At 35.4% G+C, this 72,089-nt stretch overlaps 4 protein-coding genes and 1 pseudogene across 8 annotated transcripts; 1 reads left to right on the top strand and 4 right to left on the bottom strand.

The window, feature by feature from the left end:
- Window positions 1-14,191: 14,191 nt before the first annotated feature.
- On the bottom strand, window positions 14,192-21,405 carry LOC124822223 (serine/threonine-protein kinase STY13-like). 5 transcript variants are annotated; one of them, XM_047294208.2, is made up of 8 exons: window positions 21,138-21,405; window positions 20,930-21,023; window positions 20,504-20,729; window positions 19,540-19,672; window positions 19,145-19,340; window positions 18,269-18,393; window positions 17,574-17,732; window positions 14,192-14,680 (listed from the first exon to the last, which is right to left on the bottom strand). In XM_047294208.2, the coding sequence occupies exons 3-8, from the start codon at window positions 20,713-20,715 to the stop codon at window positions 14,393-14,395; spliced, it is 1,113 nt and encodes a 370-aa protein (XP_047150164.2). In that variant the 5' UTR covers window positions 20,716-20,729; window positions 20,930-21,023; window positions 21,138-21,405; the 3' UTR covers window positions 14,192-14,392. The 5 variants fall into 5 exon arrangements, with proteins under 5 accessions (XP_047150164.2, XP_087958175.1, XP_047150163.2 ...); XM_088102049.1 differs by having other exon boundaries at window positions 20,930-21,405; XM_047294207.2 differs by lacking the exon at window positions 20,930-21,023.
- A 3,801-nt stretch (window positions 21,406-25,206) lies between these two features.
- Window positions 25,207-25,807, top strand: LOC148190942 (uncharacterized). The gene is made up of 2 exons (XM_088101519.1): window positions 25,207-25,426; window positions 25,511-25,807. Exons 1-2 carry the CDS (start codon window positions 25,235-25,237, stop codon window positions 25,715-25,717), a joined length of 399 nt encoding a protein of 132 aa, XP_087957645.1. The 5' UTR covers window positions 25,207-25,234; the 3' UTR covers window positions 25,718-25,807.
- Window positions 25,808-26,146: 339 nt separating this feature from the next.
- Window positions 26,147-29,774, bottom strand: LOC148190941 (uncharacterized). Its single transcript, XM_088102050.1, has 4 exons — window positions 27,457-29,774; window positions 27,154-27,377; window positions 26,827-27,084; window positions 26,147-26,756 (listed from the first exon to the last, which is right to left on the bottom strand). Exons 1-4 carry the CDS (start codon window positions 29,254-29,256, stop codon window positions 26,183-26,185), a joined length of 2,856 nt encoding a protein of 951 aa, XP_087958176.1. The 5' UTR covers window positions 29,257-29,774; the 3' UTR covers window positions 26,147-26,182.
- A 22,042-nt stretch (window positions 29,775-51,816) lies between these two features.
- On the bottom strand, window positions 51,817-51,917 carry LOC124830676 (small nucleolar RNA R71; annotated as a pseudogene).
- Window positions 51,918-57,651: 5,734 nt separating this feature from the next.
- Window positions 57,652-62,917, bottom strand: LOC124830675 (protein DETOXIFICATION 53-like). Its single transcript, XM_088102638.1, has 2 exons — window positions 62,708-62,917; window positions 57,652-59,055 (listed from the first exon to the last, which is right to left on the bottom strand). Exons 1-2 carry the CDS (start codon window positions 62,915-62,917, stop codon window positions 57,652-57,654), a joined length of 1,614 nt encoding a protein of 537 aa, XP_087958764.1.
- Window positions 62,918-72,089: the final 9,172 nt, after the last annotated feature.

Here is a 72,089-nt window from a genome sequence, read left to right as displayed (position 1 = left end):
AAATTTAAGCAAAAGTTCCAACAAAGGGACAAAGAGATTAATGAGCTCAAGGATATGATTGGTCAACTTTTGATCAATCAAGGCAAGGATAAAAAGAAAGAAGGGTCTTCACATAGAAGAAGAGAATACCTTGGAGATACATCCTCTCCACCTAGTGAACCTGAGCATTATAGTAGTCATCACAATGATGACCACTATCAAATACCTCCTAGGAGAAATCATAGAGTGAGAGAGCATCACCCAAGGGAAATCAAGATTGACATTCCTTCCTTCCATGGAAAAGATGATGTGGAAGAATATCTAGAATGAGAGATGAAAGTTGAGCAATTGTGAGTGTCACCAAATAGATTATGAGAGGAGAGTAACCATGGCCTCTTTAAGTTTTCAAGGCTATATTGTATTGGTGGACATCATTGGTAAAAGACCTTAGATTAAGACAACTACCTCCCATTAGGTATTGGAATAAGTTGAGGTTTGCTTTAAGAAGAAGGCATGTGCCAGCTTACTATGATAGGGAGTTAATGGACAAACTCCATAAACTCCAACAGAAAAACATGAGTGTTGAGGAATATAGGCAAAAAATGGAGTTACTCATGTTGAGAGCTGGTATAAGAGAAGAGCCAAGGATAACATTTGATAGGTTTCAAAGTGGACTCAACTATGACATAAGAGATAAGGTAGAACTTTTACCTTATAATGATCTCAATAAGTTAGTCCAACTTTGTGTTAGAGTAGAGCAACAATTGAAGAGGAAAACTTTCTCTAAAAGAGACTACTCTGATTCTTCCTACCTTAGGAAAGAGTCCAAGAGGGAGGGTGAACCCTCAAATCAAAAGAAGAGGGACCTAGGGAAAAGGAAAAAGAGGAATATCCCTCTAAAGAATCTTCTAAAAATGATAGGGTGAAAGAGACCAAGTGTTTTAGATGTGGTTACGAAGGGCATTATGCTTTTGAGTGTCCTAACAAAAGGTCTACTTATATCCTAGAACATCAAAGTGAAGATGAAGATTCTTCTAGTGATTCAAATACTTCCATATCTGAGGAAGAAGCCTTACCATGTGAAGGAGAGTTGTTATTGGTGAGAAGACTTCTTGGAAGTCAACATATATAACTAGAACAATCACAAAGGGAGAATCTATTCCGCACAAGATGCAAAGTTTTTGAAAACACTTGTTCATTAATTATGGATAGTGGGTCCTCTTGTAATTGTTGTAGTTCTAGAATGGTGGAAAAGTTGACCTTAACTACTATTCCTCATCCCAAGCCTTACAAGCTTCAGTGGATAAAAGAGGATGAAGAAATAGTAGTCAAAACACAAGTAAACATACCTATCTCCATTGGAAACTATGAAGAAACAATTTTATGTGATGTTGTGCCAATGGATGTTGGACATGTTCTATTAGGTAGGACATGGCAATATGATCACAACTCCACTCATGATGGCTACACCAATAAAGTAACTTTTCTCCACAAAGGAAGTAAAATAATTTTAATTCCGCTTACACCTCAACAAGTGAAAGAGGATGAAATAAAAATAAAAATAAAAATGAAAATGAAAATTGAAAAATAAAGAAAAGAAGAAGAAAGGTTGGATAAACAACTTTCTAAAGGAGAAAAGAGAAAGGAGAAGAAGGTATGCATGCTTTTAAATTCTTCATCCAAAGGTAAATATCTTGAAATTCCTTCTCAAAAACATCACTTTGTTTCATCATATAATGAAGGGGAATCAACACAAAGTGAAAGAAAAAATAAAATAAAGGCCAAGGATACTTCTAAGAAAATCTTTTTCAAAGATAAAAGGCCTTCACTCTGTATTCTTTTCTTTGGATACATCTTTTTAATATTCATCTTTGCTATTTGTTGTAGATATATCTTTGATCAAGGAGGGAAGTACTAAACCAAAGTTGTGCTTCTTTACCTTTCCGATTTGAGGACAAATCGTTCTTCAAGAGGGAGGGTATGATGGAAACCTAATTAGGCAAGCCATCTAAAGGAGTACTAACTCATGCTAAGGCTAGGAAAGAGAAGTTGAAAAAGAACTTTTAAAGGCTCTTTCTTGATGTCTTAGAAGGATTCCTCTTGTAATACTATGTGGTTTTTTTGTTTTGTAGGATACAATAAAGGCAAGAACCATGGCCAACCAATCAGATTTGGGAAAAGCATTCTTCAAGGAATCAGCACTAGGGTCGCTCTAGCGCCTTCAAACAAGGGGGTGCCCAGCGCAGATGCACCAAATGGACTTCCCAACTCACATGAGCACAGGTGCCTTCAGGAGAGGGGCGCTCCAGTGCCAGTGGAGCTGCATGAAGCACGTTTTGGCATCATTGTCCATGTGGCCCAGCATGCTTCCCGTTACCTAGCTTGCTTGGCCTCCAAGCTCGTTTCTTATTTTGAATTTTGGAGGGAAATTAGATCAGAATTGAGGCCCCTCTTCACCTATAAATAAGAGGGTCTCCCCTTTGTAATTTTCACTTTTAAGCTTAGTGAAATGTTGCTGAATTTATTTCCCAACCCTATTGCTCTTGAGTCACTCTTTCTCTTCACTTTCTCTACCCTTTCCTCTAGCTTCCTTCCATAGTAGGAAGGCCTTTTGAGCTGAGAGGTCTCTATACACATTCCTTCCATTAAAAACACACCAAAACACCATTCATTTTCATTCATTTCGCTGCACCATCAATGCTAGTTGTTTGGAGTTGCTACTTGCGAGTTCAAAGCCTAGGCATGCTTCCATCAGACGCACTCCACCATCCCGCATGAGGCTGACATGGATGGGACTAAGGGGGTTTGATGTAATGGGTGTCTCGGGAGGAGTGAAAATTAGGGACTTTAGGAATAGGTGATGAAAGGTGAGAGTTTGCATGTGATGGTGTATCCTAGAGAAAAGAAGAAGAAGAAGAAGAAAAAGAAGCTTAATTGGGGTTTAGTTCTCCCACTAGTACCTTTAATTATTCGATGTATGCAAAATGGAAGATTCGGGTGAGGCTCTACAGAATATAGCATATAGCTGCAGAGAGAGGAACAAGAGACTGAGATTATGACATTTTCACACCTTCTCTTTTTCTCTACCATCATCACTTTCCTCTTTAAGGTTTTTTTAAATTTTCCAATTTTAGCCTTAAATACCAACTTTCCATCATTTCAAATTCAGATGTTGAAATCCCGTCATCGGTTGATCCCACAACACTATTGGAAGTCGAAAATTGTCGTTTGATTCTCACCTAGAGGTTTGGGATCGGTGGGGTAAAGCTCTGTGTGAGGCGGTGATTTCTATGGGGAAGTTCTATTGTCCTTTTCCAGATTGCTCTATGTTGTTGATTCGCGAGGAGAAGATGATGCGTTGAAGCTAGTGGCCAGTGAAAGGAAATGTGTCATGATTCATGACGACTGCGAGGTTTGGAAGCGTGAAAATAGTTTCGGTTTAGGGTTTTACGGCAGCATCATTCATTGCCACGTGATTTTAATGCCACCAAGTCATTGTCACATGTTTAACCATTGTACAATCAACATGCTACCACAACAAATTTAACGTCGTCTAGTTTAATTAACGGCAAGGTAAAATTGACTCAATTTTAAAAAAACAGAGACCTAATTGGGATAAAAAAATACGAGAACCTATTTGAGACGATTCTGCACAAATAAGGACCTCCGAAATGATTAAACTTAATTTTAATTAAGTTATAGTTTGAATTTGTATTGAATGGTACTTTTTCATGTGATTAAAGATTGAAGTAAACATGTTTCTCAATAATTGATTTTTGAAGGTTTTGTTTTAGAAATTATTTTCTAGGATATAAAACTCATTTTTTAGTCAATTTTTTACTATATTTAGAGTTTTAATGATTGAAATCTATGGAGTGCTCTAGAATAAGAAACACTCAAACCCTAAACCTAGCGTATGCGAAAGTAGTAAGAGTTTACAAGAGAAAGCGACACCAGCAAGAGTAACCTTTGCGAGAATGAAATTGGTTACTAGTAAGAGGGAGAACACGAGAGCGACATCCAAGTGGAGTGAGAGGAAGAAGATGAGAGCCACGAGAGGGAGAGTCGTGTGAGGGAGGAATATTGTGCAAGCAAAACAGTAAAGTGTAGCATGAGGAAGACGATAAAAATTAAATATTTTACGCTGATTATAGTGAAGAAATGACTATATATCTATTTTTAAAATTTAAAATAATATATTTACACATTTTTATGTCGATTATATATATAACTAATATAGAAATTTTTTATTTTATTAAAAAATTTTCACCACACTCACTTTTTATGTTCATTAGAGTGATAATCAACAAAAATAAATCTATTTTATTAAAAAAAAGGCTATTTTCTACTTTTTATTCCGATTCTAATAATTCCAACATAAAAAATCTTATGATATTTATAGTTTTACAATGCATCACTTATTATATCCAATGAATTATAATTAACATAATAACTAATCATAAGAAGTTATTTTTATATTAATGTGATTAAGAATATCTTACGTTTACACTTTTCCTATAGATCTTGGAATGTATAAAATTTCATTAACTTATTATTGATGTTTGCTTTGTTAGTTCTGTTACTACTCAAGAGTAGTTGAGTAGTAACAGTTAAGTTAGTTTGTTTAGTATCCTTTTTACCTTTTCCTAACCTATTTAAAGGTTAGGGTTTTCCCTTTCAGTTGTAATCAAAAATACAATTACAGAAACAAAACAAGTTTTTCTCTTACCTTTGATGAAGCTTTCCTTTCGATCTGCTCTCTTTCTTCCTTCTTGACGCCTTGCTGCAGTGCTTCCATGGAGACCTCGAGGTCTTTCTTTTTCTCTCTCATCAGCCATGCTTCTCTCATATAATGTTTGTCTCAAAGCTTCTTTCACGAGATATTACTCTCTCTTGGGCTTTTATGCGTTTGGGCCTTTATTATAACCAAGGGCCTTATTATAATATGGTATCAGAAGAGCAACCTGATTCTTGACCAGTTCTTGGCATGATGGACAACCCAGATCCCACCATTAATCCCTCTAGCCCATTTTATCTTCATCCTGGAGAAAATCCAAGTATTACTCTCATTTCCCATATTCTTAATGAAACCAACTACTCATCCTGGAGCAGAAATTTGAAAAGAGCTATTCTCTCCAAAAACAAGATTAAATTCATTGATGGCAGTATCAAAAAGCCACCAAGAATTGACCCTTTATTTGAGGCTTGGGAGAGATGTGATACAATGGTTTTGTCCTGGATCATCAAGACCCTTTCACCCCAGATTGCAGAAAGTGTTATCTATGTTGACAATGCCAAAGATTTGTGGGAAGCACTTAAAGAAAGATTCTCTAAAGGAGACAACTTCAAGATTTCAAATTTATTACAAGATATCCATTCTATTAAGGAGGGAGAAAGAAATGTCAGCAAATACTTCATTGATTTAAAGATTCTTTTGGAAGAATTAGAATCACTTGTTGCACATGTCAAAACCCCTATACTTGTGATTTGTCTAGAGTCTCTCTAAAATACAGAGAGGTTGAACATGTTATTTGCTTCCTAAAAGGATTAAATGACACCTACCAAACTATTAGGACTCAAATTCTTTTGATGGAGCCCCTTCCCAACATCAATAGGGTCTTTTCTCTCCTTATGCAGCAAGAAAGGCAAGAAAGACAATATCCTGGAGGTATCAGTCAGAATGACTTTTTCAAAATTTTGGCTAGCACCTCTAACAAACCTAATTGGAAATCTCAAGGTCATGGCACTGCCTCCCATGGCCAAGGAAGAGGAAGAGGGAGAAATCCAAATTATGGGAAACAATGTTCCCATTGTCACAAGATGAATCATACAGTTTATGAGTGTTACTCTAAACATGGCTACCCACCATGGTATAAGAAAAATGACCACCAAACCAGTCAGGACAGAGGAGGCCAGAATGAATGGGGTTATGCTAATGCTTGCAAAGATGATTCTACCTCTACCCAGACACAAAATGCTCAATTGGAAAATAGTAGTAATTCTAAGCAAATTTTCACTCCTGAAGAGATGCATAAATTGTTAAAAATGATAAAGGGCATTGATAACCCTTCACACAATATTAGTCAAGTGCAGAGAAACACCTGGAGACAGCCAAGGTAATTTCTCTTGGATCATTGACACTAGGGTCACTGATCATGTGACCCATGAAAGAACACACTTTATTACATTTCATAAAATTAAACCCATATCTTTAAGACTTCCTAATAATTATGTGGTTATAGCCCAACATGCTGAAACCATTTAATTTTCAAAAAATTTCATCATTTTCAATGTTCTCTACATTCCAGAATTTTCTTTTAATCTTATATCTGTTCAAAGTCTAAAAAGGGACTTAAATTGCACTCTAACCTTTTCTTCTAAGACTTGTCAGATTTAGGACAATTCTACCTTGAAGATGATTGGGCATGCTAATGTTTACAAAGGCCTTTACTATTTGCAATCTTTTCCTAGTTTTAGTCAGAATTATGTTCCTAAGTTTGTTCTTTCATGTAAACATGTTAATGATGATCTATGGCATTATAGATTGGGCCATCCTGGTCACAAAATCATAGAACAAATATGTAAAAGTTTTCCTTATGTTCAAATGTCATCTAAAATTGTTTGTGATATTTGCCATTATGCAAAACAACATAGACTTCCTTTTTCCCAAAGCACCACTGTATCTGCTGGCTGTTTTGAATTAATACACTGTGATATATGGGGACCTATCTCTATTCCTTCTATTCATGGGCATAAATACTTTCTTGCTATAGTTGATGACTACAATAGGCATACTTAGGCTTTTTTTATGCACAATAAAGGTCAAACTAGAGATCTTTTACAGAATTTTATTTTAAAAGTTAAGAATCAGTTTAGAAAAAGTGTTAAAACTGTTAGATCTACTTAAGATTGAAAAGAAATAATTCTTGAGGGCTTAATTGATCCCTCTCACAATCTTCTATTTATAAGAATAAATTGATACACAAATACATGATAAATAGGGTAACCCTAGACACAATATAATCATGATAAATAGGGTAATCCTAGACACAATATAATCATGATAAATAGGGTAACCCTTGACACACTATAATGATGATAAAATAGGATAAATATCCTAACACTCCCCCTCAAGCTGGAGCATACAAATTGTATGTACCAAGCTTGGAACAAATAAACTCAATCCGAGGACCCCTTAATGACTTAGTCAATACATCTGCGAGTTGATCGTTTGACCCAATAAACTCAGTACATATTTCTTTGGTCAACAACTTTTCACGAACAAAATGACAATCAATTTCTATATGTTTAGTCCTCTCGTGAAACACTGGATTTGATGCAATGTGGAGAGCAGCTTGATTGTCGCAATACATCTTCATAGTGTGGATGTCACAAAATTTAAGCTCTTGAAGGAATTGTTTCACCCATATAAGTTCACATGTTAATGATGCCATTGCCCTATACTCGGCTTCCGCGGTTGATCGAGCTACTACATTCTGTTTCTTACTTTTCCATGAAATAATGTTTCCTCCCAGAAAAACACAATATCCTGTTGTAGACCGTCTATCAATAGGTGAACCTGCCCAATCTGCATCACAATACCCAGATACATGAATGCTTCCTTTATCTTCATATAACAATCCTTGCCCGGGAGCCTTCTTTACATACCTTAGAATGCGAATGAGAGCATTCCAATGGTCAACACATGGAGCCTGCATGAACTGACTAACCACTCCAACTGCAAAGGATAGATCTGGCCTTGTAATAGTGAGATAAATCAGTTTGCCAACCAGCCTCCTATACCTCTCTGGATCGGAGAATAATTCACCTTCTTCTGTCCTTAATTTCTGGTTTGGGTCCATGGGACTGTCTACCGGTCTACAATCAATCATGCCTGTTTCTTGTAATATATCAAGAGCATACTTCCTTTGGGAGATTACAACTCCATCTTTTGATTGCGCTACTTCAATGCCTAAGAAGTATTTGAGACTTCCAAGATCCTTGGTTTGAAAATGTCTACACAAGTACTCTTTTAGTTGAGATATTCCAACAGCATCATTTCCTGTAATGACAATATCATCAACATATACTATTAAGTAAACACATTTCCCGAGAGAAGAATGACAATAAAAAACTGAATGGTCTGCTTCACTGCGTTTTAGCCCAAATTTTTGAACAATGGAGCTAAACTTTCCAAACCAAGCACGTGGGGATTGCTTGAGGCCATATAGAGATCGATGCAATTTGCATACCATACCAGACTCCCCCTGAGCAACAAACCCAGGAGGTTGCTCCATATAAACTTCTTCCTCAAGATCACCATGTAGGAAGGCATTCTTGATATCCAATTGATGAAGTGGCCAGTGACGAATGGCTGCCATGGCAAAGAAGAGACGAATAGTAGTCATCTTGGCAACAGGAGAGAAAGTGTCACAATAATCAAGACCATAAACCTGAGTGTAACCTTTTGCAACAAGCCGCGCTTTGAGCCGATCAATTTCACCATCAGGGCCAACTTTAACTGCATACACCCATCGACAACCAACCGCCTTTTTTCCTGGGGGAAGGGGCACCAGCTCCCAAGTATTACTGTGGTCAAGAGCCTGCATTTCTGCAATCATAGCTTGTCGCCATCCAGGATGATCAAGTGCTTCTTTCACATTCTTGGGTATAACAACAGAGGACACTGAGGATAAAAGAGAAAAATAGGAGGGCGACAATCGATGATAGCTTAGAAAATTATAAATGGGATGAGGGTTCCGAGTGGAACGAGTACCTTTTCTGAGGGCAATAGGCCATGCTGAATCATTTGCACCAGGAGGCGTGGGAGGAGGTGACGAGGGAGAAGAATCTGAAGTAGGAGATTCACCATTGTCTTGGGGAGGTGGACTATCCATTGAGGCCCTGTGTGGGATGATCTCAGTATATGGAGAAACAGGTGTAGAAGGATTGTGATCAAGACTTGGAATGACAGAGACAGTGGAGCTATTCGACTCAGCCATTGGAATAGGAAGGACTTGCTGGAGGATAGAAACATCCTGAACAGATGGAGAGAAGTAAGGAGTCTGTTCAAAGAATGTGACATTGGCAGACATGTAATACTTCTTAGTTTCAGGAGAGTAACACCGATATCCTTTTTGAAGTCGAGAATAGCCTAAGAAGACACATTTGAGAGCGCGAGCGGAGAGTTTGTCTAGACCTGGAGACATGTCATGAACAAAACATACACAGCCAAACACTCGGGGAGATGTATGAAAGAGAGGATCATTAGGAAACAAAATGGAGAAAGGGACTTTATTATCAAGAGAGGAGGAGGGCATCCTATTAATAAGATAACATGCAGTTAAGATGGCATCCCCCCAGTGATGGACAGGAATATGGGCACCAAGCAAAAGGGTACGAGCAGTTTCAACCAAGTGTCTATTTTTTCGTTCTGCTATACCATTTTGTTGTGGTGTATGAGGACAAGTAGACTGATAATGGACCTGAATTTAAATGTGTTGCTATGTATGATTCATATGGTATTGAACACCAAAAGAGTTATGTAGAGACTCCCTAACAAAATTCTATTGGTCAACGTAAACATCAACACATATTAGATAAAACTCGCAGTCTTCTTTTTCAATCCAGTATTCCTACTGCCTATTGGTCCTATGCTATATCTCATGCCATTTATTTGATAAATAGATTACCCACATCTGTTCTAAATGGTAATACCCCTTATGATTTGATATATAACACTTCTCTCACCTATTTGAACTTAAAAGCCTTTGGTTGCCTATGTTTTGCTTCCACTTTAGAGCAGAAGAGACATAAACTTGATTATAGAGCTAGAAAAGGTGTTTCTTCTTAGGTTATAAAAATGGTGTTAAAGGATATATCATACTTGATGTTAATACTAGAGAAATATTTTTAAGCAAGAATGTCATTTGCTATGAGAATATTTTCCCTTACAAGGATCAACAGAATAATGAGACCAATTATGCTGAAAAGGAAATTGAAAGTGTTTTGCCGAATGATTTTTGGTATAGTCAAAATTGTGATGGAACTCAAAAATTTTCTGAGATTGGTAATACTGAGCAGGGATCTGATCATAGTGAAGACACCACCATTGACACTAGTGCTGATCACACTGATGACAGAGAAGACCATAGTTCCAGAAGACCCATTAGAGTCAAAAGGGTCCCCGGATATCTGAATGATTAATCATTCCTCATCCAATTCTTTACATGTTAAGAATAATTACAAAACTCCCTATCCTATTTTCAATGTTTTGTGTTATAACTCTTTATCAAAGAAGCACTTAAGATACACATTGGCCATATCTGCCAATAATGAGCCTAAGTCATATAATGAAGCCAAAGAAAACCATGAATGGGTCACAACTATGCAAAAAGAACTCAAAGCTTTGCAGGACAACGGTACTTGGTACTTAACTCAACTCCCTCCTGGAAAAACTCCATTGGCTACAGGTGGGTTTACAAGATTAAGTATAAAGCTAATGGTAACATAGAAAGGTACAAAGCTCGCTTGATTGCTAAGGGTTATACCCAAAAAGAAGGTATAGATTTTCTAGACACTTTTTCACCTGTTGCTAAACTAACCACTGTTAGAATGATTCTGGCCATTGCTGCCTCAAAAAATTGGCATCTACATTAGCTTGATGTAGATAATGCCTTTCTACATGGGGACCTAAATGAAGAAGTATATATGGAACCACCACCAGGGCTGAACATTCATGCAAAAGGTAAGGTTTGTAGGTTAACCAAGTCTCTGTATGGGCTAAAACAGGCTAGTAGACAATGGTTTGATAAGCTATCATCTTTTCTACTCTCTGTTGATTACACTCAATCTAAATCTGACCATTATCTTTTTATTAAGAAAACATCCACAAATTTCACAGCTCTCCTTGTGTATGTAGATGACATAATCTTAGCAGGAGATTCTATCAAAGAAATAGACCATATAAAAGCTCTTCTTCATCGTGCTTTCCGGATAAAAACCCTGGGAGAGCTGAAGTATTTTTTAGGCTTTGAAGTAGCCAAATCTAAGAAAGGGATACACCTATGTCAGAGGAAATATGCTCTGGACATTCTTGAAGAGACATGGATGTTGGGATCCAAGCCCTGCACTACCCCTTTTCTAAGTGACACCAGTTCCTTGTATAGAAAAGAGAATTACTTGACCAATCCCAACTCCTATCGCAGACTAATAGGGAAGTTACTTTATCTCACTAACACTAGACCTGAACTATGCTTTTCTGTTAATCTTCTTAGTCAATTTGTTCATTCTCCTACTGATTATCATTATCGGGCTTTGCAGCACATGCTTAGATACATTAAGTCCAATCCCTCGCAAGGCTTCTTCTTTGCTGCTGATTCACATATCCAGATTAAAGCTTTTAGTGACTCAGATTGGGCAACTTGTCCTAATACTAAAGATCCACCACTGGATTTTGCATCTTCATAGGGTCCTCTCTTATATCGTGGAAAACTAAGAAACAAAATACTATCTCCAGGTCCTCTACCGAAGCAGAATATCGAGCCTTGGCTACCACAGTATGTGAAATTCAATGGATTTCTTACATCCTACAAGATCTCAATGTTGAGACCACTACCGTTGTTGTGCTTTATGGTGACAATAAGTCTGCCAGAAACATTGGTCACAATCAAAGCTTTCATGAAGAACTAAACATATTGAGCTCGATTGTCACGTTGTCCGCGAGAAGATTCAAGCCAACCTTCTTCATCTCCTACCTATTCTCTCAAATGAACAACTTGCTGACATTTTCACTAAGCTTCCGCACCACGTGCATTTCCAGTTTATTATTCCTAAGCTTGGATTGATGAACATACACAATCCAGCTTAAGGGGAGGCTATTGAAGTTTGCTTTGTTAGTTCTGTTACTACTCAGGAGTAGTAACAATTAAGTTAGTTTGTTTAGTACCATTTTCCCTTTTTCCTAACCTATTTAAAGGTTTTCCCTTTCAGTTGTAATCAGAAATACAATTACAGAAACAATACAAGTTTTTCTCTTACCTTTGATGAAGCTTTCATTTCGATCTGCTCTCTTTCTTCCTTCTTGACGCCTTACTGCAGTGCTGCCATGGAGACCTCGAGGTCTTTCTTTTTCTCTCACATCAACCCCGCTTCTCTCATCTAATGTTTGTCTCAAAGCTTCTTGCACGTCTTGAACCTTTATGCGTTTGGGCCTTTATTATAACCAATGGTCTTATTATAATACTTATGTTCATTTTTATGGATAAAAAAAAATGTGCTTTTGAGAATAATTTTTAATGAAAATATTATATTTAAGGGTTAAATATGTTTTTAGTCCCTAAACTATTGACCGTTTCTGGTTTTCGTCCCTCTTCCAAAGTAAGGTACAATTTAGTCCTCAATCTTTAAAAAACGTTCGTTTTAGTCGAAAAAACGAACGTTTTGAGGACTAAAACGAGGACTAAAAACAAAATTTTGAGGACTAAAACGAACGTTTTTCTAAAGAATGAGGACCAAATTGTACCTTACTTTGGAAGAGGGACGAAAACCAGAAACGGCCAATAGTTTAGGGACTAAAAACATATTTAACCCTATATTTAATAATAAGGTTCTTTTAACATATGTAGATTTAATTCAAATTATGAAAGGATGAGGTTTCAGAGGCGGTGATTTTGTTTGAGAAATGGAATTTTCATAAGTGAGTCAGTGCTACACTTTTAAGTGATTAAAAGTCTATTATGCGTATTGGTATACTAAAAATTCTTCACATTAAATTCTAAAAAGTATTAAATTTGCGAATTATAAATGTTACTAAGTTTTGGTTTTTTCATATCTTGCTCAAGTAAGGCAATTTCTCCTAAACAAGCTTTTAGTTAAAAATAAGTATTTAATTATAGAGCTCTTTTTTCAAAGAATTGAGTAATAGTTAAGTAACAACTCATTGAGTAAGAAGAAGACCAAGAAAATATTTATTTTATGGAAAAATATTTCTCAGTTAAGAGTATATCTTTGAAATGATATTTCCGCATGTTTTGAAACACATTTTGACTTGCTCAACTATTATTTAAAATGTTGAGATTGTAATAGTGACAAAAAATTATTAATTCTTTTTTATAGTTATTAGTAGTTAATGACCTAAAATGATTTGATGAGGTATATTATAAAATTGTGTGATAGGCGTAATTTGACCTTTAACTATAATATAAGTATTGAATTACAAATCCATAATATATATATATATATATATATATATATATATATATATATATATATATATATATATATATATATATATATATATTATTGATAACCTAAATGTATTAGGTGGTAAAAGTTAATAAAGATTATTGGCTACCAGGCTTATTAATAAGGTTTTATTTCAACTTTTTGAATTCATGTTTATCTAATTATTTTGTTTTATCTAAGTGTTCAGGCAATTTATCTAACTGTTCAACCAAACTTGAATGCATTCAATACAAGCATTTGAATCTTCGTCCTTACAAGCATTTAAAACTTTTAAGTTTTTTAATATCCTTTTTCTTTCAATATATATTTTTAGTATTTATTTTCAAATTGAATATCAAAAACTTTTTAAACATTATTAGAAGTTAAAAGTAATCCTATATCATAAAATAAACATGTTTTTTGTAAATCCAAAATGTAATCTATTTTTTAAAAGTATCTATTCCAAATTTTAAATATAATATAATTTATGTATTAAAAAAAATTCAAAATTGTAAACTTCAATTACAAAAAAGAACATTCATTCTATATATCATCCTAAAATAGTAACTACATTTTAAATCATCCACTCATTATGATTGGCAACAGACGTATGAGATCAAAAACTCCACAAAATACTAACTAAAAAATTTCAGGGTCTCACTTTTAACATCACCACACATCAAAAGAGAAAAAAAAATTCTAGTTATGGGGGAAAATGCAAAAACAAACTAGTGTTCTTTAAACTTGTGGTATACTTAACAAACCAGTAACATTCAGATCAAAGAAGCAATGTGCATCATCATCATCATATGCACAATAATCACATAACTTTCAAAATTGACATTCAGTCAATTAACAGAAACAAATTATTAAACACTCCTTGGATACAACTACTACACAATGTGTTGCTTCACTGTGATTAAAAACATGTCTTAGAAAGGAGGCAAAAATCTAATCCAACTTGTACTTATACAAAAGATCAACTGCATAAAATAAACAAGCCTTTATTTTTCCTTACTCTTTCAAAAGTTAATCATCGTATTCTACACTTCTGTTGGACATGTTACATCCCTGTAGTTGTCACCTTAGATATAATTACTTGTAAATGCATTAAACTGTATAAGTACTATGAGAAGAACTCTTTTATCTACAACAAAAGGAAGGTTCTTCAAATTTACAACTCACACTATCAGCTTTTGGTCCTCTTCGAAGAAAAAAGGTGGCGAATAAATGAAAACTTTACTTTATTTCGCGTAGAAAAGTCAGTTATTGTGCCATTACTTGTCACGGCCTCAGGTTCGTCGTCCGGTTCAGGTGGTGCTGAAAATGGTGGTGGTTGGAGAGTGAGGATGAACTTATTAAGCATGCGGATAATCTGACTGAAGCTTGGTCTCATGTTAGGATCTTCAACCCAGCATGATTGAATGATGAAGGCAAGATCAGGAGATATGTCTTCAGGAAGGTTAGGCCTCTCTTGCTGCAATGTCAAATGGAAACCATGTTATGCTTAGCAAGAAATTCAATGCCATGTAAGGTGAGTTACAAAAGAAAAAGGTATTATTTATATAAATATGGACAATTAAAGAACAAATTTTGAGGATTTTGTGCAAAAAAATATGGACATTTTTTTCCATCTTGATGAATATCTTGTCGGTATTTACATTTGGGTAATTCTTGTCATAAATATTACTCCAATATTTCAACTAAACCCAATATAGTGAAAACTATATATGATATTAATCTCCCTTATGTTGAATATATATACACATGATACTCTATTTATAATAGAAGAAATATGGTCTAAACCCAAAATACAAATAATGAATAATAAGAAACTAATTAAAAAAAAGATAAAGATAAGATAAGCTAATATATCTAACAACTATAACAATTGGACTATTTAAATGAAAACTCTTCTTAGGTCCCAAGACAATTGGGAGGTGGTGGAAAATGGTCACAAAGAACCAACACACACCACAAATTTTTCAAATGCCCATATGAATGCATGGTGCTCAAAGGACAAGGCAGCCTTGTAAGTATTGTATCAAGCTAATGACTCTAACTTTGAGAAGATTTAAGTGTCAAATCTTCAAAAGAAGCATGGAACATATTGGAGAAAGCATATAAGGGGGATGACGAGTAAAAAAGGTCCAACTTCAAACACTAAGGGGCGAGCTAGAAAGCATGAAGATGAAAAAGACAGAAGGAGTTTTAGAGTACATTACACAAGTAGAAACTGTGGTGAACTAGCTCAACAAAAATGGAGTGGAGTCCCAAGATAAGTGGGAGGTGGTGGAAAATGGTCACAAAGAACCAACACACACCACAAATTTTTCAAATGCCCATATGAATGCATTGAAATCAACGCGCTCGAAGGACAAGGCAACCTTGTACGTATTGTATCAAGCTATTGATGAGTTTGACTTTGAGAAGATTGCAAGTGCCAAATCTTCAAAAGAAGCATGGGATAGATTGAAGAAAGCATATAAGGGGGATGACCGAGTAAAGGAGGTCCAACTTCAAACACTAAGGGGCTAGTTGGAAAGCATGAAGATGAAAGAGACAAAAGGAGTTTTCGAGTACATTACTCAAGTAGAAACTGTGGTGAACTAGCTCAACAAAAATGGAGAGGAGTCCAAGGACCTGTCAATGCTCTCGGTTGAAGAGCTTGTTGGGTCTCTTAGGGCGCACGAGCAACGGAAGAAGAAGAAGAAGGCGCAACCACTTGATCAAGTACTCCAAACAAAAGCAATAATCAAAGAAGGGAAAATGGTCTATATTAAAAACACTCAAGGCAAAGGAAGATGTCAAGGTGGTAGAGGAAACGGACATGGTGGTGGAGGCTGTGGAGGACAAAAAGAATTGAAAGAAAAAACCACCAACACAATTGGTGCGGATGAGGGCAAGGTCGAGATTGGTGGAGAGGAGGTCGGTTGACCAACTCAAATGTTGAATGCTTTATGTGGAAAATATGGTAACTATGCAAAGGATTGTAACTTGAATAGGTGTTACAACTATGGTAAGGTCAGGCATTTTGGTAAAAATTATCGATCTTAGGATAGAAGGGAAGAGATGACCTACCTTCTCACAGATGTCAAAGAGGAAGATGTTTTACTGATGATGACACAGCTTCGGTGCCGAGCACATGAAATTGAACAACTTTGCAAGACATCTGAGCAAATTGGATAGCTCAATGGGGCATTTGGAAAGCTCACATAGCTTGGTGGGGGTACTGGATAGTTCAGATAATTCAAGATGATCAACATAGTCAGGAATCAAGGACAAGATTGTAGTGTTGCAACGCAAGGGCGATGAATTGGTGAACAAGATGCCACAAGGAAGGAGGAGATCAAGAAGCTGATGGCAAAGCTTGACAGTTTGCGAAGTGACGATGCAGTGAATAGCAAGAAGATTGAGAAGATGCAACAAGAGGTGGTGCAATCGCGTGAGGCGGAGAAGGCAACCGAGGTTATCGGACAAGGGTTATAGACCTGGAGACGGACGTGGCAAGGCTATAACACGATATGATATTAGAGATCAATCGTTTCATTGTGCAACACACATAGAGAGTGTGGATGGAGCTCAAGGAGCAACAAGTGAGAATGTTGGTGAATGCGATACAAGAGGTAGTAGCGAAGAAACTTAAGTAAAAAGACCAAGAGATTCAATTCCCAGGGAAGTTCAATTAGGTGCTTCAAGAAAGAGTGAAGAGTCTCAATGAGGAGAATAAAATATGGAGAGGAAAATTGGAGAAGGTTACTATTGAGAACTGAGTTGGAGGAGTCAAGTTGGGTGAGCAACAACAGCGACATGTAGAAGAAGTGTGCAGAAATAGAAACCAATATGATGGCCTTGTGGGAAGAAGGATGTGCAAAGAGTTTGGGGACAATCATTGTAAGGAAGAAGAAACAGATAAGAAAAGGGTTGAAAGTTGCAATGGCTAGCGGTGGCAACAAGGTCTACAGGAGTTATTGTTGTGGTGGCTATAACTATCTATGTTTGCTGTGGGATTTCATAGGGTCAAAGAGTGAACAATCAACAATTGGAAAAGGAGTTAGTGCACGTGTAAGTCAAGATGAAGGAAAAAAAACATTTAAGTTTAAGGAGGAGTTTGTTGGGTTTGAAATAAACTTAAATATATAAGCCATTGGAGTCTTATGGATAGTTAATGTGTGGTCGTTTTTAACAATTTTTGTTTGTTGAGTATAACGGTCAGGAATATGTTAGTCTATCAATTGTATTGTTATGAAAAACAACAAAGGTGAATCAGTTTTTTCACAAAGTAAATTTGTTGTCTACATACAAGCATTTGTAATTTGCATAACATGATAACCAGTTATGGATGACCAATCTTAAGCGAAATTTAATACCTTAAATGCGGCAGCATAAGCAGCCTGTAAATTGGACATTCCTTCAAAAGGCATGCGATTTGTTAGTAGCTCCCACAAAACAATTCCAAAGCTGTAGACATCAACCTTATTGTTGTAATGCTTTTTCTCCCCTTGACGCAATGTCACTGTACTGTACAACTGGAAAAACACAAGCAATCATAAAAAATATCTTCACAAAAAAAATACATGAAGGTCAGTGTTACAACTATAATGTCAGCGGAATGGAACCTTACTCAACTAAAAAAACGAAACAACTATAATCACCCTACAGGTTACTGCCAACATCCACCATGATTCAATGTAACGATTACACAGAATCCATGAAGAAATACACGAACTGTATCAGATCATGACTGATAAACAGCTTTGTTTATCTTGCTTGAAAACCCCAACAAATCTAAACTCAAATACTCCTTGTGCATTGCCAGTGTGTAGTGCACTGCGTATTGGTTTAGGACTGTACAACCTGATGAGTGTTCATATCAAGTCAGTCTGCCACTCATCTGTCTTATATCACATTAGTATATAATAAAGTATCATGTTTACACTGACAGTGATGACAGAATAAGATGATGAACACCAAATAAGTACAAGCTTTTCTGAACACTTCAGTGAATTTTTTTTCCATTAATTGCAGCAGAATGATAACATCTTGTTCATAAGGCACAACGCACCTCGGGTGCCATCCAACGGTAAGTTCCAGTTTCTGCAGTCATCATTTCAGTCACAGATTCTTCTCTTGCCAGGCCAAAATCAGCAAGTTTAACCGACTTCTGGTTTGCCGTGAGCAGCAGATTGTCTACATGGTAGCAATTTGAAAACAATAGTTCAAGTGAGTCAGACTATGAATACTAGAAATTATATAAATCTATTTCAAACTTAATCATTAATGTCAAAAACTACAATGATTAGCTACCATAAAAGCAAAAGTTCCAATCCAGAAATACAAGGTACTCTACCAAATGAACAGTTTCCTCTTTATGATTTCCAGAGAGATACTCATAGGGTGACCTTAAAGAGGCTCAAAAGAAATAAGATTAAGTGGTTAAAGGATTTTATAGGCTAAAGTCAAAATATTATTTAGTTTATATTGTAATTCCTTCATGTTAGATCACACTTGTAGAGTTATCTTATACTTGTTGGTATTTTTAAGGCGATATAACTGTATTCTTTATATCTATCAATCATGAATGAAGAATATGAATGCTCATGTTATAGCTTCTCTTTAGCTTTAATGGTAGCTTTTAGGTATTTTACAGTAGCTTAGATTTAGCTTCCAATAAGATAGCAAAGAAGCTTCAACAAAAATTATAATCACGAAGGAAATTTGGCTACTGAAAATAGCAGTACAGAACAGATTCTGCAACTAGATAAATGTATGGTGCACACCGAGAGCACCATAAGAAATAACAAATCTAAGGTACCAGAGCTCCCAAATGATATTCTAATTTTTAAATAAGAAAGAAATTTTCTTTAGTTCCTTCAATGATATATATGACTAACACTCTACAGTACCAAGAGTAACATGTTTTAAATTAAAGGGTACCTACCAGGCTTCAGATCTCTATGTATGATTCCATTGGCATGTAACCAATCCATGGCCAGAGCAATATCAAGGGCAAACTTTATAGCCACATAAAGCTCTAATTGTTTAGGGCGTATAGTGATCAGATATCTTCGCAGTGACAAACCAGGTAACATCTCTGTAACAATAACCATCAGAGGATCCTTACAAGCTCCAATAAACTGGAAGAAACCAAGAAATGCATTATCTTCAGAAACAGGCATCTATTAGTCCTACAGCAGCATAAAGATCAAAAGACCATAATATACACTTTACACTATACATAGATAAGTCTTCAATGAAACAAACTATACAACGCAGATACAGTTATAACATTTGAAGATATGCTGATATATCCCACATACAAAACACACTACTCACCTTCACAAGATTCTCATGGTGGACACGAGACATCATATTAACTTCGCGAGCAAAACGATTCTCCCGTGAAACTCTTTCTTCTAAAGTACTCCCACGATGCAGAACTTTGATAGCAACAATCCGTTCTCTGTACCTGGAAAATTATTAACCTACACCTACATAAACCAGCACTCCAGCTGCCAGAAAACCACTTGAAGTATACACATAATTGTACATTTGAATCCACCATACCATAGCAACATTGTCTTTTTCTAACGCATCCACAATTATTAACATTGGAATAAAAGTCAAATTAAGAGTTGGAAGCTATCCATTAAAATCTCCATCTTTATATGGAACTTCACACGTGTTGGGAAACCCGTTACAAAACTAGAAATCACGTCAGTTATGCTACAGAATGTGGAAGCTGTAACTACTTGCTTCTCATTAGATGTGAAAAACCATATCTGAAGTTCTTTTTTATCTTAAACCATAGTAAACATTTACTTTTAAGTGATATCCACCATCCGAACACAATTCCAGTAGACATTACAATACAGTTATGATTGAGTGTTAGCTTAACTGATTGCAGGTTAATACACAATTGCACATAGGGAGTTATAAGGTTGATTTGGTGGGTTTGGAAGAGAGGGTGGGAGAGATGGTGAGCTCAACTCCCCCACTAACAAAATACGAAAAACTAGCATTTGCCGATAAAAAGAAAAACACAATTGCACATAATTCCAGTAGATATCACCATACAGTCATGATTGAGAGTTAGCTTAGCTGATTGAAGGTTAATACACAATAGTCACACTACTACTAGGTCTTACATGTAAGAAAAATTATCACCTTTAACTGGTCTTCTGACCAATTCTTCACACGAATTAACAAACTAAAAATAATCAATAAATGGGAAAAAAAGTTACTACAAAAAATTGAAAAATTTAGGCAGGCAACACATTCAAGGCTTTGCCACACTGACCTTCCTTCATAAACTCTTCCATGAGCTCCCTCGCCAATTTCTGACCCAATAAACAATAGCTTGGGGTCAATCAGAAGACTTTCATCAATTGTTAGCGGTTCATCTTCTATTGAACCAATGTTTTGCCTCGCTGATTTTGATTTCAATGCAACAGAACTATTTTCATATTCCTTCTCTTCTCTTTCCCCTTTGTTCCTTTCTCTGCAACTCATGCTGCAACCTTAAACTATAACCAAGCCCTCATTTCAATACATACCAAGAATAAGAAATAAAGACTCTCTAAATCCAACAACAAACCCACCTCCCCTGAATAATCGTTCCAACATAAACACACCTCCAAAGTAAATGGAAAATATAAATAAACAAAATTCCTCTAACAGCTCACAATCCCCTCCATCCAAAATCAATCATCTACTGCCACCCCACCTCAAAAAAATAGTAAAAACCGAATCTTTCTCATAGGTTGTGTTCACCCATGTAGCACGTTCGCCCTCTTTCAAACCTTTGCTTCAATGAGAAGCTCGCCACCGTTTGCAGTTCATTCAAAGAAACCCATCAAATAAAAATAAAAAAAATCACACAAAAAAGTATATTGAATGAAAAAAAGAAAAAAAAAAAAGAGAAAGTAACTTACAACAGACGAAAAACAAATTTTTCAGCCAAAATTAACCACACCCAACAAAATCCCTCCAAGTTTATGTTCTAAAACTGTCTCAAAACACCCCAAGTTAGCTGCAAGTGAAGAGTAAGTAGGAATATTCGAGTTAACTTTCTCTCTCTAAAAAGGGGTGGTTTTGGTCGTGAGTCTTCTCTCTCTACCCCCAAGTTGGAAGTGGGAAGAAGACATGTTGGTTTGGACGAGGGAGGGTTGAAAGTGTATCCAAAAATGTAGTGTTCGGTGACAGGTGATGTTTGGGAAGACGAAAAAACCAAACCTGAAATGAAAAATGTGATAAAAAATGAGGCATTGTCGTATGAAAGAAAACCACGTGGATTTAGGAGAACGATGTTGCCGATGTGGACGTTATTGGTGGAATCAGTGTGGACAGATATCACCGTTACGCCGGCTCGGCTTACGCGGCTCCCCGCTTCTTATCCATAACATTTTGCCACGTGCACCTTTTACATTTCACTCTTCTAGAAACTGGGACTACACTTTTTAATATTTTCTTTAATAATTATTATTCGTCTCACGTGCTTTTCAAACTCCCTATAGTTATAGCTTAAAATAATTCAAATTGGTTGTTCTCAAATTTTAGATATAATATTAGCTTATGTTTTAAATTTATTTTCAAATTAATTATTTCACTCAATAAAACTAAAATATTTGTTAAAAATATTTTTACTTTATTAAAACTGTTTTAAAAAATATTGTTTTATTTAGTACATGTATTGTGAAATAGGGGTAACCCTGTTCTTTACCATTGTTATATTTTCTTGTAACTGTAGATTTGAACTTTTTATATACAGAAATACTAGTAAAAGATTAAATAAATAAAAAATAGATAGGACGGTGGTTTGGCCGTAGTTATTTTTCTATTTTATACATGTAAAATATTAAAATTTTTAAAAAAAGTAAATTCAGAAAAATTATATTATTCTGTGACATTATTTAAAAGTAGCAACTATTTAATTATATAATTTATAATTATTTAAATATTAAATATTTATAAACTAAGTTTTAATTATTAATTTTAATAAAATAATATAACCTAGTAACTTTTGATCAAATATATTAATTAATCAATTACAATTTGAAAGATATTTATATTCTCATCAAATATACATTTAAAAATATTTAGTCTAGGGTAATTTGTATTTCGTTGGAAATGCACAACATGTTCTTTACGTCTATAACACAATCATTTCATAATATTCTGAAATTATTTTGGAGTTATATATTGGACTTCCATGACATGAAAATGTAATTCAATTCACTGCTTAGATTCCAATGTTACTTTACTTCTTTGCTTGAAAATCTTGGTAAAATTTTCAAGTTTTGAAAATATAGACTAATAAGTAAAATTATGTGGAGTTATAAGATAATTTAACATAATAAATATTATTTCTAAACTACCAGAATTGGAGTATTAGATAACCAAATTATATTAATGACATACAAAATAATAATCAAATAGTTTATTTGCATAATAAAATAGGTGTAAACGGATTAATGAAACCTACCTATTTAAATTACTATAATCATGCAGTTGCTTTAAGAAAAAACACAAAACTAATCTTTACACATAAAAAAGTTTTTTTCTCTTATTTGTAGCTAAAAAGAATTTTTGATAACTTTTTGGCAAGTATACCAAATCGTTCCAAGTAATACAATAAGTAAAAGTATCGTCCCCCAAGGGACTTGTGCAACACAAAGGTGTGCAAGGAATTTATATTTAAAAGAAACTTTGTTGGAATTTGGTTTCATGAATCATATGAATATAAAACTATGTTCAATATTTCATTACTTCATTCAAACATTCACATCAAGGCATACTAGTCCTAATCCCTTAGCAACTAGTTCTAAATTAATATATTAAAATGATAATCCCTTAGTCAATTTAACATACAATTTGCATTAACTCCGATGTTAAGAATGATCAAGTTATTGAGTCTATCCCTAGATCCCAATCACTTAAGTGCTCTATCTACGTTCATACAATGATAATAAATTCAAGAAAGAACATATGAACGAACAACGATATATTGAACAGGAAAATTAAATCACAGTGAGTTCATTACATCCAATCTCAACGAAAGAGAAATTTAACTACTCCTAGGCATCTAAAACGTACACATTTGAAGCAATCCCTTGCAACAATGGTGTCTTGATGCCTTGGAGTAGTCTCCGGAGGTTCCTGAGATGTTTTTGTTTCTTTCTTTTGTCCGGAACTTCTGTCCGCCGGCTGTTTCTGTCTTTCTGTCACGTCTTTTAAAGCCACTTAATTTCATTAATTCGCTCAGCGCACATGTACTGGTGCACTATGCGAATTTTCTTAACTGCTGCACTTTAACTGACGTTATTCGCTTAGCGCACAGGTACTGGTGCGCTATGCGAATTTCCTTCTTCTGGCCGTGCGAATTTTGGCTTTCGCTTTGCGAAAATTGGCTGACAGAGTCTAAATAATACACCATTTCCTATACAATATTTTACATAACAATCTACTACCTATTACAACTTTTCAATGAGGAACGACATGAATAATTACAAGATTGACCTCATTTATAAGTATAAAAACAACTCTTTTTGACACTTATCAACTTCCCCAAACTTGAACTATTTCATGCCCTCATGAAATCACATAAGAAAATGAACATCACAAGAGACATTTGACATTTTGATAAAATGACTCTGCACATCAGAATAATCACATGAATTCCCAAAGATTTCAAACAAGTATGACATGGTGCATGACTCACAAAATCATCTATGCATGGAATATGAACAACCAGATCAGCATTTATCATTACTCACACTCAAGTGTTTGTCCTCACATGACAGTAGAATTGACATAGAACTTCATCAGCTTTTGCATTTCATTTGATTCACACACTTCACACACTATTTGTTAAGTCCAAAGGTCTTTTCGGGTTAAGGCTTGGCTTGGCTAGAAAAAGAATCATGATTTTTCTTGGATTCAAAGACACCTATTAAAAAGATAACAACTTCAATTCCCTAAAATAAATCCAGTACTCAAATCCCAAAATATATCATTAATCACATACCATTTTCTTTCACAGCTCAACCTTCTTTTTCATTTTGAGTTTTTTTTTTATCATATTTTTTTATTGATCTTTTCTTCCCACAAATTTGAATTCAACCTTAACCTCTTTTAAAGCATAATACATGTTCTCTTCTAGGTGTAAGGTAGGATATCATCTAATAGGCTCAAGGTGGAAGGAAAAAATTTCAAGGCTCAAAAGGGTTCACAAATGTATCATGATGTGTTAAGGTTGGTTGTTTGACCAAGTAGCTGTATAATATCAAACAATGCCTCTCTCATCCTTAACCACACATGTGTGTATGTATATAGAATCACAATCATGCAAAAGTAAACTCCATATCTAGACAACTCATCATATTTCTTACTCTCAACACATGCTCTCAACACTCAACACATCTGGTCATACGTACTCACACACAGATAAAAATATATGAAGCACATTGCAACCACAGTCATATGTGTTATCATTTTCAAGAATCACATCAACTTAATCAAGACAATGCATAACCATTAAATCAAAAAGTCACATGTCTTTACAAGTAACGCATAGTTCAAAACATATTACAAAACATAAATAACATAACTAAGCATTGAAGATAACTCCATCTGCACCTGCATAATCATCTTACCAACACAGAAACTTCAACAATTTCTTACAAAAACTAAAACATGAAGATAAAATTAAAAGTAAGGTTTAATACCTCTTTTGGTCCCTAGAAAGGGGGCCAAAGTTCAATGTGGTCCCACCTTTTTTTAGAAGTTCAATGTGATCCCACCTTTTGTAAAAAGTGTGCAATCAAGTCCTTTTTGCAAACGGCGTGAAGTTTTTAACGGAGCAGCTGACAGGGTGGACTGAGTATCATTACGTGGCTTTGTGTGGGTAAGACGTGGCAAAGAGAGGGTGATACGTGGCTGTGAGGGGGTAAATTTGGTAATATTAGTGAGGTTAGGAAATCAAAAGTTAGGGTTTCAGGAGTTTTAGAGAAATTGCTAATTTGGGATACGAATGGCTTCTTCTGAAGGGTGTTCATCGTGTTCGAGAAGTTGGGGCAAAGGATCTTCTGGGTGGTCCCATGGTTGTGGTGTGAGAGGAGGTGGGATAATCCCTACTTGTTACTGTGGTGATGTTGCTGTAACCAAAGTGGCGAGAACTACGAAGAATGCTGGGAGAAATTTCTGGGGTTGTCCACGTTACAAGGTTTGAATTATACCCGTTTGAGTTAAAGTTTTTTTGAATTGATGATGCATTTGTTGATAGAATCCATAACTTGGTGAATAACAGGGTGGATCTGCAATTGGCAGCTCGTGTAACTTTTTCAAGTGGTGTGTTGAAGAGAAAGTTGATGAAAAAGATTGCACAATGGTGAGGAGGATAAGTCAGCTGGAAAAATCAGTGCAGGACTTGCAGAAAATGATGAAGATCTTAGTTGTAGCTTTGTGTGTGTGTATTGTGGTGTGCCTTGTTCAGGTTCTGTCTAGGTTCATTTAGTTAGATTGTAAGGTGTAAGATGAATTATGCAATTCAATGTATTACGTATTGACTATTTTAATGAGTAAATTTTAGTGATTAATGTTGAAATCAGTCCCCCTGATGTTTTAACAATGTTGAAATCAGTCCCCCTGATGTTTTAACAATGTTGAAATCAGTCCCCTGATGTTTTAAAAATGTTGAAATGAGTCCCCCATTTGCTTTAAAACTGTTCACCAAGGTCACCAAATAATGCATATGATGCTGAATATTGGCACATAAAACAAATACATAAAACAAATACATAAAACAAGTACATAAAACAAATACATAAAAGCAGTTTCATTCATTACGACACATAAAAGAAATACAGAAAATCAGTTCAGTAAGTACGTTAAGTATGTATTACACCACCATGTAAGAAATAGTACATATTACAGCACCACAAAATTTAAATATCTAATAACAATTCTTCTGACTTTGCATCTAAGTACGTTTTCTTCTGACTTTGCATTTTGTTGGCCGGGGTGATTGGGGACTTGGAGGTGGCTGTGATGGTTCAGGGGTTGGTGAACTTGGAGGTGGCTGTGATGGTTGTGTTGTTTCTACTGGCTGGGGATTTAAAGGGCAGTTACTCTTGTTGTGCCCCATGTTACGACAAAGACTACATTTTTTCTTATGGCCACCAACACGCATTTGAGTCTGATCTTTAGTTAGCTCCCATGCTTCCAACCTCCTTTTTTTCTTTGGCCTCCCAGGCATCTTCCTGATCAGTGGTGGTAGTACATCATTGAAATTTGTCTTTTCCCATAGTAGGTGGCCATTGAGTGGAAAAATGATGGACGCATAGACCTCTTCATAGGTGGATCTTGTGAACACATTGGGGACAAAAGTCTGTGGATCAACGTTGGAGAAGTTCATTGCTGCAATTGCATGACAGCATGGAATGGCACTAATCATCCACTTTCTGCAGCTACACTCCTTTGTGTCCAGGTCCAGTGTGAACTTGTTCCCAACTGAAGAAGTATGCCTAACCTCAAAAATCTTTCGTGCAGACCAGCTGAAACAAATGAAGCACATCAACAATGTAGATAAATAACTTGTATATAAAATAAATGGAGTTATATTACCTTGGCACCCAATATCTTGACAGATTACATTCCTTCTCAAGTCTCTTCTTTATCTTTGGGCATATTGTGAACTCCATAGATGCCACCTTGGTTCTATTGGTGGCCCACCTTTTCATGAGATAAACTCTGATATCCTCCATCATGGTTATAATAGGTTTTCCTCTTGAATGAATAAGAACACTGTTGAAAGCTTCACTGATGTTGTTATCTAGTGTATCAGTCATTGCTTGACCTGTGAAGCGAGATCTTGACCAAAACCTGTTGCACACTCAAATGGGTTACAATGCATCAGGGACAGTAAATTGTATGTAATGGCTAATGGGTTACCTCGGGGGAATGGCTATGAAGTATTTATATGCTTCAATATTGACTTCTTTAATTTTCAGCATCTCTCTCTCCCAAGCCTGTGGATATGTGCTTGTGGCAGCTGTCCACATCAGGTTTTTTAAAATTTGACCACCAAACCTTTTTCTAAAGTTTGCATACAGGTGCCTCATACAGAATCTTTGTTCTGCCCCAGGAAGAAGCTCTTGGATAGCTGGGACCAACCCCTGCACAAATAATTTTAGTCATAAAACAAGATCCTTTAACAAAGCATTAACTAAAATTGAATATAAGGTGTATATTTACCTTCTGCTGGTCTGACATCCACGTGCACCCCCCACATACTTCACTACCACCGAGGTCTTCAATTAATAATTGCAAGAACCATGTCCAGCTGTCTTTGTTCTCCACTTCTACTACTGCATAGGCAAGTGGTAGCATTTGATCGTTTGGGTCCCTACCAACAGCAGTGAGAAGCTCTCCCTTGTAATAACCTTTCAAAAAACATCCGTCTAAACATATTATGGGCCTACAACTTTTGAAGCTGTCTTTACAAGCTTTCAGACAAACATACATTCTTTGGAAGATTGTATCACCATTATGCGAGTCAACTTTAATCTGCACTGTTGAACCTGGGTTACACCTCAACAACTCATGTCCATAGTCGTATATCCTTTTATACTGTTCTTTGAAATCTCCTTCAAGCTGTCTTGTGGCAATTAACTTTGCCCTTCGTGCCTTGGATATTGACACATTTGTATTCCATTTTCTTAATGCTTTAGTACGAATATCATTCACCTTTAAGTTAGGATTGTCAACTAAAGACCTATCTATTTCTTCACTCAACCACTGAGCATTCATTAGTTTGATGTTAAGTTGCCTACTACAACCGTGAGTATCAATTATCTTCCTTAATTGCCAAATTTTGCGTGATGGCAAGTACCCACAGTAAGCTACCCATGGGCACTTCCCTTGGCCACCCATGCAGCGCACCCTCACCCTACGCTTATCATTCTTCACAAATTTTAGATCCCTCCCAGCATGAACAGCATACCTTCTAATAGCATCCTTAAACTCTTCCTTCCCACTGAAAATGGTGCCCACTTCCCACTTGTAATCTGCCATGGACTTCTGTTTTGTATATTTTGAGAAACCACCCATACATAATCTATCCTCGTTGTAATCCTCCTCACTTGAACTGTTTTCAGGAGTTACAAGCATATCAGACTCCCAATCATCATCTGACAAACCCCTGCATTGTTGTTGGGTTTCTTCATCATTGTCTGCATCCACATACTCATCACCACTGAGATCATCCATTCCAGGTTCATCATCACTGTCCCCTCCATCCTCAATGTTTTCTTCCAATTCTTGTTCACTATGAACCTCCCCTCCATCCTCAATGTCTGCTTCCAATTCTTGTGCAGTATGAACCTCCCCTCCATCCTCAATGTCAACTTCCACTTCTTGTTCAGTAGGAACCTCCCCTCCATCCTCAATGTCAACTTCCACCTCTTGTTCAGTACGAACCTCCCCTCCCTCCTCAATGTCCACTTCCAATTCTTCTTCACTTTCAACCTCCCTTCCATCCTCCCTTCCATCCTCAATGTGCACTTCCACTAATCCCTCATTCTCAACCTCAACATCTTCTGCATCCTCCTTGTCTTCCTCCCAGACATTTTCATTCTCACCATCCTCATTGTCACCCTCAACATGTGCTTCTCCTCCAACGTCACTACCCTCACCACTGTCTGCTGGACCTTCACATACGTACAAAATCTCATTGTCATCATTTTCTACAATAGCTGGTTCGTCCACCCCATGCACAACATACAGGTTCACTTTCCCCAAATAATTAGCCACCTTCATCATGTTCATGGCTCCTTTATCATCATCAAGCTTATGTAAAACATGTTGGATATTGTAATATAATTCTTTTACTTCCATGTAACCCAGATCTTTAAGTGAACCTAATACTCCAAAATAACACCATTTATCGGGATCTACGTCCCAATAAACTATCTCCCCACCCATATACTTAAAGGGGACTTCTTTGATCAAGGTCCCACCGTGATGGACCACAACCTGAAACATGTCATCACCCATCCCTACCCCAACCCTGCAAATGCAAACGGGGACCACTAATTTAAGTTAAACTAATATCTATGGGACCACTATGAACCATCAAAACAAGACAACTTTTCACCCCTACTTAATCCCCCTATAAAGCGACAACAGTGATAACATATACAACAAATACATATCATAAACCCTAACCTGATTTGCGGTTTCCAATTTGAGCTTCAGATTTGTGGTCTCCAATTCGCGCTTGAGATCCTGAATGTGCACTTCGTCCACGATGATCAATCCCAAATTAGCAATTTCTCTAAAACTCCTGAACCCTAATTTCTGATTTCCTAACCTCACTAATATTACCAAATTGACCCTCTCACAGCCACGTATCACCCTCTCTTTGCCACGTCTTACCCACACAAAGCCACGTAATGATACTCAGTCCACCCTGTCAGCTGCTCCGTTAAAAACTTCACGCCGTTTGCAAAAAGGACTTGATTGCACACTTTTTACAAAAGGTGGGATCACATTGAACTTCTAAAAAAAGGTGGGACCACATTGAACTTTGGCCCCCTTTCTAGGGACCAAAAGAGGTATTAAACCTAAAAGTAACATATAGAGAAGTGAAATAGAAAAATAAAAAAAAAACAAACAAAGAAATAAGGAAAAGAAGAAACAAAATTGCATAACATGAGCACACCAACCAAACAACAATTCCAATATGCAAAATGATTGAAATGGATTTCCTAAATAACCTCACTCAGATCCCTCTTGTTGCAAGATCCCTTAGTACTCCCCTTTCAGCTGTTGAAATCCCATCCCTAGGATCTTCTAACAACTAGAAACATATGTAGGCAAACTGCATAAAAGAAATTCAAACAAAAGAGACATACAATTGGCAAAGAATTCCACTTTCCTGTTTTCTGAAGTTAGAACACTCAGATCCCTCTTGTTGTGCCTACCTAAGTATGACAAACCCTCACCCAATCCCTTGGTGTAAGAAGTCCATCAAACTTGCCTTAAGTTCCAAAACAGTGAATCCAAACACACAACCCCATCCCTGGTGATTTGCACATCTGGTTTGATTTAGTTAGTTCCGCTACTGAAATCTCATTCCTATGAACTTTCAATAACAACATCAAGCTCTAAAGCGTACCTCGAGACAGACATTAAGTTCAAACTAAATCAATGCAAAGTCTTAAAAAACTAAAGCCAACTGCATATACAACCACATTAAAAAGGAAAATTCACAACAAAGTCTAAAAGAGTCATAAATGCCCAAATTGCCTTGTGTTGGAACACAAGTCCCCGGCAACGGCGTCAAAAACTTGATAACTTTTTGGCAAGTATACCAAATCGTTCCAAGTAATACAGTGAATAAGTAAAAGTATCGTCTCCCAAGGGACTTGTTCAACACATGACAATTCTTCCTTTTATAACTCAATTAGATGTCAAAATGCACAAAACAACACAAGAAACTATTTTTGGTATTTTATCAAACAGTTGGTGTGCAAGGAATTTATATTTAAAAGAAACTTCGTTGGAATTGGGTTTCATGAATCATATGAATATAAAACTCTGTTCAATATTTCATTACTTCATTCAAACATTCACATCAAGGCATACTAGTCCTAATCCCTTAGCAACTTGTTCTAAATTAATATATTAAAATGATAATCCCTTAGTCAAGTTAACATACAATTTGCATTAAGTCTGATGTTAAGAATGATCAAGTTATTGAGTCTATCCCTAGATCCCAATCACTTAAGTGCTCTATCTACGTTCATGTTCAAAGTTACTTTCCAGTAATCAAAGACATTCAAATAACATTATATTTTCATACAATGATAATAAATTCAAGAAAGAGCATATGAACGAACAACGATATATTGAACAGGAAAATTAAATCACAGTGAGTTCATTACATCCAATCCCAACGAAAGAGAAATTTAACTACTCCTAGTCATCTAAAACGTACACATTTGAAGCAATCCCTTGCAACAATGGTGTCTTGATGCCTTGGAGTAGTCTCCAGAGGTTCCTGAGATGTTTTTGTTTCTTTGTTTTGTCCGGAACTTCTGTCAGCCGGCTGTTTCTGTCTTTCTGTCACGTCTTTTAAAGCCACGTAATTTCATTAATTCGCTCAGCGCACATGTACTGGTGCGCTATGCGAATTTTCTTAACTGCTGCACTTTAACTGATGTTATTCGCTTAGCGCAATACTGGTGCGCTGTGCGAATTTCCTTCTTCTGGCCGTGCGAATTTTGACTTTCGCTTTGCGAAAATTGGCTGACAGAGTCTAAATAATACACCATTTCCTGTACAATATTTTACATAACAATCTACTACCTATTACAACTTTTCAATGAGGAACAACATGAATAATTACAAGATTGACCTCATTTATAAGTATAAAAACAACTCTTTTTCACACTTATCAATTTTTCAGTTATAAGTGAAATTATCACATCATATATATAGTTTTTCACTTTTTGTGCATTAGTTCTCCCAATTTGTACAACACTAGATAAAGAAAAAGAACAATGATCAATTGCTAATTGCATAAAGAATGTAACCAGGGTTAAAACTTCTGGTTTAATATAATCTAAAATGTTATATTATAACTCAAGTTAAAGTTTTGATATTAACAAATATAAAATATTGAATTAGTTACATGTTATTATAGAACATTATGATTAATAACATTGAGACAAGGAAAAAGGCTTCCTAAGAAGATGATTTTATGTTATAGACGCCTATAAATATAAGCATGGAAGTTAACAATAATATTCAGGAGATATTTAAAAAATCTTTATAAAAAACTTTTCATTATCTAAAATTCAAAAATACCAATTTTCACATTAATTGGGAAGGGAAGTGTCGTGAATAACGATGGGATTCACTCAACAAATTGCAAACTCAAAAACTCTTCCTCAACTTCGCTAAAGCCACAGAAAAAGGAGTGTTCGCGAATGATAGTGGGATTCGTGATGCTTAAATTCTCTTCTAAAACTTTCTTCTCAGTTCCTTCCTTTAATTGTGCATTTGTCTTTTTGCCTTCACTACAACTTATAAATGTTAGGAGCCAATACACCTAGAATAGAGATGATACATCTTCAATTTGATATTATTCCCGTATTCTTTCAACAATTCACTCCCTTGCAATTTACGTTTCTCCCTTTTGTCTACATATAATTTCAATTTGGCCAAATCTTCACTTCAACGTCATCTCGTTTAACAAAATCTCTCTTGTGATGTACGTGTTTGGTATATATGTACCATGATGTTATTGTCACGTGGTTCATCAATTTATTGAGTTTATAGTGACTTAATTAAGAAAAAGAAGAAGATACTTTTATTTACATGTTTTCAATCTGTTAATTGTTTAATGAAGATCTCATTTTTTTCAATAACACTTGTAAGAGATTTGGTTTATAAAAAATTGACTTTGTTCTAGATAAGTTTGTTAATGAAACAATGATAAGGGTGGATAAATTTGAAACATGAAGTAAGTGATGTTGGTAAGGATGTTAGGATTGAACTTAGCCCATCTTTCTCTATTGTATTACTGTTGACATTTTATATCTTATGTTCATTACTTTAGTGTTCTTAAAAGTACTCTTTATGGTAATCCTAAACCCATTCTTGGAATTAAGGATCTAAGGTTATCAAACTCAATGTGATTCCAAACTCCTGATTGAATGACTCCTTACATTAATTAATAAAACTATATATCTAGCTAAAGTCTAAGATTTATTCCTAACATCTAACAAACATTAGGAGATTTATTTGGATCTAATCTTAAACTAGTTCCACTCGATTTAAGTTGATGAAGTAAGATGAGTGAGAGTTAGAGAAGTTACATTCAATCCCAACAAGGGAGATTTTAGTTGCTCATAATAATGATTCCTAACTTTTAATATTGCATCGATCGAAAAGGGATTAAAAAATAGAGAGAGAGATTATTATGAGAGAAAGGTAACCACCTCTGCATAAGGAAAAAAATAATAAAATAGGTTATGACAATCCTCCTAGCTAGGTTAGGCAAAAATTAGAAGGAAAGCCATGGTGATGGTAGGAACGAAAATATGGTGAAAAAGAGACTAAGGCTCTTGATCATGGGTTGTTTTATGGTGATGGATGTGGTGTTTAATGGTGATTTAAGAGATGTTAGGCCAACTCTACAGGAAGGTGGCTAGAGGAGATCACATGGGATGCTCTAGCCTTTTGGTTACCTGAGATGAGAAGTATGACACAAAAATGACAACATGACTTTACTCAAATTCAAAGGTGAATACATGAAGGAGACACACCTCTATTTATAAGCTAAGGTGTCTCAAAATTGGCAGAAACTTTAACCTAAAAGAGTCACCTTGGTTGGTGTTAAGACTCCGACAAGTATACCGAATTGTATCAAGTAATAAACATGGTAAGACCAAGTATCATTTCCTTAGAGACTCACGGCTCCTTGATTAAATAAGACTTGAAAACAAACTCTTTTGGGTTTAGAATGCATATACTGAAAAGTAAATATGCATGCAATTTGATCAATTGGACAAACGTGCAAAGATGAACGGATTTGATATTATCGAATGAATATGTTGTTGGGGTTAGATTTTACCTAGTTTACTCTCATGTATATACGAATTCTACTTCTTCATTAATGTCAATGTCACTATCTAAAATACTTAAAACCCGATTCCTCGGCGAAGAAAGCCTATCCTTAATTATTAGTTCATACGATTCCTAGCATTCCTAATAATTAATTATGAAGATCAAAAGCTTAAAACAACCAGAACTCTTACCCCTATTCCTGAGCAATATTGCTTCTGGGAATAATTCTCCAGAACATGAATTGTAAGATACCTTCCGGTACTCATGCAAATCATAAATCATGCTAATGAATGATTTAAACAAAGCAAGCAATACGCGAAGAAGAATTATCCTAACAATTAATGAAAGAAGCATATATAATCAAGAATCAATTCAATACATGAGAGTTTTCAAAGGTTACATCATTCCCCAACAACAAATAGAGTTTAGTTCACTAGTGAAATGGTGAAACTAGATGAATAATGGAGAAAGAACGAAACATAAAACCCTAGAAATTGAAGATAGGAGCTTCCGCATCCAAATCCTCCTCCGAGGGATCAAAGAGTGTGTTTATGTGCCTATTTCGTCCAAAGATGTGAATCCTAGGATGTCCAAGTCCTTAAATAGAATATAAAAATAACAGAAAACGGGTCCAAGCCCACGAGACTGGCGCTTAGCGCCCCACTTAGGGCGCCCAAGCGGTGCGCGGGTCAGAACTGACGCTCAAGGTCATCTCAGAAGGCAAGCAAGTGTGGTGTGACTCGAGGAAGTGGCGCTCAATGCCCCTGAAAAGGGCGCCCAAGCGCGAGCCAGGGGTATCCTGCGTTGAGGGGTCCAAAAAAAGGGCAGCCAAGCGTGAGACAGTGTACTCTGGTGCTGAAGGCCCCTAAAGTGGCGCTCAGCGCTGTTGCGATCCTCATTTCTGATGTTTTTCCATCTCTTCCTGATTTCAAACTCCTTACTACTTCAACTCTTCTTCCAAATCATCTCATTTCATGTTAAAAACAAGGAAATCTAGGACAAAACCATTAAATTCACCTTCAACTCTCTTATTCATCAAATTATGATTCCAAGCTAGTTTCTAAGTCAAAAAGGGCGTTTTTAGTATCAAAATTAAGTATCAAATAACAATAAATTCAACCGTTATCACAACCCCAAACTTAGAACTTTGTTTGTCTTCAAGCAAACAAAATGTAACTTAGCTTTCAACCAATCCATACAATGGTTCCAACACATTTCAAAACTTTTTCTTTTAAGACAAGTAATTGCTCATATCAGCTTATTATAAAGAATATCAGTCAAGATGAATAAATGCCTTGATTCAATTAAGGTCATCGTGGTGCTCACATAATCACAGAATATTCAACAGATGCTAAACTCATGAATGATCAACCAAGCAAAGATGTAATCATGCATACATGGAACCACTCCTCACCAAGAAAAAGTGTTTCTCTCAAACACACAAGTGTATATAGAGGTGACTCATTCACTCTACTATCACAATGCCACATAAATCAACTTTGCCTTTTATTTAACCACAATCAATCAAACTCACAAGCAAGTATCATCACAAGGGCTTTTCTATGGCTTGTAATGTGGCTGGGCTAAGAAGAAAATTGGTTTTTCCGGATCACAAAATCCTTGAGTTAAGAGAGTCATTCAAAATTTCATCATTTAAACACAATCTCTCATTTCAAGAAACCATTCTCACTTATTCCCAACTTTCCCTTGCATTGAGCTTTTCTTTTCTTTCTTTTCTTTTCTTTTTCTTTTGCTTTTCATTTGCTCAATACTTAGCTCAATGCTCATTCTCTTTATTTTCCCTTTTCAGATTTCCCAACAACCCCAAACTTGAACCTTTATCAATACCCCACAAATATTCTCAACTTAACTCAAGGTAAAGATTTTCAAAAAGGTTTTCAATGTTTAAGGTTAAAGGTTCAAAGGATAGAACACATTGTGCTATCTTTTATTGGGCTAAAATCATGCATTGGCTAAAAGGGATAACAACAGATGGCCTTGATCATATGACACATGCAAACAAGTGATTCAATCATAGAAACCTGGGCAAAGTCATTCATACTTTCAAAGTAATAGCAATCATTCATCAAAAACTCTGGAGTTCAATCCTTACACAGGCTAATTCAAGATCCAACATTTAGATAAACATCCTGCTTAGCAACACAATCACAAATCATCATGCATCTATTTCACAATATTATGATCAACCACCTGTATATCAGCATCATGCATCATCTCAACATCAATCAATATAATCAACATCATGAAGCAACACTCATGACAAACATCATCATCATCAAACCATTGCACCACAGACAAAGTTTTAAGCCAAGTACATCACATCCTAAACTAATAACGGAAGCAAATAAGTTCAAAACAAAAGACAAGAGAAATCCTGCTCTAATGATGATAGCATCCATTAGTAGATGCTATCTCAACTCCTTAGCCTCTGCTGTCATCTGACTCTTCATCCTCTTCTTCTTCTTCCTCTTCCTCTTCTTCCTCCATAGCTGAAGCTTCAGTTACTCCAGCTCCACCACCAGCATGTGATGGATCGGTAAGCCACCCAATACGTGCCAAAAATTCCTCTTGAGACATAAATTGTCGCATAGGAAAGGCGGTTGTAATAGTCCTCAACAAATCATGCTCGCCTTTATAAATAGCCTCCATCCTTGCCTCCATCAAGGACATGTACATGTCCCTCATCTGGAATGGAGCAACATGATGAGGCTGCTCCTGTGCTGGCTGTGGTGCCCTCCTATGCATCCTAGGAGGCTGTAGTGGTGGCATCGGTAATCCTGCCTCATCCAATGCACAATACTTAGTGTAATAGGAAGCGTCAATCTCCTTTCTTGGATGCTCGAGTGGTGGTGAGGATACCTTAACACCTGTAATTTCACATAGATGGGTAATCAAAGAGGGTTGCCCGAGAGGTGCTTGTTACTCACAGAATGGACACAACCTTGAATTTCCATGGCTATCACTTGCTAAATATTAATGTTCAACCCCCTGAGAATACAATAAAGGAGTATGGCCCTGTTGGTTGTGATATCTGACACATGAGAGCAAGGTTGTACATTGGCATGTGTGAATGCCATCAAATATTTGGCCAGAGGTGTCAAATAAGATCTTCTTATGTGAATAGGCGCCTCCTGCCTATTTCTTTGGAAATGCCCTCTAGGTACACATAATACTCTCTCCACATCAGCAAAGTTAGGACCTTCTTCAACAGTCAAATCAAACTGGCATTGTTCTCTAGTCCATTCAATGCCCAGAAACCTGTTAATTATGTCAGCATCATAGGCTATCCTCTTACCCCTCAAATAGCTCGAATACTGCTGAGTATCAGTTCCAAACACCCTGGCATTTGTATAAAATTCTCTTACCACTACTACGTTAGTGTTGAAGGATTGGAAACTGTACCAAATCGCACAAGTAATATAAAATTGTAAGACCAAATATCGTATCCCAGAAGACTCTCGGCACTAAACAGTTGTGTGATGACTCGATTAATTAAGACTTGAATAAAATGAAATCATTAGTTTAAGATGCAAGAATAGAAAATTAAATATGAAGGCAGTTTGATCACTAGCAGAGTAACACAAAGATGAACGGATGTTGTTTATAATGAGATGAGTATGTTGTTGGGGTTAGATTTCACCAAGTTCCCTCTCATGTATGTAAGAATTCTTCTTTATGCATTAATGTTAACGTCACTCACTAAATCACCTAAACTTGATCCCTCGGCGAATAAACTTGTCCTTAATCACCAGTTCATGCAATTCCTAGCATTCTTAGTAATTAAATGTGAAGATCAAGAGTTTAAAGACGACCAATACTCATACCCTCATCCCTGAGCAATATTACTCTTGGGAGAATTCAACAAGAACCTGAATTGTAAGGAACCTCCCAGCACTCATGCAATTCATAAATCATGCGATGAATGAGTTAAACAAAGCATGTAATAAGCACAGATGAATTACTCTAACAATTAATGAAAAAACATGTGTTATTAAGAATTAATTCAAATACATGAGAGTTCACAAGGTTACATCTCCCCCAACAACAAATAGAGTTTAGTTCCTCATAGACATGGAGAGACTAGATGAATAATGGAAAAGCATGAGATAGAAAAACCCTAAAAGTATAGGAAGGACGCTTTCGCATCCAAATTCGCCTTCAGAGAGTGGAAGAGAGTGCTGTTGTGCTACTCTAGCCAGAGATGCAAAACCTAGGATGCCTGGGTCCTTTAAATAGAGTAAAGACAGAACAGAAACAAAGCTCAAGCCCGAGAGAATGGCGCTTAAGCGCCCCACTTAGGGCGTCCGGGCGGCGAGCGGTGGTCTTCCATGCTTAAGCCTCGCAGAGGTCGCCCAAGCTTTTTGCATCCGGCGCTTAAGCGCCCCAAAAGGGGTGCCCGGGCGGTGAGCGACTCTTTCTGCGCTTAAGCCTTCTAGAGGATCCCCAAGCTTCGTGCTGTTGGCGCTCAAGCGCCCAAAAAGGGGCGCCCGGGCGGTGAGCGGTGGTTTGCTGCGCTCAAGCCTCCAAAAGGACGCCCAAGCCTCGAGCTTCCTTCCTTCTGGTGCTTTTTCTAGATATTTCTGAGCTCTATCTCCTTAGCACTTTATCCCTACTTTCCAAATTAACTCATTTTCTATCAAAACAAAGGGAATTAGTCATAAAATCATCAAATTCAACCTCAACTCTCTTATTCACAAAACTTAACAGAAAAACATGATTCCAAGCAAGTTTCTAAGCAGAAAAGGGTGTATTTAGTACCAAAATTACATCACAGATAACGGTATTTTCAACCATTAACAGTTAGCCAGTGTTGGGTAAGAAGCCAAGTTCTCCCATCCTCTTCTCTCCAGTTCTCTTCCAAACTGTTGGGCCAATGCTGGTATGAGTCCTACTTTTCTCTCCATCAATAATCTCCTATCCTACACTATGAGGAAGGGCCTTTCATGTGCAATGAAGAGAAACTTGTTTGAGTGAATTGGCTCTTTGTCCTTCCTCTTATTTCCAATGGTTTTCACCCTTTTAGCTGATGAAGAAGCCATTCCTGCACCACACAAATTCACAAAACAGCAAACATCATCAAGCATCAGTACTTGAAATTAAAAACAACTCAGAACACTGCTTCTTATAGTGTTGAGGGCAAAACAGAGGGCCCTCAGCGTCTTCTGCACTGAATCAAACAACCAGGATCACGCAAATCAGTGCGCTGAGCGCCAATCAATGCATCCCAAAAACAGCCCTTGTTAGCCTTAAGCATTATCCAATCACTTCCTACTCAATCCCAACCATCAATACTGAATTTTAATCGATTCAAACAGCATCAAATCCAGCAAATCATGCATAAGCATCAATATTCATCAAGAATCAAACTTTCAAATGCTTTAAATCATAAAATGCATGACCTTACTTGGTTAGTGATGCAAAGATCAGTGAAGAATGCTCAAAGAGATTGAAGAAATCAAAACCCTAGCAACACAACAAGCAAAAACCTCAAACTTTGATGGAAGAATGATGCAAAGTAAGTGGGAAATAGGGTTTTTGGTGGGAAAATGAAGGGCGAAGTGAAGAAAGTTCTTAGGGAGAGAGTTTGGAGAGTTTAGAAAGAGTGAAATATGAGAAAGGGGGCTTGGGCGAACCCTTGGAGTAAAAAGAATGAAGTGGGCCGCACCCTACGCTAAGTCCAATCATTAAAAACCCTAACAGCAAAAAGTCGCGCTCAGCGCTCCTCAAAAGGGTGTTGAGCGGCATGCGTGACTTAGGTCCCCTTTCTTCTTAGGCTTGTCCTGGGTGTTCCTAGTTAAGGTCCCTCGACTTCAACTCCAAATTTTCAAAATTCCATGTATTTTTCACCCAACTCACACATCAACACTCACTCAAAACATTGAATCTCTCTACACCCCTCAAACATTCAACAATCAACACATATAATGCACACTAGAGCATAAAACAAAGATATGAGTTTAGAAAACTGGGTTGCCTCCCAACAAGCGCTTGTTTAACGTCACCAGCTTGACCCAATAAAAAGAAAAAAAGATAAAAAGATAAAAATAAAAAAAGATAAAAGATAAAAAGATAAAAAAAATAGAACGATAAAAAAAATAAAAAGATAAAAAGATAAAAAAAATAAAAAAATAAAAAGATAAAAATATAAAAAGATAAAAAGATAAAAAAAATAAAAAGATAAAAAGACCAAAAAACTTGATAAACAAATTTTTAATCCCCGAAAACAGAGTCAAACACTTCTTAAGACCTCGGCAAGTGTACCGAAACGTATCAAGTAATAATAAATGGTAAGACCAAGTATCGTTTCCCAAGGCAAAAACATAATAAACAAATATTTAATCCCCGAAAACGGAGTCAAAAACTTGTTAAGACCTCGGCAAGTGTACCGAATCGTATCAAGTAATAATAAATGATAAGACCAAGGATCGTTTTCCAAGAGACTCATGACACTAAACAATTATGTGATTACTCAACTAATTAAGACTCTAAAGAACAAATTTTGGGGTTTTTGGATGCAAATGCAATAAAATAAACATGAATGCAATTTGATCAATTGAGGCTAAACACAAGAATGAATGGATAAAGTTGATGATATTGTTGTTGGGATTAGATTTCACCTAATTTACTCTCATGCATATATGAATTCATCTTCTTCATTAATGTTAATGCCACTTTCTAATTTACCTTAAACCCGATGTCTCGGTGAAGAAAGCCTACTTCTAATTACTACTTCACAATGTCTTGTCTCCCTAGCAATTAATCATGCATTACATTCGCATAGAAGCTTAAAGGCAACCGATCCTCCTATTCCCATGTCTAGGTAATATTGCTTCCGGGAGAATTCCCCAGATCGTGATTTGTAAGATATCTCAATAACAATCCTAGGGAGAGAAGAGGAGAGCTGTCACATCCCCAAATCGTCCAACCCTAGGAGTACGAAACCTCTTCATACGTACAAATCATAAGATTTATGCCATACATGAATAAAACATCACAAGCATTTGAGCAAAGAAGAATATCTCTAACAATTAATGTAAGAAGCATATATCAATAATAAGAATCAATTCAAATACAAGAGAGTTTAGAGGTTACATCTTTCCTACCAACAAATAAGGTTTAGTTCTCCATCGTTATGGAAGAACTATATGAACAATGGAATGAAAGAATGGAAGAGATAGAAAAACCCTAGAAAGAGAAGAGGAGACTCCCGCATCCCCAAATCTACCCCTAAGAGGTGAAAAGTGTGCTTCTGTGCTCAAGCCATCAAAAGATACTAATCCTAGGACGTGCAAGTCTTTAAATAGGGCAGAAAAATAACAGAAACCGAGTCCAAGCCCAAAATATATCAAAAAAATAACAGAAAACGGGTCCAAGCCCACGTCGGCGGCGCTCAGCGATAGCTGCGGCACTCAAATGAAACATAACCGTTCGAGTTTCACTTTTGACCAATCATTCTTACACTATTGACCGTTCGACATGGCTTCTACCACTTTATTCAACTTCTCCTCTCATAAACCGTTCGGTTTGTCTATGTTTTTCTACAGTCGTTCGGTCCTCAGTTGCACCGTTCGACAGTTGTCTTTCTTGCTTACACCATTCGGCCTAGTTCCACCATCTTCACACCGTTCGGTCTCTGTTATGAACCGTTCGGTCTCTGTCTTCTCCTCTATCAGACCGTTCGGTCAGTCTCAGTAACTGTTCGGTCTGGGTTCTTAACCGTTCGGTTTGGATTTTCCCGCATCCTACCGTTCGGTCTAGTACTATTTCTGTCCTTTCTGGGTTCCAACTCATTGGTACTTTTGCTCTTCTTCCAAATCATATTAATAACCTACAAAATTAAGGGAATTTAGTGATAAAATCATTAAGTATATCCTCTACTCACTTATTCACAAAACTAAAGCAAAAACATGAGTTCAAGCAAGCTTCTAAGTCAAAAAGGGTGTGTTTAGTATCAAAATTAAGTATAAAATTAACGGTTTTTCAACTGTTATCAATAATGCACACTAGAGCATAAAACAAAGATATGAGTTTAGAAAACTGGGTTGCCTCCCAGCAAGCGCTTGTTTAATGTCACGAGCTTGACCCAATAACTCTTCCAACACCCATCAGTAAGTGTTTGGTAGCATAGTATCCTTCAGTAGATACTCAATCACCTAGCATCCATCAGTAGATGTTGTGCCATAGCAGGCTTATAACCGAAACAAAATAAAATAACAAAAGTTTAAAATTACATCACCAAATAAAAAAATTTAAAGTTTTCAAATCACTGGGCTGCCTCCCAGCAAGCGCCTCTTTAACGTCACTAGCTTGACCCAATACTTCTCAAGTCACTTTTTTCATGTTGGTGTTCTTCTTTTTCCTCTCACCCCAACTCATCAACATCTTCTTGGTCACCTTTTTGACTTTCCTTGAGTACGGAGCTTCAATCTCTATGACTCCATTATCTTTAAGCTCTTTAACAATCCACACTTTGCCCTTGAATCTCAGTGGTGCGCCAAGTTTGAATTGTTCATCAACCGAGTCATGATGAACCATCTTTCCTTCGCCATCTTTTTCTTCTCCTTCCTTACCCTGTGATGGAATCCTGCCTTCAGTGTTCTCTTTTAGTATTTTTACATTTTATTGTATACGTGTATTAGCTTGCAAGGAGCATGGGTTACTATAAATACCCAGTTCCTCTATTTGTAATGGAACTTTTGAGATTAATGAGAATTGAATTTTCTAAAACCAGAAACATTTCTCTCTTTAGAGTCAAGGCTAGAGAGTCCAAGGACTCCCTCTAGCCACCTTCCAATCACACTCTCTCACTTTCATTTTTCATTTCCACGGTGCTTACATTTTCTCTCATCCTCCACGCTAAACCACTCTTCCACTTATGCTACAGCTGCTCGCACATATCTGCAGCCACGCGTCCTCTTTCACATCATCGTCAACGCCTCACTTTTCGTTCTCACTTGCGAGGGCATTTCAGAAGCCACATCTTCCAACCATTCCTCATTCTCTCTTGCTCCGGCACAGCTCCATCACTCTCTCTCGAGTTTCTCCTTCGTAAGTTTCATTTCATCACAGATTCCACATCCTTTTCACCATTTCGTCATTTTCACCGTTTGATCTAGAGTTTTGACCGATTAAACACCTCTCCAACCTTCGTTCTTCCTTTTCCACTGTTTAAAACACCATTCCCACCGATTAATCAGTCAGTTTAGTGATTCTGCACCGTTCTAGGGTTTCTATCGAGTTTATTCTCTGTTTCGAGCTTTCCTCTCGGTTTCCTTCGAGTCAGCTCTCGATCTAGAGCTTCGTCTACATTCCGCTGCATATTTCTTCGTCGAAGAAGCTTCGAGGAGGTTTGGTTCGTGTTCGCACAGCTTCAATCGGCCTCTCCTTGGAGCCTCGTCCATCACCTTGTGACAAGAAACAATTTTTACCTTTGATAACCGGCTTGGCAACTTTAAGGCCAGTCATTGGTGCATCTTTATCTGCAACTTTATGACTAGTCTTCCTCACTTGGTTCTGCTGCTTAGTATTGAAGACATTAAAGATCATTTTCTCTTCTTGGTCTTTAAGTGCTATTGTCCCATCATACACATTGATGATTACCTTGGCCGTTTTCATGAATGGCCTTCCAAGAATAATAGGAGTCTTCACATCTTCCTCCATCTCCATCACTACAAAATCAACCAAAAATCCAAGTTTGTCTATGCGAACCACAACATCTTCCGCCACACCATAGGGTTTTTTGGTAGATCCATCCGCCAGTTGCAAAGTAATCTTTGTAGGCTTCACTTTAAGACCACTGATAACAGTTGAAAAACTGTTATTTTCATGCTTAAAATTGATACTAAAATCAACCTTTAACACTTAGAAACTAGCTTGAAATCATGCTTTTGGTCATATTTTTAGAAATAAGAGAGCTGGACAGGTTTATGCTTGATTTCAGTGTTTTTGTGCAGGTTTTAAGGTGACACTAGTACAATTAAGGTATACCGCCTCGGTTATTTTCACTTAAAGACACCGGTTTTACAACCGGTGCATATTCAGACGAGGTAAAAAAATGGATTTTTTTACTCGGTCCTGAACCGAATCAAAAGGATTCAGATTCTGACTCGGTTCACAGACAACCGAGGCAGTAGAGTTTTTTAATTTTTTTATTTTCAACCGAGATCAGTGTTCTTATGTTTGTTTATTTTCTTTTTATGGTTAAACTTCTTTCTCTTGTTTGCAATGTTTTTCATATCCATGGTCTTTGAACAAAATTTGTCAAACTCAGAAGAAGGGGGAATAGGAAGTAGAGAGAGCAGACGGGAGATCCAAACCAAAATCAGATATCCAAACCAAAACCAAAAAATCAGAGATCCATTTTGTCAAACTCAGAAGAAGGGGGAATAGGAAGCAGAGAGAGCAGACGGGAGATCCAAACCAAAATCAGATATCCAAACCAAAAACAAAAAATCAGAGATCCATTGAGCCATCCACCTGCAAAGAAACAGAACCAAAAACCAAAAATCAAAAACCAAAAAACGTAGAAAAGGGTTTCCGCCATTGCAGCCGCCGTCGCGGGCTGTCTCGCACACCGTCGCGGGCTCCCGCCGCACCGTCGCGGGCTCTCGGCGCAGCGTCGCGAGCTCCCTCGCCGTGCCGTCGCGTTCTCTCTCGCCTCCCCGCGCCGTCAGAGCTTTCTTGCCTCGTCGCACCGTCGCGAGCCGTCTCGCCTCGCCGCACCGTCGCGAGATTTGTCCTCGTCGCACCGTCGTGAGATCTGTCCTCGCCGCACCGTCGTGAGATCTGTCCTCGCCGCACCGTCGCAACACCGTCTCGTCTCGCCTCGTCTCGTCAAATCTCGTCTCGGTTCGCCTTGTCGCACCGTGCCGCACCATCGCCGCACCGTCCTGGGGATGCAGAGGGAGAAGCCATCTGGTCTAGTGAGAGAATGATGGAGTTGAGGGAGAGGGGACTTGAGAATGGGAGGTTGCAGGAGAGGAGGGAGGGGTTGCTGGAGAGGAGGGAGGGGATGAGGGAAAGTGAAAGTGAAACGTGAAATGGGAAATGGGAAATGAAACATCATATCTAGGGTAATTTTTTTGGCACCGGTTCACTCTCCACTGAGGCATATAGTCCTAAAAAAAATAAATGAAATAGCTATATGCCTCGGTTTCCGCCTAAACCGAGGCATAAACATGGATTTACACCGGTTCTTACTGAACCGAAACCATAGGCTCACTGTAGTCAGACGTTTCAGGCAACTTTTAGGCCTCGGTTTTGCTATGAACCGAGGTAATATTACTTATATGTTTCGGGTTCCCTTGAACCGAGGCGTATAAGTTCACCTAAACTACAAAAATGCCATTGCGTTTTGATATACTTCGGTTTTTCCTAAACCGATGTCTATACCGCGAGTTAAAAAGCAATTTTTGTACTAGTGTGAATTTGGTGAAAGAAGTGAAGAAGAATAGAGATGGAATCAGAAAAGACATTAAAAAGTGCAAAAGGAGAAGCCGCAACTGCCGTTCAGCGGCAGTTTACCGCTGAGCGGCACTCAGGCAGTCACGTTGGATCCGCTGAGGGGTGATTTGGCCGCTGAGGGGAAGAAAACAACTCACGCACTTACCGCTGAGCGACACTATTTTGGGCTTGGGCCTAATTTTCTGTAATTTTAGAATAGTATATAAGCTTTAGGACGTCCTAGGGTTTGTATTTTTGGCAGAGACGAAGCAAACACTCTCTTTTCCACCCCTTGAAGGAAGATCTTGGATGCTCAGGCTACCTCCTCCTCTTTCTAGGGTTCTATCTTTCATTCTTTCATTATTATTCATCTAGTTTCACCATGAATATGGTGAACTAAACCTTGTATTGTTGTTGGGGAATCAATGTAGTCTTGTGAAACTCTCATATATGAAATTTGATTTAATGTCTTATATTAAGATATATGCTTTCTTTCATCTTTAGCTAGGGTTTTTCCTCTTTGCTTATTGCTTGCTTTGTTTAACTCATTCATTGCTATGATTATTGATTTTGTCGATACGGGAACGTACGGGGAAGTCTAGATCCGGGGAATTTCTCCCAATAGCATATTGGTTGCCTTTAAGCTCCTGAACTTTAAGAACTAATTACTAGGAATGCTAGGAATTGTATGAACTCGTAATTAGGGATAGGCCTTCTTGCAAAGTAATTTAGAGAGTGGCATTAGCATTGATGATAAGAATGATGAATTCCTGAAAATATATGAGAGTGGATAAGATGAAATTGATAACCCCAACAACATACTCATCCATATAATTCATTGAAGTGTTTGTTTTGTTCTTTTCCATTGATCAACTTCATGCATACATGTTTAGTTATTGTCTTTTGCATTAAAACCTATAATCAATTTGTTCTTAAGTCTTAAATAATCAACAAATCACATAGCTAAACTAGGCCGTGAGTCCTTTGGGAAAACAATACTTGGTCTTACATTGTTTTATTACTTGATACGATTCGGTCACACTTGCCGATTGTTAAACAAGTTTGTGGCGCCGTTTTTCGGTGTTCATAAATTTGTCATCAACCACCAATCTTCTCAAGCACAGATAAGGTCATCAAATTAATGCTTGACCATAAATCAATTAGGGCTTTCCCTATATTAACATTCCCAATGATGCAAGGAATAGTAAAGCTTCCTGGATCTTTAACTTTTGGAGAAAGTGCCTTCTACAAAATAACACTGCAATTGCCCTATACATCAATGGTTTCCTCATCTATATATCTCTTCTTTTTGAGGAATCTCTTCAGAAATTGTGCATACACAAGAACCTGTTGCAATGCTTCAGCCAAAGGAATTTTAATCTCCAATTTCTTGAAGATTTCTTTAAAACATCCTAATTGCTTCTCCTTTTCTTTTCTGCTACACTCCTTAGGGTAAGGAAGAATCTTTTCAAATTTTTCAAATTTTTTCTCTCTCCTCTTCTTTTCTTTCTTTTTTCTCTCAACCTCACCCATTCTTTCTTCGTTTTCTAACTTAATTCTTTCTTTTCTCTCCCCTACTCTCTCATCAATTATGATCACAATAACTTTACATTCTTCCTTAGGGTTAACCTCAGTATTAGCCCCAAATTGCTTCTCAACTTTATCCTCCAACTTCTTGGCCAGTTGGCCCACCTACATCTCCAAATTCCTTATAGCAGCTTTAGTGCTCTTGTGGTTGGAGATAGTTACCGGCATAAATTGTTGAAAGATTTCTTCAAGCTTTGAAGTTCTTTCAGATAATGTAGATATATGTTGCCATTGTGATTGTTGTTGCGGTGGTCTATTGAATTGTCCTACTTGCCCAGATTGCCCAAATTGACCTTGACCCATACCTGGGTGAGGTTTCCACCCTTGGTTGAAATTACCTTGGAGGAATTGATTGCCCATATAGTTGACGTCTTCTTGGGCCTCCACTGGAAAAACACATTGACCATTGATATGATCACCACCACATAATTCACAGAGTTTCTGTTGAACCTGTGAAACATTTTGTAGCTCCTTTGGCAATTGAGAGAGTTTCTTCGTCAAATTCTCCAATTGTTGAGTGATAATCTTATTCTATGCAAGCAGAGCATCATGAGATTGTAACTGTAGGACACCCTTCTGCTGAGATGGAGCTCCTCTTTCATTATGCATCTCATTGTCATTAGTAGCCATGTTGTCAATCAATTCATAAGCTTCCTCCAGAGGCTTGCACTTGATATTACCTCCAACCGAGGCATCTAACATCAATTTGGTTTGTGAGCCAAGACCTCTAAGGAAAAGAATGACTACTATGGCTTCATCAAAGCCATGCGTGGGCGTCTTTCTCAACAAGCTATTGTATCTATCCCATGCTTGACCTAAAGTCTCTTCCATGCCCTGCCAAAAAGAGGAAATTTCTTGTTTACCTGTGTTGATTTTCGACTGTGGGAAGTATTTGTTCAAAAATTTTGCCACCACGGCTTCCCATTCAGTAAAGCTATCTTCTGGGAAAGAATTCAACCATAACTTAGCATTGCCTCCCAATGAGAAAGGAAACAAACTAAGTTGTATAGCGTCATCCGACACTCCATTGATCTTTACAGTGTTGCAAATCTCGTTGAATGTGGTCAAATGCTCATATGGACTTTCATGAGATAGTCCATTAAATTGGTTGCTTTTCACCAATTGTATCAACGCAGGTTTTAACTCCATGTTTGTAGCATTGACCCTCGGCCTTGCAATGCTATTAAAATTATGAGGGCCAACAACTGTTGTGTAATCTGCCAGAGTGCGTCTGCCATTATTTTCTCCAGCCATCTCTTCAATGCTCTGCTCAGATCCTTGAAGTGAAGGTTGTAAAAGTGTCTCTGGAGAAGGGAACAATTCTCTAGATGTTCGGATTCTCCTCCTTCTTCTACTCTCATATAATCCTTCAAGAAGAGGTTCCGAGGTTTTCTTGCTTTTAGTTCGAATTGTATCCTACATACACAAGAAAACAAAACCCTAGAAAACAATGTTAGAACAAAACGAAACAAAATTAAAATAAAAAAATCAAGTCAAAGCTAATCAATAATCACACAAATAGAATAGTTAAACCACGAGTCCCCGGCAACGGCGCCAAAAACTTGTTAAGACTCCAGCAAGTATACCGAATCATATCAAGTAATAAACATGGTAAGACCAAGTATCGTTTCCCTAGAGACTCACGGCCTAAACATTTATGTGATTCCTTGATTAAATAAAACTTGAAAACAAACTCTTTTGGGTTAGAATGCAAATACTGAAAAATAAATATGCATGCAATTTGATCAATTGGAAAAGGTGCAAGGATGAACGGATTTGATATTATGGAATGAATATGTTGTTGGGGTTAGATTTCACCTAGTTTACTCTCATGTATATACGAATTCTACTTCTTCATTAATTTCAATGTCACTATCTAAAATACTTAAAACCCGATTCCTCGACGAAGAAAGTCTATCCTTAATTATTAGTTCATACGATTCCTAGCATTCTTAATAATTAATTCTGAAGATCGGAAGCTTAAAACAACCAGAACTCATACCCCCATTCCTGAGCAATACTGCTTGTGGGAATAATTCTCTAGAACATGAATTTTAAGATACCTTTCGATACTAATGCAAATCATAAATCATGCTAATGAATGAGTTAAACAAAGCAAGCAATACGCGAAGAAGAATTACCCTAACAATTAATGAAAAAATCATATATAATCAAGAATAAATTCAATACATGAGAGTTTACAAAGGTTACATCATTCCCCAACAACAAATAGAGTTTAGTTCACCATTGACATGGTGAAACTAGATGAATAATAGAGGAAGAATGAAAGATAAAACCCTAGAAATTGAATATAGGAGCTTCCGCATCCAAATCCGCCTCCAAGGGATCAAAGAGTGTGTTTCTGTGCCTATTCCGTCCAAAGATGTGAACCCTAGGACGTCCAAGTCCTTAAATAGAACATAAAAATAACAGAAAATGGGTCCAAGCCCACGAGACTGGCGCTCAACACCCCACTTAGGGTGCCTTGGCGGTGTGCGGGTCAGAACTGGCGCTTAGGGTCATCTTAGAAGGCAAGCAAGCGTGGTGCGACTCGAGGAAGTGGCGCTCAACGCCCCGGAAAAGGGCACCCAGGCGCGAGCCAGGGGTATTCCGCACTGAGGGCTCCAGAAAATGGGCAGCCAAGCGTGAGACAGTGTACTCTGGCGTTGAGGGCCCCTAAAGTGGCGCTCAGCGCTGCTGCGATCCTCCTTTCTGATGCTTTTCCATCTCTTCCTGAGTTCCAACTCCTTACTACTTCAACTCTTCTTCCAAATAATCTCAATTCATGTTAAAAACAAGGAAATCTAGCTCAAAACCATTAACTTCACCTTCAACTCTCTTATTCATCAAAACTATGATTTCAAGCTAGTTTCTAAGTCAAAAAGGGTATTTTTAGTATCAAAATTAAGTATCAAATAATGGTAAATTCAACCGTTATTAGTTGGCTTGGAGAGCAAGGAGAAATCCTCTCTAATAGGAGGGAGACAAGTGGCAAAAATCCTCTCAAATGAGAGGGTGACATATGGCCACTATCTATGGAAAAACTCTTAATTCCTAGAGTGACACATGGCCACTAATTAGGAGGAAAAACTCTCCAATAGGGTGCTTCCACATGTCTAGGACGCAAATGCTCCCTTGGTCTCCAAGCTTGGCCAAAAATATCGATCCCTTACTCAACTCACTTATTTTGATATCCACCTTGGTCCATGTTGGGCTTAAGGCCCAATGTTGACTTCGGTGGTCAAAACCCTATCTACTTGGCTTAAAATAGGCCCAAATTAAAATCCTACACTACTAGGCCCATAATACAAAGCCTAAATAAAATCTAGACTACTAGGCCCAAATAAAATCTAGACTACTTGGTCCAAAATATAAGGCCTAAATTTATTCGTACTCTACTAAAAACTTTATGATGGCTTAAGATGACCTAAGAGAAAAATTCTAGGCTCATCTTCCATTGATGACTCCAACTTTTCATTAATGTGCTAGGTCATGGTTAGGGGTATGCCATCAATAGGGTGGAGAACATAAGGCAAGGGAGGATAATTCTAACTGATTCTAGTTTTGTTTTTTCGCTTTTACATTATGCAGAACTAATTTTCTCTTTTTGTTGGAGGATTGATATAATATTTTGGATTATAGTTTCTGAACCTTAACAATTGATGTTTAGTTAATTTGAATTATCTTAGTGTTCCATTTATTTTTCTAATGTTTATTCTACAAGAAATTTCACAATTGGGAGATTGGCGATCACTTACAATTATAAATAGAACAAATTAGGTTTTTGTCACAATTGAGAAATTGGACATACCTAATTAGTTTGTGATTGAGATGATTATTATTCTTCATGCTGCTATTGAACTTTGTCATCAGCCTAAGGAATTGGGGTATAAATTTTAATGAATATGTTTTCTTTTTTAAGGGATTAGGGGTAAATAACTCTGAATAAATTCAAGTGGATAATTACTCTTCTTGCATCACTTTAAAAGAGTAGAATTTTATAGGAAATGGTATTCAATCAATTCTATGACATTTCTTATCTTGATTGGAGTTTATGTTATATTTCTATGTTTTTCATTTTATCTAACTTTCAATTGCTTAAAATTATGTAAATTAGTAATCTATCATTCAACGAATTCAATCTTAGAGGTTGAAATTTTATTACTACAATAATGATTGACACATTTGCCAAATGTTTAACAAGTTTTGGGCGTCATTGACGGGGATTAATTTTTCTATTGTTATTAGTGAGATAATTGGCTTAAGATTTGAGTTATAAATTTTAGGAAGTCAGAATTGTTTTTGTTTCTAGTTTATTATTTTTTGTTTTAATTATATTGTTTGTTTTCCTTTTTATTATCATGTAATTTCTGTTGTTAGAGTTTTGTGTCTCTAAGTTATTTATGTGAGGTACAGTTACACCGAAATACTTTTTTTTTTATTCAAAAATTGAACACACTATACGTAATAAGAGTAGTGCAAGAAGAAAAAGGTGAGAAAGAAGACAAGCAGAGACACTAATTGATAATAAAGAGCATTTAGCAACGATGGTAGAATAAAATGTGAGAGGACTCTTCATGATTATTCTATGTCAGATCCTAATAATTACTAAGGTAGCATTGTGAGACCTCCTATTCAAGCAACAATTTGGAAATCAAGCCTGCTTTATAACAAGTCATCCAACATAATCAATTTGGAGGTGTAGTTTCAAAGGATCCTAATTCTCACTTGTTGAATTTTCTAGCGATTTATGACACCTTGAAGATTAATGGAATTTCAGATCATGCAATCTATTTGAATCTTTTCCTTTTCTCATTATGGAATAAAGCTAAAAGTTGGCTTCAATCGCAACCTCAAGGGAGTATTTCTACATTGGAAGATGTGGCTACAAAATTTGTAAACAAATACTTCCCTCTATCAAAGTCAGCTAGAATGAGAAATGAGATCACTACTTTTATGCATCAAGAATATCTACATAAGGCTTGGGAAAGGTACAAGGAGCTAATAAGGAAGTGTCCACATCATGCTTTACCAGACCGGTTACAAGTCCAGATATTTTGTAATGGTCTTGCACCGTCATTTAAAGCAATTATGGATGCAACAAGTGGAGGATCGTTTAATTTGAAAACACTAGAGGAAGCTTTAGAGACTCTTGAATTAATGACAAAAAATACTATGAATATGCAATTTGACCGTTAAAATAGAAAAAATGGATTGTTAGAGGTTAATACTTATATGTTATCCTATCCCAACACAAGTTGCGAACAAAACAAATTGTCGAGTTAAGTCAAAAGTTGGATAATATGCAAGAAAAAGTTTTTAATAGAACAACGTCTCTAGTGTGTGATTTTTATGGAGGAATGAATCAAAATGGTTAATGTCAAGTCACTCAATAAGAGGTGAAGGTGAACACAGTTGGCCACAACATAATCAACCTTCTAACATCTATAATACAAATTGGAGGAGCCTACCAATTAGACCTTGGAGTGGTTCGATCCAATTTACTTAATCAAAGCCTCCTTATCAATATCAAGCACAATCTAACAACCAAGGGAACAACATGTTTACATTGGAATGTGCTTTGGAGAAACTAACTGTACAAACCGCTACATTAGTGGAGCAGACTTCTAACTTCATGAGTGAGACAAAGACTTACTTCAAGAACTAGGAAGCTTTAATAAGAAATTTGGAGAATCAAATTGGCCAACTTTCATCACAACTCTCAAAGAGATCTCCTTGAACATTTCCTAGTACACAATACCTAACCCAAGGGAACAATCTAAGGAAATTCAATTTAGGAGTAGAAGGTTATTGGAGAATAAGAATATAAGTGATATGGAAAGTGAGAAAAATGAAAGAAGCAATGAGATTGTGAAAAAGAGTGAAAAAGTTATAAGAAAAACTGAGAGGAGCAAAATAAGGGAGACAAAAGTTAAGAGAGCGAAAATGGTAAAATGAGATAATATGTTCCTATTATTCCATTCCCTCCAAGAAAGAACAAGAGAAACAATTTGCAAGATTTTTTGTTGTTTTTAAAACGCTCCACATTAATAGTACATTTGTTGAAACATTGGAGCAAATGCCAAGCTATGCTAAATTCATGAAGGATGATAGTGACATATTTTACCATGATTTCAATATTGAATTAGAGAAAATATCAACTCTTTCTTAACCTTTTGCCTTGTAAATCCTAGTTCTCTTTTAGTTTAATAAGTGGTTTCATCTTAAGCTTTAATTATACAAATTGATCATTAACCCCTTTATTTACACTCTTAAATTAGTTGGAAGAAGTCTCTGCATCAAATGAAGGTGTTGGAACTAAGGAAAAAAAGAAAAATAGAAAAAATATGAAGAACCAGAATTCTGCTGAAGCTAGCTCGGGCGCCCTTTTTCCATGGATGCTGGAGCACCAATGCACCAGGACTGGACCGCGCTAGGGCGCCTCCTGCATATGGGCGCTAGAGCGCCACTTTGCTAACTCATGCGCGTTGGAGCTCGACCGTTGCTGCTTTGGCAGATTGGGTTTATTTAACCCCAAAATGGAAGGCTTCGACATCTTTTGCTGTCCAAACACGATTTCTCTCATTTGGAGCTCTTGGAGGCGAGCTAGGAGCTGTGGGAACAGTCCTTCTTCACCCTTGGGTCTTCTTCCTTCTTCCATTTCCACCATTTTTGTAAGCTTGAGTTTTCCATTCATGGAGAACTAGTTTCATTGTTGTCGAGGGATTGATGTAGCCACTAAACTCTTATGTAAACTACTGTGTTTTGAATGAATATATGCCTCTTTCATTGATTGTTAGTGTTTAATTCCTTTTCTTAATGCTTGTTGTGAAGTTACTACCCATGGCATGACTTTAGGGTTTGCTTGATATTGGGAAATGTTGGGTAAATCTGGACTTGGATTAAACACCTAAAGGAAATAGTATCTATTGGTTGTCTTAAATCTCAATTCTTAATGCGGAAATGATTGTTAGGTTTTCCAAGGGATTGAAGCCTAATAAGGAAGTCTAGGCTCTCTCTACCAAGGGATTGGGATTGAGTAATTCAATAGATTGACATTGGCATATTAATGAAGAGGAAGTGATGTTCTATACATAAGAGTGAAGTAGGTGAAATCATACCCCCAATAATACCATTTTATATCATTTCTAATCTTTCCATTTCCAAGTGTTTAAGTATCAAGGATCACTTTTACCATTTATATTTCATATTTACTTCAGTTGCATTAAAACCCAAATTATGGAATCATTCTTTGGTCTAAGCTAGTTAGAAATTATACGATTTTCTGGTGACACGAGTCTCTTGGAAAATGATATTCTGTCTTACCTGTTTTATTACTTAAAACGATTTAGTACACTTGCCAAAGTCCTAAGAAAGGACTTATTGTCTAGAAAAAGGAAACTTTAAGAATATGAAACCATAATGCTCAACGAAGATGTGATTCAATAATTCAACAAAAATTACCTCCCAAGTTGAAAGATCTAGGAAGCTTGATCATTCTATGTGAGATTGGAAAGATAATGGTAAGCAAGGCATTGTGTGACCTTGGAGCAAGCATCAATTTGATGCCCTTATCCATTTTTAAAAGGTTGGGTATTGAAGAAGTGAAGTCTTTTATGATAACACATCATTCCTTCATGGTGACTTGGAGAAAAAGATTTATATGGATTAACCTAAAAGTTTTGCAGTCAAAGGTAAAGAGAATGGTTTTTGCATATTGAGAAAGAGCTCGTATGAGCTCAAACAATCTCTAAGGCAGTGGTATAAAAAATTTGATTAATTCATGATGAATCACGAGTATGACAAAATCTCTTTTGATCATTGTGTTTTTGTGAAGAAATTTTCTAATGGAAAATTTATTATTTTCTTTGCTCTATGTTGATGACATGTTGATTATTGGTAATGATAATAATGAGATTCAAAATCTTAAAAGAGAGTTGATACAATGAAGGATTTGGGTCATAAAACAAATCATTGGCATGAAAAAGGTTTATTATAGGAAGTGAATAATTTTATGCCTGTTAGCACTCCACTTGCATGTCACTTCAAGTTGAGCTCAAAGCAGTTTCAAACAAATGAAACCGAGAAAGAAGAATTGTAGAATATTCCATATTTCATACTCATGGGAAAGAGTGTTGACAAGTTGTGAAGTGGATATCTCAAAGCTACTTCTAGATTTTTTTTATGCTTTAGAAGTGATAAGCTTGTGTTGAATGGTTATACAGATGCATACATGACTATATGATGACTTTTACAGTGAAAGCAATGTCATTACAATCCATATTATAAAAATCTGTTACTCTATCTTCTATAAAGGTAAAATAAATTGTTGTTACAAAAGTTGTTAAGGAGCTCTTGTAGATGTAAAAATTCCTACAAGAGTTGAGATTGTCATAAGAAAAATATGTTTTGTATTGTGATAGTCAAAGTGCAATCTATCTCAACAAAATTTTAACTTTTCATTTAAGGCCAAAACATATTGAAGTTAGATTGGATACGAGATGCATTAGAGATGAAACAATTATCATTAGAAAAAATTCATACTAGTAAAAATGGGTCAGATATGATGATAAAGATCTTACTTAGAGGACAATTTTCTATCTACATGGAGAAAGCTAATTTTGTTGACTATGACACCAATTAATTGGTGAGGATGAGATTTTTCAAGTGGGTCACAAATTTATTGGGCTCACACTAACTTAATTAAGAAAAAGAAAAAAGAAATTTTTATTTATGGGTTTTCAATCCATTATGCTGTTTAAAATAATGTAACCCTTTGCGTAGGATTTTTTGAAGGGAGAATAGTGGGACATAAAGAGACACAATTTGTGAGTGTTTCTAGTGAGAAAAGAAAAGAAGAGATCAACCAGTGTATCTTCTACAAGTTTGTGCAGAGAAGTTAGCTTGGAGGAAAAAAAGTTTATTCTACATCTCATATATTGGGGTTCTTTTTGTTGTTTATTGAAGTTCCAATTGAGATTTTCTTATGTTGTTATTTACCTTAGAATATTTTTCTATTGATCCTTGGAAACTCCAAAAGGACTTTTGGTATACCTATTAGTTATTATTAGTGAAATAATTTAGTGGTCTATGTCCCTGTGTTTTTCTTTTATATTTAGGTTTTCTGACATTAAAAAGTTTTTGTATATGTTGATTTTTCCTTTCTCTGTTTTGTCTTTCATTATTTTGCATATTATTTATATAGAAAAGAATTGATATGGGTTTTGTTTCCTTTTGATATTAGTTATTTTTGTTATCTTTCCAAACACCTATATATACCGAGTATTTCTAAAATACTAGTGGGTTTAGAAAGGATATTTTTTTGGATTGGGTAAGTGTAGTTTAAATAAAATTTGTCAACTTAGAAAGTGGGGAGATTTGGAATTAAAAAACATATATTCATTGAATATAAGTTAACTTGGTATATAAATGATGAAAACATAGGTACAATTTTCTTAATTACAATATGGGATTTAGAAGGGTTGAGTACAAAGGAAAGATAATTAATGTATAGTATTGCTTTAGTTTGGTGGAAAGTTATTTAAAATATTGAAGTATGGTGTGATGAGGTAAGTTAAGTTTCAACCTTTCCTATTCTTAAAAACGTGTGAAATAAAATGAGAAATAAGAAATTTTAAAAAGACTAGTTAGATGGCTTTAACTTTTTTAAACTTTCCTTTTGAAGAATACAACACAACTAGGAATGGCAATTTTACCCGCGGATAAAATCCGCGGCAGGTAGTAACTATCCGTGGATATTTACTACCCGCGGGTAACGGGTAGCGGGTATTTTAATACCCGCTTCTAAATGGGTCGGGTACGGATAGTATACTACCCGTTCTGCGGATACCCGTTACCCGCAAAAAATTCAAAAAAAAATAATTTATATATTTTTTAATTAAATAAATTAAAAATAAAATAAAATAATATTTTATTAGGTTAAATTTAATTAAAATTAAATTTTAACTTATATTTAATTTATATTATATTACATTATATACATATATATTTTTTGTAATTTTATTTAAATTTTATTTTAAATATGTATTAAATATTTCTTTTTTATTTTTTGCGGGTATCTGCGGGTACCCGCAGGTTTTAAAATACTCACGAGTATTTTTTAAACGGACACCCGGCGGGTAACGGATCGGGTAACGGGTACAATTTTATCCGACGGGTCGGATTGCGGGTAAGCACTACCCGTGCTCGATCTGACGCGTTGCCATCCTAAACATAACCTTGTATTCATGACAACAATTGCAAGGAGAAAACCTCTAAATGATATCGCCACTCGCTACATACAAACTCAAAGCAACACAATCCAAATTTAAATGTGATGCATCATTTACTTGAGTGTTCTTGTTTTTCTACAAGAATATCATGTTTATATAAAGTTATCAAATTTTGAGTGAAAATTCTATATTTTGGACATTAATTAATCACGTTGAAGCGTCTATATCTATTTGATGTTTGATGCTGGTGTTGGAATCCATGGTCATGGATTACAAGAAACACAGTATGGGCATGGACAGAAGCTAGTCACAACATAAATGTTAGTGATGGTGTAGAGTGAACGCATCTTTGAAGAGAGTCCAAAAAATTGATTGATTGTGGACCATAGCATAAGCAATTTTTACGCTTGTGAATGAGTTATTCACTTGCAAGGTTTTCTAAATTTTGTACATCTCTGATTAATCAATAGTAGATGGTTATTGAATGAACATAGATGGTTAACTAACACTGCACAAAAAATGAATTGCAGTGTCATTGATCAGAACCAAGTAACCCACTTTCCTCATCATTTTTGTTTTCCTGATCTGTTGTTTTCTGAGCCAGTTCCACTGCCCGATTACATTGCTGCCCCCAATCTGTTTGAATCAATGTGTAAACCATCATGCAAAGACAAGAAGCCTGTGCAGCAACCATTCCAGACCACAAACCCACCAATTCATACTTGTAGACGAAAGAAGCAAAAACAGAAACTGGTAACCCCACCAGATAAAAGGCACACAAGTTTATTCTAGCACCCAAATAAGGCCTAGCAGTCCCTGACAAAATCCCACATGAAACTGTTTGAGGCCAATTGCTAATCTCACACAGCCCAAGAATGGGAAGTATAGTCGTGACCAGATCAAGAATTTGTATCTCATCAGTGAAAAGTTTCCCCCATGATTTCCTCACAAAAAACAACAAAATGAAGGTGGTGATCCCCAAAGTAAATGCTGTCATGAACCCAATTATGGCTGTACTTTGTGCCTTGGATGCTTGCCCTGCACCTAACGAGTGACCAATTCTTGTTGTCAAGGCTATACTAAGGGAAAACGGAAACACATACAAGAATCCAAGTGTTTGAATAAGGATCCCCATGGTAGCAACAGTGGCTTGTGGATTGCTTAACAACCCACACAGAAAGAGCATTATCTCATACCACCACCACTCCAAGCACACTGAAATGCAACTAGGCAATGCCAAACTCAGCAGTGGTTTCCACCCATGAAAGGCTGAGAGAATAGTAGCTCCTTGCCAGGGTTTCAGTGGTTTGTTTGAGAAGAAAACATAGAGCAGCAAGCCTAAAGTCATGTTTATAGAGTTCAAACCAGTGGCTAATGCAATACCCTTTACCCCTAAGTTCAAGTATGTGGCCAAGAAATAGTTGATGGGAAGGTGCAAGAGTGCTGCACAAGATGCAGCTACAGTGACTGGTGTGGTTAAGCCTTGGGTTCTTAAGAAAGATCTCAATGGATTAAGATGAGCCTGTGCTAGCAACTCTGGAATAGAGAAGACCATGTAAACTTGGGCAACTTTTGTGACTTCAGGGTCTTGACCTAGCATTTGAAGGATTGGTTCCATGTTTAGCCATAAAATTGAAATGGGTATGGCAACAAGTAGGAGGAGACATATAGTTCTGAAAAAGGTTTGGTTGAGAACTGACCATCTCTTTGCTCCAAAAGCTTGGCAACAAATTGGGTCCATTCCCATTGTGAGGCCTTTGAGAACTGAATTCGCAGTTATGTTTGCAAATCCAAGTGCTAGTGAGCCTCCTGCAAGCTCTACTTTCCCTTGGCGTCCCAAGAACAACATGGACACAGCAGATCGAGAGTACATCATCAGGCTAGTCATTATTATAGGACTTGCAACCTTTGCAAGAGACTGCAACTCTTCTTTCAACTGCATGCAATTGAATTTCTCACATTTGTCAGCAGAAAAGCAACCACTGTAATAACCCTGCAGATTTTGCTACCATGCAATTTTGCAATCACACATTTCCATGTTTCACCAATTCTTTAACTCTATTTCCTTTTCTTATAAGTATGCATAACATCATGTGTCTATGTAGTGTTAAATTCTTCTTTCTTCTTATCTTCTCTCCCAAAGTGGATTTTTGCACATAATTTCTTAACATCAGACTAGTTTTGGATTATATATAGTTCCATTCCATGCATACAGATAACCTTTTACACCATGAATATATATAATGCTAGGATATATAATAGCAGGGTCATTAAAATCAAGCAAATCATTACCCAAAATTATATTAATTTTTTATGTTAATTACCCAAGACTATTTTTGGATTATATATAGTTCCATGCTAAAACTAAATCAAGCTGCAAATAATATATCAAGTTTTATGTTAATTATCATATTTTAACCCATAAAAACTTGAGATTCTTTTCATTTTCTTTTTTTAAATTATATATAACTTATGATTATGGTATTATTAAATATTTTTATTTTTTTTATATTAAATATACGTTGCCGTTTATGTTAAAAATTAGCCACTGTAAGAAATCATATATTAGTTTTAACTTACTTAAGAAAGTAAAATTTGTTTTATTTTTTGACTAAAAAAAGAACATGACAAACCAAAATTCAATCCATATATACCGCATAAAATTGGAATATTGAATTGTATCAGATGCAATTAAATATTTTTCATGTATCGATCCATAAAACCCTTAGAAGAATATACTTGAAAGAAAATCTCAATTAACATAGATATATACACTTTAACACTTCAAAATTTCTAAAATATAAACAACCTTTTCTATTAAGCAAAGTGCACACAAACATGATCCTTTTCTCCCTGATTTTACTCATTAAAGAAAGGAAAAAATTGTTTTACGTATGCAAATTTTTCCACTTTATAAAATGTCAAATCACCTGAAAGAAGGAAAAGAAAAGTTAAAAGGATTTTTTCTCTCCAGAAAGTGTTAAAATAAGTATAAAGAATTGATCAAATAGCGAGAGGAAAGAAACAAAGTGGGAACATGGAAGCTTGGGAATTGTTTAATTTATGCAGGTTTGGAGCAAGAAAAGCAGAGTCAAGTTGTTGAAAAGAAAAGTTACTGCCATAATTCTGTTGGTGTATAAAATATGCAGTTCTTATGCATTAATTATGCAGCAGGAAAAAGAAGCAAAGAGAAAATTAAAAAGTCATGACAGAAATGCAAAATTGCTTCCAGATCTAGCAGACATAGGCTCTAGTTCAAGACAAGCCGCCAACACAAACTGCGATAATATGAGCATGTCTCACAGACGTGCGCATATAGTTTAGGTTATAATGAAAAGATAACTATATTTTATTAATCTTTTGAAAAAGTTTTCCAAAAAGATAATAATAATAATAATTACTATTTTTTTTAAAAAAAAATCTATTCCACGAGGTTCTGCATAGTATATACAATCCTATTGCAGAAGTATACCTTATAGACGTAGCTTTGAACATCATGATCATATTCATAATTTGTTTAAAGCACCAAGATCATGATATTCTTAATTACGCAGTTCCATGTATTATGATGTCCTAATCTATGCTGATAAAAAAAAAATGTTCTACTCTCTCTATGTTATGATCAAGATCACTTAATAATAACAATGTTAATTATGATCATTATTATTATTATTATTATTATATATGACGACATGACAGTGAAATAGAAACATGGGAAAAAGGAGTTCTGTGGTGTGAAAGAGACACAGCCTCCATATTTTCGGTCCCGGTTCATCTGGATGAAGCAGAAGAATACAAATGATATCAAATTGACCTCAAAAACAGTTGCATTAACCAGGATCCAACAATGACCAGCAAAATAACCTAAGCCATGGTAAGATACATATTTCAGTTTCCACATCTCTAGCTAATTAACCTCAAGCATCAATGGTTTATATTTTTGAAACCTGAAAAGCTACATAGAAGAGGGTATCCAAGATCTTTTCAACACTGTCATCTTCTTGTTAGTATTTATATTACTATGATTGTATTTTTACCCTCAAAAGTTTATGCAGACAAATTATTCAATTTATGTTCTTTTTCTTTGGTGAATGATGATGACAATGAATATATATATATTGTTTATCTGTATATATACTGTTTCAATCCCTAACACTAGACCAATTTTTTTGGTTGTTCATAATTAATTTGTTGAGCAATGAGCATACACATATAGACAGTCCAAGTTTTATTGTTTTCTGTATGCACTCAAAAGACTACATATTTTGGGGGCAAGAACTATTTGTGAATTTGTACTCATCATAACACATGTGGTTCCAATAGGGAATTTAGTTTTTGAATGAAAATGTGTTCGTAATATATATTTTAATAGCCCTATTTATTATTATTATTATTTGTATTTCATGTAAGAGTTTGGGCGAAAGAATAAGAAAGAAAGCAAATATAAGCTACTTCAATGATTTCAAGGGTCTATTTATACTATTTTAATATATTTTTTAGAGCTTATTAATATATAGACGTCAAATTTATTTAAATAATTTGTATCTTAAATCTCATGCATATTTATTTGATAAAGAATATTATTTAACCAATACTTGTTGAAGCCGTAGATCTAAATTTCGACTCTAACAAGAAGAGAAACCGATTATTTAAGTATTGGAAAATATAAGACAATTTATCCACGTGTACATGCCTCAGTTCTTACTAGAATGCTCAATTATGAGTTGTTTAAAACATAAACTATTATTAATGATAAAAGGTTTAAAAATCAATAGATTTCAAATCCGTACATAACGGAATAAAGCTTAGATTATCATACATAATACAATTCAATGGCATTTTTTTAAATTCAAAAAGCAACATCTATTAACAAAATACTTTGATTAGTAAACTAAAGGGATTACAAAGATTCAGATTAAATTAAAAAGTGAGTGATTATATATTACTTATTTTGAGCTGTTCAAAGGTTTTTGTCGCAAACTTTCTGAGTTCTTCTTAAAATGTTGGTCTTTCCACACACACACACACATATAAAAACCTAGCTACATATACTAATTTTACAACATTTTAACAGATACCTAACTGAAACTGTGCAATTTATGAATACAAATACTCAAAACAATATAAAAGCAATGCTTACTCCAAATTATTGTCTCCATAAGAAATCTTGCTTTTTTCCTCTTCATCACGTGATTTCAAGCACAAATTATAGTTCACAGAATAATGTAAAACATAGATATGGTTTTTTACTAATTTCCTTCCAACCATTAAGGACACACCAATAAGTTAATCAAAGATAATTATGAGTATTTTAACTCCGTTAATCATATCATTAACACTTTTTTATCTCTTCTAATATCATGTCACACTTATCTGATTTATCTTTCGATATCTCTTATACGAAGCATACATGCATCATTTTCGTTGATTGAATTCTAATATGAGGTTTTCAAATACAACAACTTTCACCTTTAAACAAAAAGAAGCTACAGAAACAGCAAGAAAAGAAAAGTTTCCAGAAACAAAACACTATCAGATAGAGATATATTTAGAGAGAGATAGCGACAGAATTAGGTAAGTTCACCAACCTCAGAAGCAGAAATAGAAAGATTAAGCGCAGTGAGAAGGTGATGAAGACGTTGAAGAAGACCTTGAATGAATGTGCCACAGTTGTAACAAGCTCTCTCTCTTTCTCCATCTTCTATGGTTCTCATTCTATTCCCCTCATAGTCTCCTCCCACCTTTGGAATCACAGGCTCACCATTTATATTTCCTCGAGATTCAGCACCAGTGCACATGTTTAACTACTTTTCCAAAACCATACAAAGATCCTCAGAAAAAAAAAAGGTACAGTGTGTGTGTGTGTATATATATATAAATTAATGTATATATACAAAGCTTTGAAAGAAAAACAAAGACATTGATCCTTCCCACCCCCGAGAGAACATAAAATTAAGAATGTCTTAAAAGTGGTGAGAAGTTATAAAAGAAAGTAAACAAGTTGGGTTTTAAATGATTGAATGCATAGAAATAAGGAAGATATCGTAGGGTTAAGTAAGCTTAGGTTAAAATATGAACAGACCTTGGTATCTCAAGAAAGATGTCTGCGGCACTGAAGAATGGTTAAGGTTTGCGAGTCTCCTTAGATGACAGTGTAATTGCAGCAGAACATGGGTGCTGCCCAGAGGCTTTTCGGGACTTGAAAACAGTTTAGAACCAAACACTTTTCGATTTAATTGATCAGGGACATTCCCTCAACCTTCGTGCTTACTTTATTACTTGTGCCTAATGTTGTAGTTTCCTTAAAATAATATTCGCCATTGCTGCTACCACTCTCCACTTTTATTGCATGCTTCAACTCCAACATTTCTCTTTTTCTCTCTCCTCATTCAAATAATATTGATTAGGACACCATCTTGGTCCCCAACAGATTTTAAGTGTTTTGATTTCTAAAAGGTGAAAAGGTTAAACTATTTAATGTTGTATAGTTTAGTGTCATTTTCAGGTTTCAGAGTTATAACTAGTTTGTTTCACATCTGATGCATGGCACCACTTCTTTTGGAACTAGAATTATATATGTTCCATTGCAATAATATATAATGTTATTTCAGCACTTTAGTTTTAATTATTGAGTTTTAAATCTGACCTAACATGGAATTTAATTGATTTTATTGAATTTTGTCATTGCAAAACCCCAAAAGATCAACATAATTAAATGAATCATCATGATTTTTTTTTAATGTACTATGACACGAGTTTATTAATATAATAGATTTACATAGAAATCATGTCTCGTCACTGCTGTTAATTTTGTATACTTTTTCTTCATATTTTTTTCTTTTTTAAATTTAAATTGACATTTTAGGTGAGAAGGTATAGTAAAAACTTGTGAACTTTATCACATTGTCCTTTACCTCAATTACCTGAACACAACTCATATACGCCATTTTTTAAGGAAAAAGGCGAGTCTTAAAATTTGTGCCTGAAATGAAAAGTAATAATAAAAAACAGGTTGGAAATGAAAACATATATGAAGTTTAAGGAAAAGATGTACTTAGCATTAGGGTGTGTATGATTAGGTTGTTTTGTATATTTAACGTCAACTAGGCAAAAGTATAAGTATATCACTGCACAGAATACATGTTCTTTTGTTGGTCAGAGTCTAATCACATGTTTACTCCAACATCATAGTACATTAATTTGTGGATTCCATCGTGATAGTTGCAACGGTTAAAATGTCTTAAACGAAACACGTGGAATAATTAATTAATACGAGACTATTAGCAGGAGATAATTGGAGAAACTGTCACCAATGTTTAACTTATTTTTTTTCTTTTTATTTTCGTGTCGTTTTTCACATTATTTAAACTTTAAATTAATAGTAATAATTCCGACTCAAAAGTTTGATAGCATATATAATGTAATGTAGGTTAACGTATGCTTAACTTTGTGTTAGAATTCAAAGTATTTTGGATTAGGAGAAAAGGAGAGCATTCTTTTGGCCATATCACAATTTGAAGTAATCAATTGAGTCTTTTTAATATATTTTCATTAATTTTAGAACATCTATTACTATTTTTCAGAATTAAAAATACGCCTTATTAATTGTTTTTTAATCAGCATATATCTTACTAATTGTGTCTTTCACAAATTATAATTTCATTATATTACCTCCCACCTTCAGTCACATATTCTTCAACTAATTTCATATATGTAAATGACAGTTTTTTTTTACTCTTTATAGTATAAGAAAATGACTCTTTTAAAAGAGTGGGGTGTTGCTTATACACCTGAGTCGAAAATCTTATACAAGAATATATAAGATTAAATTATAGTATACAAGTAAAGATAAATTTTATTTTATTAATTTTGTTTTGTAAATTGTTAATATGATTTGAGATTTATTAAATTTAATTCTAGTCAAGATTTTTAAATTTATCATGTTATTTATTGGACTTCTCTCGATTCTCAAGTTCAAAACTAATTGATATCTAAGTTTCCCATGTTTGTTGGTTCTATGTCTAGAATAAGAACAAAGTTGATGCTAAACATTGAAAATTTGATAGAAGAAGTATGTTGTTCTAGAAGAAGCTAAGTATATGAATACAATAATTCAGAGAAAGATAAGACTAAAAAGCAGAAGTGAAGGTTTGGCTAAAGTATACAGGAAAGGGAGTCAAAATTATGTGACAATAATTATGAACGAAACAGTTGTCACATATAATACAAATTGAAAATTTATAGAATTTAGCTTTTTGTAAAATCTTAAGTAGTCGTTTTTATTTATGGTAGGATCTAAAAAATCTTAAAAAAATGATGTTTTTTTTTTTTCAGGATTTTCAAGTAATATGAGAATACATTTTAATACAATTACGCTTTATACTTTTATACATTTTGAAAATAAAACATATTTTATAAAATGTTGTCATAAAAATATTTCTTGTGTATATTGATTATTTGCATTAATTATATAGATGATAACAGTCGTATACGACTATAATTTTTATTATTTTGAAGTTAAGTTAGTATTATTTATTTGCTATATTTGTATAATTTTAAATATATAACGTTGAGTACCCGTCACCCTTCTAATAACCTTTTTATATTTTTCTTATAAAATGTAAAGTGATGGTTTCAGTTCCAAATATAAACCAAAAATGGCTATTATTCTTCGCAGAAATGTGAATTTTTTTCTACAACAAGAAGCATCAATAAAAGTAAGAACATCCTTAAAAAAAATAAAGCTTAAAAAGTATGAGTTGTGTCTCTTGCATAGTGAGTGAAAACCACCCTCATAGGTGGCTCCACCATTCTCCCACTCAATACTCTGAACAATGTATATACTTTCCATGCATGCTTACAGTTTTGGGAAAATTGAATATTTCTACTTTTGTACTTTATTATTCTTTCATACTTCATTCCCCGTCACATTATACTATACACTACTTAAAGGAACTTATATAATTAATTTTATTTGAGAGTACAATAGACCATATAAAAAAATATTAATTTACTTTTTATATTTACTAAAAAAAATTAATAAAATTCTAACACATTCTGATTTTTTAATAAATGTTTAATATTAAATGGGTGAGATTGCTTTATTTGTTATAAATCCTACATAGTCTAGTAATAAAACCAAATTACAACATGTTAGTAAGTATAAATTTAATCTTATAAATTGATTTCTTAATATAATATTAAAGTTATGTTATATCTTATTTAATGAAGTTTATTGTTTGTTTAAATATATTGTTTTGTTTATTGTATTCTATTTTCGAGTTTTTGAGTATGGTATTGTTGATGATTCATATAATCAAACAATCTATTATGCTGGTGCAAAAGAATATTTCAAGGACCACAAATTGAACGAGAAGATACTTTCATGGACAAATTGTTGTTTGTTAATCCAAGAGTACAACTTTTATAAGGCGTGTTAGTTCAATAGTGTTTATGCTGATACAAGGTCTTTGCAATTTTTGCAATTGACCTCTACATCCAATCAAATTTCATCAACTTATTGCAGTTCAAGATTGTTTATGCATTATCAATTTAGGTAGCAATCTCTTTTCCTTCTCTAATTAACATATTTGTCTATTAGTTATGAGTTTTTTTTAGTCTTAAATGATTTTTTTCATTTTAGTATGATGGTCTAAGTAGATGATTTCTTGAACACTTTATGTAAAAAGAAATATTGTTTCACTCAAGACCTTTATCAAACCATCAATAAATATTTAGGTCCATACTTTATATATATATATGAGTATGAAAAAATAAGTTAAAGATTTTACTTTACATAAAAATAAGTTCAAAGAATTATACTTAAAATTTATCTTTTAATAGTATTTTTTTTATATTTTGTGCTTTTAGTTATAAAAATAAAAACAGTCATGCATAGATGACTTGTAGGGTTTTAATAATATGCTGAAACTTTAGGGTTTTCAAAGAAGCTTTTCCGTGTGTTGATCAATTGCAATGTTTAAAATATTTTTATGTTTTCCCCTTAAGGGCATGAAGTAGGAATCATATATGAAAGTGGAAAGTTGAGGAGACAGAAAAGGTTAAAGTTTGACGTTTAATATACATAAATATATAAATGCATCACTTCCATTGCATTTGTTTTTAGCTTGTGAAGACTTCAATTATATGTGTTAGGAAAAAACGCGAAATGATGGGTGGTTGTGCTATAGGTTCCCTTTTCTAGGGCACTTGCCAAACTAACACTGTATTCTCTTCATTTAATTAAGTGGCAGAGACTTCATTCATTCATTGGATAACATACACATTTAAAAAGTACAAATGTTAGGTAAACTCATCACCAAAACTATGCTACTTATGTTTCATTTTATCCACAAATAAAATTCAATACTAATTAATAAGCCATAAAAAATTCATATAAATTACACTAAAATTATGACATAATAAATTTGTTTTATTTTAGTCTTTTTCTTTTTATCTATTTTTATGTAATGTGAAAATGTAAATCATTCTTAACTCCGACAGCTTAGTATAAGGAAAACACACACGTATGATGTTATTTCACTTATAGGTGAATAAACAATAGATGTCACTACTTAATAATTGTGTCTGGATGCACTCGTGCACTTTATATAGGATGAATTATTGTTGGACCACCGAATTTGGGGTCCCCATCACGGTTACAATGTCGTAATATCATGAACTTCAAATATAATTGAGGATGGCAAGTTGATAAAAAATAAAAAAAAGTTGGATGAGTTGCATGCATTATTAATTGTTAGGTTAAAATATACTTTTTAGTTTCTTATACATTTTTTATTAGAATTTGTGTTTTATTTTCAAATATTTCATTTCAATCCTTTATCTATCGAATTTGTATTGATGTTGACTGATAGGTTTCAAATTTGGGTCACTTAGTTTGTTGACTACTCTTGTATAGGAGATTTAGATTAATTGGTTAATTTTAGGTTTTTTATAATTATTAAAAATAAAGATGGATGCAGTGAATTATTATAAGAAAAGAAAATTAATAAAATCCTCTTCATTTTCTCCTGAGCTAATTCCTTTCTTTTATAATGAAAAATAACATTCAATTTCTCTTATTTAACTTTTATTCATCCACTGGTAAAATACGTTATGTAATAATCTCTCATAAATTGTGACGGTGGGAAGTGCTAGACTCCCTTACTAATAAGATTTGTCACACAAGGCATTGCAAATTGTATAAAAAATCATGAATGACTCTTTTACGATGATAATAATGATTGTGAAAAAAATTATCATCTTAGAAAAAGTAGGCTACTTAAGTTCGTAATGCTGTTCACTTTAAACAAGCGAAAACGTCGATTGATTATAACAAATTTTATTTATTCAATTATAACAAAAAATTCAGTTAAGCAATTAAAATCACTTTAGTCGACAAACTAAGATATTCACTTTAATTTTACTTTAATAATGTGATTGGATAGGGAATTTAATTGATGTTATTTTAAGGTTTCATACCTTTTTTTTGTCCCAATTTTGGTTGGGAATGTTCCAAACGGTCTTAATTTTTTTTTTTCTGTTCAATGTTGTTCTAAGAACGTAATTTATGTTCAATTTAGTCTTTTTTGCAAACAGCGTTTAAATCGTTAACGGTGCATTGTCTAGCTATGCAAAATTCAAATGAGATGACATTTAACTGCCTACGTGGATTCCCTTCAGGCACAGTGAGGTGGAAGGCAGGAAGAGGCTGAGTAGTGAGGGAGAAGAAGAAGGGAACTGAACGGTTGAAGGGGTGAGGCTACCGAACGATGGAAGCACGAGAGCCAATCGGTTCGCCATAGGGATTTGCGATTTAAGCTTGTGGTCCTGTAGATTTCTGATTCTTGTGGTCGGTAGGTTTGGGATTGGTGAGTGATGGAGGTGTGTGCCGCGGCGGCGCGTTGAAGAAGGGAGACTGGTAGTAGTAGCAACGACCATGGAGATTCCGCTGTTGACTATGAATGTTGTACGAAACTCGTCATTTAGGTTGATGCTAGAGGAGGAAGACTCGTGATTTGCTACAGGTTTGATGTGGTGGTTGCAGGTTCTCGCATTGAGTGGCGCGATTGTTATGGCGGCGACGGCCTGAAATGGGCATTGTTGCGCAACGGTGGTGGCGGCCTAAGGTTTTGGAAGCGCGAGGAAGATGATGCGCAAAGATGGTGGTCTGGCGAGCTGAGACCCTAATCAGATATACATTTTCAAAAATTAGGGCTTAGGTGGTGAGAAGATGATGGAGGTGTAAAGATGGTGGTTGGCCGTGACCATGGTGACGACAGTTAGGGTTAGGTGGTGGCTAGGGTTTCTGTGTAGGAGAAATTAGGGCTTTTGAAGGTAGGAGATGATGATGACTTGTCAAGGGTGATGTATCATTTATTGCACAATTGGACAGTGCGCCGTTAATGATTTAAACGCCGTTTGTAAAAATGACTAAATTGAACATAAATTACGTTCTTTAGGACAACACTGGACAGAAAAAAAAATTAGGACCATGTCGAACATTCCCAACCAAAATTAGGACCAAAAAACAGTATTATACCTTATTTTAAATTGATATTCACTTTAATTTCTAACCCATCCAAATACATTGAATTTTAATTTTAATTGATGTTATTTTAAATTGTTTCCTTTCTCAAAATGTCTTGTTTTGATCACACAATTCAAATTTAGTAAATTTTAATTTTTTAATAAAGTATTTTATTTAACTTTACATTTTAAAAAAAATGTAAATATAATTTAATTGTTAAACTTTAAAAAAATCTCAATATTTATATTTTTCACAATCAATATTGATTGATGTTATCTCTTTGTCAATTGTTTTTTAAAAAATTTTAATGTTAGTGATTTGTTTTTTCAATTTGCACTAAACAAATTATTTTCAAGTTAATAAAATGTTAAATCGAACCAAATCCAAGTGAGATAGCTCTTGATTAGGCTCATATAATGTTGGACTGAGTATGTTAAGGTCAAAGTCAAACCAAGTCAATTTGATCCCAAGGGTCGAGTTGATTCAGGCATAGCTTGAGCCAAGTAGGCTTAGGCCCCGATCAAGCCAAGTAGGCTTGGGCCTTGATTAAGCCAAGTTTGCCCATAATTAAATTGATCTAAATTAATATGAGCCCAAGTTGAGCAAGCCGATCTAGGTCCAGTTTGAGCCAAGTTCGGACATCCTACATTTAATCGAGTTAGGGCGGGTCAACATTAATTTAAGTTGCATGTTTAACCGAGTTACATTGGGCCTAGTTTGGTTCTAGTTTGATCAAGACCAAGTTTCTCCTAGCTCGACCAAGATTAGGCTAAGTTGAGTTAAGTCAAATTTGTTAAACCTAGGTCAAGTCGAGCTAGTTGTGACCTAAGTTAAGGAGAGTTGGCCTAGGCCTAGATCAAGGTGAGTTGGTCTAAGCTCAACTTGAATCAAGTTCGAGTCTAACTGAGTCGAGGTCGAGTTAGGCCTAGGTGGGATTGACAAAAATTGGGTAAAGTTTGGCGTAGTCGAGTTGGTCTCGTGTTAGGCTGACTAGGCCAAGATATTAGGTCAAACTAATTTGGGTTGATTTAGCTCAAACCAAGTATACTCGAATCCAATCGAGTCGAATCGACCAAAGTTGAATTGACCTAGACCTTGGTCGATCTAAACTAAGAACACCAAAATACAAATTTGAGAATATAAAGAATTTCAAATTCTTACTTTTCATGTGGAATTTGATATTATTTAATTTTAAGTAATCCAACCACTCTAATGAAATGATAGAATTTCAACTTCTTTAAAAATTTCTTATCCAAACAATATATATTATTATAAAGCATTTCAAATTCTCTAGAAAAATAATTACCCACTTAAAATGTCTTATTCAAACACATTATAAGAAAATCGTATTTTGCATTTAAGTGAGCTGATTTAAGCATGTATAATTTACTCATTAGTACAAAATTAACCTTCTAACGTGCCTAATAGGCTTCGGTTTCAATGAAACCGCAACATAATGGAATTTTTTGTAAATTTCACGAACATATAGACACTAGTACACTCAAGCACAGAAGTCATATATACCTTTTGGCCTTAGTTAAAAAACAACTTAAGCCTAAAGCGGTGTCAAATCTTCAAAAAATTTAAAAAGTAGTTTAAACTATTTCCTTCGAGAAGATTTTAAGAAGAGTGTTAGTCAGCAACAACTGATAATTGTGGGAAGATGTGAAATCAGAGGTTTAGGGTTTCGAGGAGAAGAGAAAGAGTTTTTGGGCTTTGATAGAACAGAACGTTTGAGAATATAGAAAGGTTAATGGCTTGATTGATATGCATAAGATTTTGGCAGATAAGACAAAGAAGGTTTGGGCTTTAGGGATCCTAGACAACTTCTAGAGATGAGCTTAGTACTTAGACACATCTAATGCATGGATGTAGTTGTCTGATAGACGATTTGTCTTAAATGATGCAACAGAATGATGTTTAGTGGACTATATGTCCTAGACGATTGACTCTCTATACTGCTATATGAACACTATATGAACACTATCTGAACACACTGAACATGCTGAATCAAAATTCATTCAACGCTTCTCATACCAATAAGGGTTATTAGACAGTTAAGTCTATCTTCAACTAATGGTTTCTATAGGATTTGACTGAAATCTCGCACAAAGACAGACATTGAACATGATGTCAGGTCTAGACGCGATGACATAAAAAAGTGGACCTATCATTTGACCATAAAAAGTATTGTCCACTTTTCTTGAGCTTTGATCTAGCCCTAGGCTAGTTGCTGGATTCATTTGAGTCTTCATCTCCTTGGCATCATCCATTTTAAACTTTTTGAGCAGTTCCTTGATATACTTGGTTTAGTGTATGTAGATCGCATCGTCTTCTTGCTTGATTTATAGTCCAAGAAAGAATTTTAGCTCGCCTATCATACTTATCTCAAACTCTTCTCGCATCATGATCGAGAAGTCTTGGCATAACTTTTCATCGGT

The sequence above is a fragment of the Vigna umbellata genome, chromosome 11 (genome assembly GCF_029865625.1).
Source record: "Vigna umbellata cultivar VRB3 chromosome 11, Vumbellata_1.0, whole genome shotgun sequence".
Classification (NCBI taxonomy): Eukaryota; Viridiplantae; Streptophyta; class Magnoliopsida; order Fabales; family Fabaceae; genus Vigna; species Vigna umbellata.
The sequence above is the reverse complement of the archived record's forward strand: the minus strand, read 5'-3'. Positions and strand labels throughout refer to the sequence as shown.

What these genes read in the sequence shown, in the direction of transcription:
- LOC148190941 (XM_088102050.1), bottom strand. Translation starts at nt 29,256, where the DNA reads ATGGGTGATGACATGTTTCAGGTTGTGGTCCATCACGGTGGGACCTTG. An exon ending in TTCATAGCCATTCCCCCGAG is followed by an intron (nt 27,085 to 27,153) that starts GTAACCCATTAG and finishes AGTGTGCAACAG; the next exon opens with GTTTTGGTCAAGATCTCGCT. An exon ending in TCAAGATATTGGGTGCCAAG is followed by an intron (nt 26,757 to 26,826) that starts GTAATATAACTC and finishes CATTTGTTTCAG; the next exon opens with CTGGTCTGCACGAAAGATTT.
- LOC148190942 (XM_088101519.1), top strand. Translation starts at nt 25,235, where the DNA reads ATGGCTTCTTCTGAAGGGTGTTCATCGTGTTCGAGAAGTTGGGGCAAA. An exon ending in GGGGTTGTCCACGTTACAAG is followed by an intron (nt 25,427 to 25,510) that starts GTTTGAATTATA and finishes GGTGAATAACAG; the next exon opens with GGTGGATCTGCAATTGGCAG.
- LOC124822223 (XM_088102049.1), bottom strand. Translation starts at nt 20,715, where the DNA reads ATGAGTTGCAGAGAAAGGAACAAAGGGGAAAGAGAAGAGAAGGAATAT. An exon ending in GGAAGAGTTTATGAAGGAAG is followed by an intron (nt 19,673 to 20,503) that starts GTCAGTGTGGCA and finishes ATAATTTTCCAG; the next exon opens with GTACAGAGAACGGATTGTTG. An exon ending in ACCGTTGGATGGCACCCGAG is followed by an intron (nt 17,733 to 18,268) that starts GTGCGTTGTGCC and finishes GTGTTTTTCCAG; the next exon opens with TTGTACAGTACAGTGACATT.
- LOC124830675 (XM_088102638.1), bottom strand. Translation starts at nt 62,917, where the DNA reads ATGTGCACTGGTGCTGAATCTCGAGGAAATATAAATGGTGAGCCTGTG. An exon ending in TTTCTATTTCTGCTTCTGAG is followed by an intron (nt 59,056 to 62,707) that starts GTTGGTGAACTT and finishes AATTGCATGCAG; the next exon opens with TTGAAAGAAGAGTTGCAGTC.